This window comes from Cajanus cajan, chromosome 4 (genome assembly GCF_000230855.2).
Source record: "Cajanus cajan strain Asha chromosome 4, NIPB_CcT2T_4, whole genome shotgun sequence".
Classification (NCBI taxonomy): Eukaryota; Viridiplantae; Streptophyta; class Magnoliopsida; order Fabales; family Fabaceae; genus Cajanus; species Cajanus cajan.
In genome coordinates this window covers 78,640,371-78,712,459 of record NC_138520.1, presented here as the reverse complement: position 1 = coordinate 78,712,459, position 72,089 = coordinate 78,640,371, and the positions used below count along the sequence as shown (strand labels likewise).

At 29.3% G+C, this 72,089-nt stretch overlaps 7 protein-coding genes and 1 pseudogene across 11 annotated transcripts; 4 read left to right on the top strand and 4 right to left on the bottom strand.

The window, feature by feature from the left end:
* Positions 1–10,089: 10,089 nt before the first annotated feature.
* On the bottom strand, positions 10,090–11,479 carry LOC109805867 (LOB domain-containing protein 41). The gene is made up of 2 exons (XM_020368127.3): positions 11,211–11,479; positions 10,090–11,070 (listed from the first exon to the last, which is right to left on the bottom strand). Exons 1-2 carry the CDS (start codon positions 11,398–11,400, stop codon positions 10,352–10,354), a joined length of 909 nt encoding a protein of 302 aa, XP_020223716.2. The 5' UTR covers positions 11,401–11,479; the 3' UTR covers positions 10,090–10,351.
* A 14,736-nt stretch (positions 11,480–26,215) lies between these two features.
* Positions 26,216–30,924, top strand: LOC109805487 (Nucleic acid-binding, OB-fold-like protein). 3 transcript variants are annotated; one of them, XR_014433440.1, is made up of 3 exons: positions 26,216–26,934; positions 29,616–29,772; positions 30,671–30,924. XR_014433440.1 is itself a non-coding variant. In XM_020367571.3 (2 exons), exon 1 carries the CDS (start codon positions 26,301–26,303, stop codon positions 26,913–26,915), a length of 615 nt encoding a protein of 204 aa, XP_020223160.1. In that variant the 5' UTR covers positions 26,216–26,300; the 3' UTR covers positions 26,916–26,934; positions 30,671–30,924. The 3 variants fall into 3 exon arrangements, 2 of the variants coding, with proteins under 2 accessions (XP_020223160.1, XP_020223159.1); XM_020367571.3 differs by lacking the exon at positions 29,616–29,772; XM_020367570.3 differs by lacking the exons at positions 29,616–29,772; positions 30,671–30,924 and adding an exon at positions 29,190–29,542 and having other exon boundaries at positions 26,217–26,934.
* Positions 30,925–32,189: 1,265 nt separating this feature from the next.
* On the top strand, positions 32,190–33,559 carry LOC109806577 (ribulose bisphosphate carboxylase small subunit, chloroplastic 1-like; annotated as a pseudogene). The gene is made up of 3 exons (XR_014433441.1): positions 32,190–32,461; positions 32,895–33,031; positions 33,127–33,559. The product of XR_014433441.1 is annotated as a ribulose bisphosphate carboxylase small subunit, chloroplastic 1-like (transcript).
* A 4,327-nt stretch (positions 33,560–37,886) lies between these two features.
* LOC109806105 (uncharacterized) lies at positions 37,887–40,204 on the bottom strand. Of its 2 annotated transcripts, none has more exons than XM_020368468.3 (4): positions 40,053–40,204; positions 39,271–39,464; positions 39,089–39,170; positions 37,887–38,586 (listed from the first exon to the last, which is right to left on the bottom strand). In XM_020368468.3, the coding sequence occupies exons 2-4, from the start codon at positions 39,429–39,431 to the stop codon at positions 38,299–38,301; spliced, it is 531 nt and encodes a 176-aa protein (XP_020224057.1). In that variant the 5' UTR covers positions 39,432–39,464; positions 40,053–40,204; the 3' UTR covers positions 37,887–38,298. The 2 variants fall into 2 exon arrangements, with proteins under 2 accessions (XP_020224057.1, XP_082929334.1); XM_083073208.1 differs by lacking the exon at positions 40,053–40,204 and adding an exon at positions 39,673–40,032.
* Positions 40,205–46,711: 6,507 nt separating this feature from the next.
* On the top strand, positions 46,712–50,589 carry ABA4 (abscisic acid (aba)-deficient 4). The gene is made up of 6 exons (XM_020368407.3): positions 46,712–47,005; positions 47,604–47,814; positions 49,286–49,386; positions 49,842–49,970; positions 50,059–50,147; positions 50,228–50,589. Exons 1-6 carry the CDS (start codon positions 46,895–46,897, stop codon positions 50,370–50,372), a joined length of 786 nt encoding a protein of 261 aa, XP_020223996.2. The 5' UTR covers positions 46,712–46,894; the 3' UTR covers positions 50,373–50,589.
* Positions 50,590–51,664: 1,075 nt separating this feature from the next.
* Positions 51,665–53,176, bottom strand: LOC145956985 (uncharacterized). Its single transcript, XM_083073207.1, has 2 exons — positions 53,033–53,176; positions 51,665–52,107 (listed from the first exon to the last, which is right to left on the bottom strand). Exon 2 carries the CDS (start codon positions 52,103–52,105, stop codon positions 51,830–51,832), a length of 276 nt encoding a protein of 91 aa, XP_082929333.1. The 5' UTR covers positions 52,106–52,107; positions 53,033–53,176; the 3' UTR covers positions 51,665–51,829.
* A 733-nt stretch (positions 53,177–53,909) lies between these two features.
* On the top strand, positions 53,910–57,482 carry LOC109805928 (alpha/beta-Hydrolases superfamily protein). The gene is made up of 8 exons (XM_020368221.3): positions 53,910–54,377; positions 55,167–55,211; positions 55,346–55,475; positions 55,768–55,831; positions 55,942–55,990; positions 56,071–56,168; positions 56,824–56,962; positions 57,137–57,482. The coding sequence occupies exons 1-8, from the start codon at positions 54,042–54,044 to the stop codon at positions 57,281–57,283; spliced, it is 1,008 nt and encodes a 335-aa protein (XP_020223810.1). The 5' UTR covers positions 53,910–54,041; the 3' UTR covers positions 57,284–57,482.
* Positions 57,483–59,574: 2,092 nt separating this feature from the next.
* LOC109806111 (mannose-6-phosphate isomerase 1) lies at positions 59,575–63,428 on the bottom strand. The gene is made up of 5 exons (XM_020368476.3): positions 62,803–63,428; positions 62,538–62,705; positions 61,005–61,217; positions 60,287–60,553; positions 59,575–60,062 (listed from the first exon to the last, which is right to left on the bottom strand). Exons 1-5 carry the CDS (start codon positions 63,103–63,105, stop codon positions 59,745–59,747), a joined length of 1,269 nt encoding a protein of 422 aa, XP_020224065.1. The 5' UTR covers positions 63,106–63,428; the 3' UTR covers positions 59,575–59,744.
* Between the last annotated feature and the right edge of the window lie 8,661 nt (positions 63,429–72,089).

Genomic DNA, 72,089 nt, shown 5'->3' with positions numbered 1-72,089 from the left:
CATGTTCTACATCAAATTTTAAGGATCTAATCGTTTAATTTAAAGTTTTTAATGCATAAATCAAATTTATAAATTTTTAAAAAAATTTAAAATCATTTAATATTTCGTTTCATTAATTCGAATCAATGTATAAAATAATTTTATGATTATCCGTCAATTTGAATTAATGAAATGAAGTATCAAATAATTTTTAAATTTTTTAAAAATTTACATATTTGATATATGCATTAAGAGTTTTAAATTGAACGGTTGGATCGTTAAAATTTAGTATAGAACATAAGTTATTGAACGAAATAAGTCTATCTAGAATAAAAGAATATTTCTTATATATATATATATATATATATATATTTTTTTTTTTTTTTTTTTGTGTGAATCGGGAATTTCAATTCAGTACATTTATTTTTGTTTTAAATTAAAATAAATAGAACATCTCATTCATATTATTAATTTATGTTTATCTCTCTATTTTCTTGTGACAAATGTCATCAATCATATGATTAATATCAGTAATTATCTTTCCTTTCTTCCTATCTCTCTCGACTCTCAAGGTGTAGACACATTTTCATGAGTGTCCAAAAATCTTTTTCAATTTGAAAATTCATTTTCTTTTAAACATCTCATCAACCTTCCTCTTTTTTTAACACATCATATTATTTATTATATATTTTTTATTTTTTTTCTTTGGCTCACTATAGATGTTGCAAAGCATATTGTGCATTTTAAAAAAAATTAAAAAATAATAACTATTGAATATCAAAGTTGTCAAATGAGTCAACTAGCCTGTGTGGGTCAATACATGTATATGGTTAGTTTGACCCACTCAATCTTCTAATAGGACATTTATTTTGTGGCCTAACTTGACTAGATGCGCCAAGTTAATTCATTTATTTTTATTTTATTTAAATTTTATAAAATAAAAAATATTGAGGTGTTTGATAAGTTCAGGGTCTAAAATTTCTTTACCTGACCTTATGGGTCACTGAATCAAACCAAATTGATTCGATTTTTTTAGTGACACTTTTTCATAATATGATTCGTCGAGATCAGGACTACATGTTTTACATCTTTGCTAAATACTATAATCTACTTAAAGTTAAATAGAATAAAATAAATCTAGTCATATTACTGTATTTGGTTTATGACAGAGAACAGAGAATATTAAACTTATATAATTTAATTAATGCAAATAATTAAAAATAACTTTGCAATTTTTATCATCTTACTTTATTAAATAAAAAGAAATTGCGAAAACAAAAAAAAAGTCATATATTTAAAACAATATATTTCTATCCGATAAGATTTTCCATCTACTTAATTATATGATTTTTTTTATATATCATAATTTAATTTTTTTCAAACAACTTCAAACCTCTTTTGACATCAGAGTTTTTTTTTTTTTTTTGGAAAAGCATATCTCATATATTAATAAAAACTAAAAGAAGAGGTTATACAAAAGTTCTGCACAAAGTAGAACAGAGACTTCCCAAAAGTAAAGATGCCTAAATCCAAAAGAATATACATTAATAACCCACTAGCTAACATCCCAAAATACAAAGTCATGTGTCAATACACCAAGATCTAGAAGATAAACCTGGGCTACAACCATTCTTATACATCTACCAATGCCAGGAAGTAATTTTAATTTGATAAAGAAAATCAACATGTAACATCATTTTGTCTCTAAAAATAATTTCATTCATGTTGGTCCAAATAACTCAAATTGTTGCATGCCAAAAAATATCCCTCCACTTTCTTTTTGCTTTACCTAAAAACATGCTCATGAGAAGGAAAAACATTTGACCCAAAGAGGATGGAAGCTCCAAATGGATCCCTGACCAAATAAATACATTATGTCAAACATTTTTGGAAAATTCACATTCCAAAAATAAGAGTTGTGATTATTCCAAAGAATTAGAACAAAAATATATACAATTGTTGTGGATTAGAAAAGGCCATTTCTCTAACAATTAATTGATCTACGTAGAGATTCTATTTTGAAGCATGCGTCATGATAGGAAAATAATCCTAGGGGACACAAAGGAAGACCAAAGCTTGCTCAAAAGATCTACCACCTCATCAGAGTAAGAGAACTAAGAAAAGATATAAGGAGGTGTGTTTTCATTTGATGAAGTGATAAGAGAAAGATGAATGAAATAGACATGTTATGCATTTGTTAATCCATCAACAACTTCCATATTTATTGAGCACAAAAGGGTCACAAATATGTTGTGTTAGTAATCTATTCCATAAATTGCAACAAAGAAATTCAATCTTATTGAGAAATATCCGTTGTCTAAAGTACAAGTTGAGGAAACTGATCTTGCGTCTAATAAAGTGAATCTCAAGTGATCGAAGTATCATGATGAGAAGAAAGGTGTTTAATAGTAATACTTTATTCACTATATTGGACTAAAATAATTGTTTAATAGTCTATATTAGATTAAACAGCTAATTAACAATCATAACTAAGTTTAACCTTTAGAGAAATAAGATGCTTACATAACACATGGAAGAGTAAATTAATTAACAAACATTATCTTATTGCTAAGTGTAAGTGTAGGATTATCATTATTACTAGCATTATAATTCTGGTAAGCGCATGATATAGATAATTATTTAATTATAAAAATTAGAACTACTTTATTATATTTTTAAATAATCAAATTGATATAAAATTTAATGATAATAACAAGCACTAGCTACTTCATCATAACCATTCTTTGACAATAGTGTTTTGTATATTAAATTTGAAATTATTAATTAAGTTAAAACAATTGTATTTGACTCATACGTCCAATAATATTACAATGTATTTACAAGTTAGTGCATTTTTAAAAAAGAGCAAATTTTTAATAAATATATTTGGTTATCAATCGGTTATTAAATTAGTTGTAGATCAATCTTTTAAATTTTACATTCAAAATATTATATTCTTGATACAAGGATAACGTGTTTGATGATATAACTAAAATAATTAATGTATTTAATAAATTGATTTTGTAAACACAAACTAATATTTTTAAAAAAAATTAGAATCTATCATAACAATTGTTGATAGATCTATCCAATTGCTATCAAATCATATCCATAAATATCACTTAACACTTGGTATATTCAATTTTCGGTGTGAGATATATGCGTTGAAGATCAAACATAAATTAATAATACAACCAAAGTAATAATAAACTAGAGACAACTCTGGCCTTCAAAGATTTTATTTATTAAAAAGCTACATGAGTAGTAGTAGGGGTGAGCATTAAACCGACACTCGAACCGAACCCGAAAAACCCGAAAAAAAATATTGCTTTTGGGTGGGTTCGGGCGGGTCTTATGGGTAAATCGGGTTAAAATTTTAATTTTATACGGGTTATATTGGGCAGGTTCGGTTTTGAATTTTTAAACCCGCTAAAAACCGAACCCAACCGAAAATGAGATAAGTTTAAATTTTTATTACTTTTGTATAACTAAACAACAATGGTCCAAATTTAAAAGTCTTTATTTCAAGTATAATATAACCATCAATTTGTAACTTATTTTTTTCCTTTTTCTCATAACTTAGATATTTATTTTGTCTTCTCCTTCCTCATTCAACTTCTCAACACACTAGTCCATTTTTAGAGTTATCTTTTTGCTTCTTTCTTTGTCTTTCTTTTCCATCTTCTTATCTCCATTTTGAGTACATTTTGTGTGACTGTGATTTCTTATGGTTTTGTAATCTAACTTTATATTTCTTTTCCATGTAACAACTATGAATTTTGTTATATTTTATTTTTGCTTCTTTAGTTTGTAAATGTTTCAACTACGAATCTATTTACACCATTTATTGTCACCTTCATTCTATTTTTATACACTATTTTAAAAAAATTTTATCGTTTTAAGCTTCATCTTCGTTAAGATAAATTGGTCTACAAAAAAATTCAAACCCGATTATACCCACCCGCTTAAATCCGAATCCGTTTCAACCCGAACCGCCTCAAATCGAAAGCTCAGTCGGTCGGATATGGGTCACATTTTTTCAAAGCCGGTTTACAACGGGTTGGACATTTTTCACCCGAACCCGACCAAACCCACCCGTTGCTCACCCCTAAATAGTAGTTAGAACCAGTAAGGCATCCAACAGAAAACCTCTGAAACTCACATTGCTGAAGCAAGCAAGTTGTATAGAGTATAGTTGGAGCACTGAAATTCTGGAAGTGACATCTCAGATAGAATTGCAAGGCAATGCCCCTTGATGATCAATATTTGATTGAATTGACAAGGCACTCACACACAAGCTATTGCTAGTGACCACCCCAATATACATACATATCCATCCTTCTATTCTATGGATAAAATAGAAAAATGGGTTATTAGTTAACACTATTTTTCTGATGAGACAAACAAAGAAGTTTTGATACTTGTGAACAGAGATTGGCACCATTTTGCTTAAAGTGGCCAAAGTGGATATGAGCACTCGACGTACTGTTGAGGATGAGAGGAAGACTTGGAGCATGTTTTGTTAAAGAGATTCTACTTCTACAAGATGGGGTCGATTGAATTTAATTATTTGCTTTAACATGCACAGTACCAAGATCGTACTTCTCTCTGTACCAATTGGAACAAACATGGGTGTTGGTGTTGGTTTTGGTGTTGTCCTAACTCCTAAGGATAAGAACTTTTGTTTTGCACCGAGTTGTTATTTGCCAAATTAACAACCGTTCATAGGAATTCTATTAGTGTTCCTTTAAAACGTTGTTTAAAGTTAAAATGTCATGAACATTAGCAGACAGGTCAAGTCGTCACCTCAAACAAATCTTTTGTTTTCCCATCTCTGTTCAGAGGCATTTATAATTATTTTTCTTGGGAGAACATTTTCTCAAAATATAAATATTTTTTTTATGATTAAATTTATCTTTTAAAAAAATAGATTACATCCCCATTTAATGGACTCTTTGCAATTTTTTCAATGCAAAAAGGTCAAAGGGAGAGAGAGTCCTTTTCATCTACAAAAATTTTAACAATGATAATAAAATTCAAATTTAAGATTTTGTAAATATTATTGTAATTAGTATTTTACTCTGTACTATATAAATGTTAAATATTTATTATATATAACTTAATTTATTAATAAATTATATATATATATATACTATATTTGAATATATAAATTATATTTAAAATTTATATCAATAAATATTTTTAAATATATAAATTATATTTTAGACTTATAATAAGTAATTTATATTGTAAACAAAATTAATTTTATTTATTAATAATTTATTTGAAAATCTTAATATTTAATTTATAAATGATTATGATAAATAAAAGTTAAACTAAATAAAAAATTATAAAAATCCCTACAAATTCTCAACTCTCATACAATATAGTTGTTAATGTTTAATATATAAAAGTTAAATTTTATCACTAAACTGACTCTAATAATTCAAAATTAACATTAAGAAGAGAGATTTGAATCAGCATTTCACACAAACACATGCCAAGTTATTCTCAAATATGTTATGTATCTCAGCCTCTTTTCCAACATGTACTCTTATAACTATTTCTTAACGTAGGTGAAATATAAAAAATATAAATTAAAAATATTTAGAATAAAACTAATTCAATTAATAGAAGATCGGCTAATTAATAATACAAATTTAAATATAAAACCATAGGCATTAAAAACTTTTAATGGCATATCAAAATTAAAATTTGCATAAAAAGTTATTCAGTTACACAAAAGTAATTTGACTTATAATAATAGTGTAAATTAATATCTCTCCTTGTATTTGTATGTTTAATTGACATAAACTAATGCAGTAGCTAGTTCCCATATTTTGGAAAGGAGGAGAATAGTAGTAGATTAGAAACGATCCTATGTTAAAATTATGACCACATGTAATATGGCACGTTAGAAAAAACTCAAACGGGTAGAAAGGACCTTGAAACAAACCTTAATCTCCTCTAATTATTTGAGAAGCAATGTAATATATAAGCTTTGAGATATTATTCATATAATAGTATACTTATAACACTTTTTTATAACTCATTTTTCTCTTCCTCTCTCAACATTACAACCAAAATGTATTTTTAACGATATTAAAAAAATTACTAAATTACATGTAAATATTGTTAATATATTTTTACAATATTTTATCAAATATAATATAAAGTCTATATTGTTAAAAGACTTTTAATAACATTTTACTTATTAATAACACCATTTTTAAAATGTTATCAAAGTGATATTTTGTAATATTTTAGTAATATTATTAAGTTTGTGTAAATTTTATAAAATGACATCTAGATTATATCATTATTTATATTTTATGACTATTGTCTACAAGTTCTTTATTCTAAATTTTTTTGTTTTAACAAAAAAATATCTTAAGTTAGTCATCATCAAATTTAAATTACATATCAAACTTCATTTATCTTAAATTTCACTCTATAATTATATATAATTTTTATATGTTATTCTTTTATTCAATGCGAGACTTCAATTTTAAGAAACAATTAGAGATAAGATAAATATATTTTTTATATACTATTCTTTTAATCGATATAAGACCTAATTTTAAAAGATAATAATAAAAAACAAGAGATTAAAAAAAATAAAAATAAAATAAAATAAGTTACTCTATCTATAATAAATTTTTTTATAAAAAATATTACAATAATCTATTAACTTAATCTATAATAATATTTTAATAAATATAAGTAGAAAAAATATTACTTAAAAATGTTAAATATAATAAATATAGTAGAATCATCAATTATCTTATTACCCACTTTTCTCCCTTCGTTCTTTGTCTCTCTTTATTATATAAAATTTGTACAAAAATAATGTATAATTAAAATATTAACTTATATATATAAGAATCATTTTTCTTTTTTGGGTTGTTTAGCATGGTTTATTCTAACAATAATAACTAAAATGGCCTTCCCGACAGAGAGTGGCCCGTTTGGATCTTTGGGCCCATCCTTACTCTTCTAACGTATGCTTTCCTAAATGAGGGCCCGTTATCTGTTTTGCCCTGTGATGAGTTGAAATTTATGACCGTAAACAGGTTGTGTTAGGATGAATATTGTCACTCTATTCAATCAAAATAAAAATTTAATAATATGAGTCGGATCATATTTGTGTATTAATCAATATGTTTAAATTTATTTGTTTTTATAAAAATTTAAATATTTTATAATGTATATAAATAACTTGATATTTTATTGTAAATATAGTGCTATCAACTAATAAAAATAAATAATGATACAAATTAAACTTCTTGATTTGCTACATTGTTATCAATTCAATCAGTCATCATTCAGTATATTAAAATTATTTTTTTGTGGCAATTAATTTATTATTTAGCGGCCATATAAATAACCATTTTTTTTTTACCAGCATTTAAATAAAGGCTGGTGTATCTGGTGTCGTTAATACTATTATCGGCATTTATATAAAATGCTGGTAAAGATCTACTAAATTGTTGGAAAAACTTATTTTTTTTTAGTGACAATTCTAGTAGCCATTTTAAAGACTATTAAAAGTTATTTTTTTCAGTTGTCTCCTTTACTTTAAATAATTTATCCCTATAATTTCCTTTTCTAAATTCATAACTTATTTTTTTTTTATCTCTACTCGATGTGAGATTTGTAAGATGAGAGTTGTCTTTTATTTATGTATTTTTTAATTTATTTTTTTAATTATCTTGTCTCTTAAGAAATGTAAGATTTATAAGATGAAAGTTATTCTCTAATTATTGTATAATACTATTGAATTTGGTAATAATGGATGATTTGATACCAATTTAGAATAGTGAATTAGGAGTCAACCCTATAAAATGAACCTGTAAGGTGATAGTTATTACTCACTTATATACTATTTAATTATCTTATCTCTAATCGATGTGAGAATTAGGTTTTTTCTAATAAATAATTGTCGTTAATAATAAACTTTAGTGTAATGTAAATACATTTTTAGTGACTATTATATATTAGCCATTAATATTTTTATATATGGCGGCAATTAAATTATTGTCATTAAATAATTATTGTTAATAACAAATTTTGTTGTAGTGATTAATACAAAATAAAATTTAAAATAAATATGTTTTATTGTTAAAATGTTATCAACTCAAAAATTCAATATCTATTATTGAACAAGAGTAATAGTATTGTTCTTAGCAAATGATCATACTAATTTATTATATATATATATGTGTGTGTGCACGAGTGTGTCTATGATCGGATTGAGTTGGATCACGGGTAAAAAAAACACAAAATCTGTTACTAAACCTGTATAATATTGAATTTTGATCGAAATAAATTGGATTTAACTTAAACATAAAATCCGATTCAAACTCGTTGAATTGGTTCAAATTTACAAATTATCTATACCTACTTACACCCCAGTTGAATAATTAAAAAACAAATATTGTTACAACACATTGGTATATAATTTACACTACCATCATATTTATACAATTATTTTGTTACAACATATTCATACATAAATAGCAATTACTAAATCGTTTTTATATGATCACATATGTTTGATCATGTTGAGAAGGATAGTACATAATATAAAAGACATCATGATATACTTATCCGAATATGTAACTATTATAAGTAGATGTAATGCCTCTATTCTATGTTATAAGATAAAAAAATTATTTTTTGTTTAAATTAAATAAATTTCAATTATTTTTATTTTATTTAATGATATTCTTCTTAGAATATCTCACCTTTAAAATATAGTATTTTAGTTGTATTATTTTTCTTAACATTTATAAGAAGGACAATCTAAGAAAAATATTATAAAATTTAATATAAATAACTAATTTTTCTAATATACATAAAATTAATTTTTTTTTACTTATAATAGAGAACATGGAAAACAGATTAATGTTATAAGAGATAACGAACTTCAAGTTGAATTTTACATCTAAGCAAGCAAATATATTAGTTCATAATTTGGCAAGGACCATTGATACATATGTTGTTTTTGCATATATTTAGTTATTTTTTTTAGTAGCAGACCTACGTAATGAGAGTAAACAAATACATTTCCTTATTTTAATTAAATTATTAGTATATATTAAAAATATTATATTTTGCATCCTAATTTGATATATTGAATGCTAATGATTATTATTTGTTATTTTTTAGAAAAATATTGTCCCACTGAACTAGGATCTTAGATCCGCCATTGATATTCCTCATTGTACCTTTGATCAGATTATAAATAAAATGAGTGAATTGTGGTTGGTTAAAAAAAGAAAATATGAAAGAAAATTAAATAAATCTCTTCATAAGATATAGCTAATATTTTTGGTAAAGACCGTGTGAATGAATTTGGCTAATGATCTGAAATTCAGATTATATATATAACTTATCTTTTGGTTCTTTTCCTCCTAATTGTTTGCGAAGAAAGACAGGGAAACAAAAGCAAAAAAACTGATTGAGAAAACGTGAAGTTGTCCTGTTTTACCTGTACGGTTTCTTTTTTCCTCGATAGACGTGATTTCTTTGGGGTTGGGACCCAACGTGAATGCCGTATATATGTAGTACGGTACTGTGTTCTGAGTACCCAGCCCAATAACTTCTAAGCCCAATAATATCCAACAATTAATGACCCAACTTCTTCATTTTTATTTTTATATTTCTAATATGGGCTTTACTTCTACCCTTAAAACAACATTGCTCCGCTTCTCTTGTGACTACTCCTTTCTTAATTTAGGGTACACGCCTGTCACAAAACCAACCTCCGATCATCTATCAACATGTTCTAAATTAAATGTCCATTTTTTTTATGTAGTAGTATTATTATTATTTATTTCCAGTTTTTCTTTTTCTTTTTCTTTTTCTAGATGCAAATGCGTACTCCCCCTTCACGTTTTCGCAATATAGAGAACGTTTCATATTGGCTCCAAGGAAAAGTTCCTGTTGCTTAACCTTATGCGGTATAAATAATTAGTTTTGTAACTTTGTGGAAACTTTTCTTCTCAAAAACTTTCTTTTCAAGATATCACAAGTATTATTCACAATCTCGACCAAAAAAAGCTTGGTTCGTAAAACGAAAAAGTATTCGTGAACAAAGATTGCGAGTTTCAGTTTCAAATGCCTCTTTTCAATTTTGATCTACTTACCATTCGCGTTTGAGTTTGTAGAGTACCGCATTCACAACAGACAGAAGAAAAAGAAGAAGAAAAAAGGGGTTAACAAACCCAAATAAAAAAAAAAAAGAAAAAGAAAAAGAAAAGTAATTAAAAAGAACAAGAAAAGGGTTCTGAATTATGATCTCTTGTTTATCAAACACAGAAAGCCGATGGAGTCAAAACTGAGGCAAGAGAAGGCGAGCTAAGATCCCTCAAGCCGAGTACTCAAGCCCCAGCTCCATCTTGCACGAGCCACTCTGAGCCGACCCACTAAACTCCTTCAACTCAATCCTTCTCTTCTTCACCGGAACCACGTGAACCGCACGTGAGGCCGGTTCAAACCCCAGCGTAAGCTCCAACCCAACATGCTCACCCCCCTCCTCGCTTCGGTCGACGCGTTTCGGGTGCGACTCCGGTTCGTCGCGAAAGAGGTTCGAAGTCTCCGCCGTCTCCACCGACACCATGCTCTCGCTTTCCACCGCATTCGCCGCCTCTGATTGATGGCTCAGCGACGAATCGTGACTCCCGGACCGGTTCAACGCCTCCTCGGTCCACTCGCTCGTCACCACGAAACCCGGTTCGCCCGAACCCGATTCCTTGTTGTTTTCGTGGGTGGATTTGGGCTTGGCGGTGGCGGCGGGTCGCTTCACTCTTGACCGAGTCTTGACCCGCTGCTGTTGTTGCTGAGTCTCGTTGGAGGCGGCGGAGTTCTCGTCTTTGGAGACGTGGCGTATGTCGTAGGCCTTGAGCGGTGGGCCCCGGCCGCTCGCCGCGGCTTCGGAGGTGATCGGAGTGATGGGCGCGCCTTTCAAGACGTTTTCAACGGCGGCTTGACAGAGCTGCCAGCTCCCAGACCATAACAAACCGACCGAACCGTAAATCGGGTTGACTATCCGACCGCATGCCTCGTATAACAAGGAACGAAAGATCGCTGCAAAACAGCAAAAACCATCAACCATCAACCATCCCATTCTGAACTCAATTTACAACTCGAAAGCTCCCTAAGCTTTAATTATAAGGTCTTATGAGATAGTATTTTTAATAGATGTGGAACTTGAGAATGATACAAACCTGGACGAAGATGTTCGGGGCCTGCGTTAACGAGGTTCATGAGACCAGCCCGACCATAGAACTTGGCGAGGAAGACAGTAGCATTGGCTTGAGATTCTGGGTTCTTGATCCATTGCAAACAGGGTCTGATGCTGCAATTGTCGCTGCAACCCTTTCTGAGAACGCGACAGCCATTGCAGCTCATCCGCATTTTTGAAGAGAGTGGAGAGAGACAGATGAGAGAGGCAGTGGATTTTGAGGTAGTGGGTTGTGGGGAAGGCAGTTGTTTGAGAAGAATTGTTTATATAGTATGTGTAGTAGAGAAAGAAACCATGGTAGGTGTTAGAGTTTAATAAGTGATAGGGCAGTCTCATGGGGAGCGCGTGGGTTCACGTGCCAATGATAAGGATTAAGGACACTGATCCCTCTGTCATTGGGACGTAGGTGACGTGGGATAATCCTTAAACGACACAACCTTATAGGGAATCTGGCAGTGGCTGAAAGCTGAAAGGGAAAAGAGAGAAAGGGAGAAGTGCATGCAAGTGGGTACAAAAATTGAGGAGGGAAGAATGGAGCGCGTGGCAGACACGGGGAGGTCACAGAGTGCGGTCGAATCGCCACATATTCGGGACTAAAGCGGTTTTCCAATTCTAAATTATAAAAACTCCTGGTTTTCGGGAATTCAATGGAAACCGCTTTTCTCACAAAACTGGACACTGGTTTCCGGTTTTCTTTCTAGGACTGTGGGCGCGCTTCACACAGGGGAAAGTGTTCAAGCCAATGGTTTTGTTTTGGAGCCTCTGGGTCTGGGGTGGGGCGTTACGTTTCCTTCTCTACAACTTTATCAACAAATATATTAACAGTTAATTATCTCAATGTAACGTACGTTTTTTTAAATTATTTATTTTATTAAATAAATAACTAATATGTTGATTATTAATGTAAAAAAATTTATACTGAAAATATATAAATAATTAATTTATATATTAATATCTATAAATCACACCATCTAGGAGTTAATATATTTATTAATATTAAAATTAATTATATATTTAATTTAAACAAGTTAAAAATATTGAAATTGGTAAATAAAATTCAAGAGATTAAAATCATACTATACTATACAACACTTAAAGAATGAAAATATATTTAATAATAAAAAAGAAAACATTGCTTAGTTATACAAGTAAATGAACATGCCCGACTTGCATTTCTTTAAGTGTCTACGCTTATTAGGCACTCTGTTCTTTCAAACTAACACCTACCATATTTTCTACGCATTTGCCCAATCTTGTATAGTTGTATCTTTCTTTTACGGTTTACCAAAACAAAAATCTTTCTTTTACGTCTTTCGTAAATCATTTGTGAATTCTGAAACATTGTTTTATTATAATTTATTAGTATATTATGACGGTGCAATTATAAATGTTTTTAATATTATCATTTCATTATAGTCGTCAACAATCAATTTGTTGAATTTATAATACTGATTTTTAAAATTATTGGAATGATAATTTATAATTAAATAAAAATATAAAAATAAAATAAAATTATACTAATACAATGTTTAAAATATATTTCACATGATAGAACAATTAGATTTTGATATCTTCCTGTTATAATTAATGTAAAAAAAATTGTCTATTTTGACCAACTATTAAAAAGTAATATTTTGACCAAATATTAAAATATTATCTTCTAATTAATTTCATTATGATAAGGTTATGATAAAAATTTGAATGTTTGAATTATCAAAATTTTAGAAGATAAATGATGAGGATGAAGATAAAAAATATTAATAGTGGATTGGAAGAGTAGTTATTGGTAGTTATGGTTAATTATGATTTATACTATATAAATACTAGTTTATGTCATGTAATAAAGGTTAAAATTTGTAAACACCCTATGTATTTTTAAATCCCAACAACATTCATGGATCAACATGTTACTATAATGTCAACAATCATCATTTCATTTCTAATAATTTATAATATGTTTGTAATTTCTTTCTCCTTATTTATTCTTCTCCAAATTTAATTTTTCACTTCTCAATCTTCAATTCTTCTTCAAACTTAATATTTTCACTTTTTAATCTCAATTTCTTCTCCAAACTCTTATTATTTTATATTTATGCAAAATCTCTCTCTTTCCACTTTATTTTAAGTTGAAAACTAATAGGTTACTACTTAAAAAGTTACTTTTTATTTGATTCTCAAAATCAAATTCCATTGAAAATAATTTTTAAATGAAAATATTTAATTTAACATGTTAATTATTTGGTATGAAGTAGAAGTGGATATAAGTTAGGTTAAATCAAACTTATTTGTACTTGAATTTGACCTAAATTTGTTACTCATATTTTAAGATTTAAACTCGATTCAACAAAAACCTTAAAAATATATCGATTAAAAATATGTTGATCTAACTTTATTATATTATGTTTATATTAATTTTAATGTCATGTATAGTTAAATTATAAAATAAAATAAGTACAAACGTCAAATTAAGATATATTTTACAATATATGTTTTAAGATAAATAATTTTATTATAAATATAATATAATGTTATATAATTAAATAATATTTTATTATTAATGTAAAATAATTTAAAACAAAATTATATTTTTTAAGAAAATAATATATATTAAATTAGGTTGGGGACAATAAAAAATGTAACCTAAACCTATGCTAAATTTATAGTATCCAATTTAAAAGTTTAAATTTAACCAAATCAACCTTAAGTTGATCATATTAATAGATCGAGTTGAGTCTTGCTCACGTGTATAGTATGAGGTAATGTGAATTTAATTAATTATAAAATTTAAATTTTAGATTTATAATTATATTAAATATTTGAATAAAAAGTTTACAACACTTATAATAACTCTATCTTACTTTAGAAAGATTGTGTCTTTGACCGTTATTTGAAAAAATTATTTGAGTCAGCAGTAAATACTATATTGTAATTAGGGAGATTAATTTCCAATTTAGTAATTAAAAGATATCCGTGACAAAACTGTCTTTCTTTGATTCTGACTGTGCTTAATAGAAAAATATATATGTGGTTATCCTAAAAGAAAATATTTCCAAGAGCAAAACATTTAAAATAATAATGCTCGGATAAAACTAAATTGAATTGAATTTATCTTGAAAGTATTTTTATTTGAAAGTAAAATATTCTTTCTTTTTATACTATGTTCAGAAACTTATATTACTTTTTATTATACATTTACTTTTAAACTTAAGTTTGATTATAATTAATTTTAAAATTTAAATGATTTAAAGTTAAATTTATTAAAAAAAATTACTGAAATGTAGTATTATTAATTAATGAGTAGTTGGTTTAAATAATACACAATTATTTTTTCTTTAACCGATATGTTTTATATTTAAGTTTCATGTAAAAAATGTTATTAAAAAAAGTTACTTCGATCGTGGAAGAATTTTTTTTTAACAAGAGCTAAAAGGAAAAAGAAAAACAAACAACAAAAACTTTAAAAGACTTTTGTTTTAAGTTATGTTTATCTAATTTAGGGAATATAAAAGGCGGGAATGTTTATTTTCTTATTTGTTAGAAAGTTATGTAATAACATTCTTGAATATCTTTTATTTTTAAAAAAAGTAATATTTTCATTGAAATATTGAAGGTTATTTTCTATAACTCTTATAATTTATATTTTATTTAAATTATTTTAAAATTAATAAATTATTATAAAAAAATACTAAAATGAACCAAACATTTTCTTTTATATTTTATGAAATAACATTCTAAATTATATTATTTAAAAAAATATAATTTTCAAAAATATAATATCTTTCCTTAAAACAAATAATTTAATTTCGTGGAAAAACAGATCCATAGTATCCGCACGGATAGACAAGTATCTTAGGCAATAGTAGGTTTTAAATATGTCCGTGTTGGTTTATATTGCAACGTGTATAGTTTTACACAATATTCCCTCATTCCATAATGAACAACACAAACACCAACACCAACATTATTGACTGCAATGTATATAACAGAGCTCTAGTGGGGGAATTAAGAGAGTGACTTACATTTTCATTCTTCATATGAATTTGTGTGCGACTCTTTTTAAAAAGTGAGAAGACAGTGCTAGCAAGCTTTATTTAATTAGGTCATTCATCCAAAAAATACTCCAGACATAGAGATTAATTAGGGACTGTATTATTATTAGTAATTCGTCACAATGTTAATAAAATAATTCATTTAAAATGTTGATAAATTAAACTTGTTGTTTTAAGAGACAAGATTATAATAGTAATCATCAATTTTACATGTCAAAAGAAATTTAATAAATTTATAATAAATTTGGTATTATTAATCATATTTTTTTTAAAAAAATATTCTATTAATTATGTTCTAAGAATCTATTAAATTAACATGAATTATGTTCTTTAAATATTTTGTCTAAAAGAGAAAAAATAATAATCATATTCACGATACAAACTATAAGATTAAAATGAATATTTTATCGAAAAGTAAGAAAAAAAATAACTTAAAATATTATTTAATATCAAAATAAATAAGTAAAAATATGCAAATAATAGTGCGTAGATATGACGCTCCATCAATAAGAAGTGTTATATAATAAGAAAAATTAAATTCAATAATAAGTGTAAATTTAGTTTTACAAAAATAAATATTAGTTAATTTTTAAATACTCAATAATTTAATAATAAATAATATTTAATAATTTTAAAACTATTAATGTTTTTTATTTATTTTGATAGAGAAAAGATAAAAGAAATAAGAAATAGACGATAATTAAGCATGAGAGATATATAATCAAATCCTTATGTATTCCTTGAATAATTTAAAATTGTCTTCATAATTGAGGAGGCTAATTTTTGTTATCATGTCATACCATTTGGGCTTAAGAACATAGGAGTTAACTATCAACTATTGATGGACAAAGTCTTTCAAGAGCATATTGAGCAAAATTTGGAGGTGTATGGGGATGGTATAGTGGCTAAGTCCAATAGTGTGACTAAACACATGGCGATCTTGCTGAAGTGTTTTTTGAGTTAACAAAATGTAAATGTGCCTAAATATTGAGAAGGGTGTATTTGATATGGGTGGAGGAAAGTTTCTAAGCTTCATGTTAACTACAAGGGGCATTGAAGTCAATCCTAACAAGTGTCGAACAATCCTCAACATGAAAAGTCTGACAAATTTGAAGGAAGTCCAATGACTCATGGGTCGATCAGGTTCTCTCTCCTAGGAAAAGCCTCTACTAAGATTATGATGACTCCTCTCATTGAGCTGAACATGATCAGCTAAACATTTTTTGAGATCGAGCTCAAATCCAACAAGAAGCAACAAATTGAATACATGGTAAGTAATAAGCACTATCGACCACATATTATAAACTAAGTTTGTTGATTGACAACCTTCTCTTCATCGTGCACCACTTCGACTTAAGGGTCTTTGAGGCAACTTCCTCAACATTCTATAGGGAAACGTTACTAGCTACAACCCATACCCGTTTGACTAATCATTCACATCCACCAATTTTCTCTCATAGACATCCTTGCATATGTTGAATACAAACATGTTCAACATATGATAGAAATGGACGACCTGTTGGAGGGCCTTATTGAAATCAGTCTTATGCTACTTAAACACTTGGAGCTATGTCTTAGCCAATCTCTCCTTGACCACTTTCCTCCTTGCCTTCTCCTCATCTCGAAACTGGAAGATGACCTTTTACATTTTTATTTTCAAGGGCAAGTTTGTTATAAGCCTCCTCGAAATGCTAATTTCGACCTTAAGCTTGTATATCTCAATTGTGAAGGTCATCAATTAAATTCTACAATTTGTTGATCTTCAAAGATAGACCTTCATTAGCCTTTAAGATCTTTTAAAGACTGATTTGACTCTCTTTCATATCAATAGTCAATAAAAATTAAAATATAATTGTAATTTATCTAATAAATATAAAAATAATACATTATAACATATGTAAATATGTTATTTTAGAGATTATGCGCTATATATTTACTTTAAGACCAAATTTTATGAATATTTATATTAATGAAATTGGATTTTTATAAATCTTTCTATAAGTTTCATGAGCATGCAAAGGGATAGCAAAACAAGGGAAGGAAAAACATGATTTTACATACTGCTTTCACTTTATGACTTAATTTCTAGTCACTAATATGTCTAGCTATGTGTGAATCACACATTGTCATCCACATATATATATATATATATATATACTTTGTTTGGAATGCATAAAAATACAAGAGAAAGGAAAACTATAATGCTACACTAATAAAAAATAAAAAAAAACCCTCCTTTACACTACGTTTGTTAGCGAAGCAATAAATTTTTTTTTGCCAAGAGTACGTAAAAAGAACCAAAGATCATTATTTACTAATGTTTGATTGCGATGAAATTGCGTGGAAGTATACATTAAATTTTATCTTTATTTTTGTCCAAATCTTTAAATTAAATTGTAAATTTTTAAATATTAATATTACTATTTAAATTATTCATTCTAAATTTAAAATATAATTTATATATTTAAAACAAATATTTATTATGAGTACTAATTATATATATATATAAGTATTTAGTATATATAATATATAAATTAAAATTTTAGTATATCGAGTATAATAAAGTATATAGTGCACATGCATACCCTTTTTAAGGGATACCAGAACAAGTATCTTTGTGTTATTTGGTTAGGAGAAAATGAATAAGAAATAAGGTAAAGAGAGTGAAAATGGAAAAACAAAAGTGAGTGAAATTGTTTGGTCCGAGAGAAATAAGAGGGTGAGAAACTAAAAGATCATAAGTTTCACCTTCAATTCTTATATAGTATTTCTTACATAATATTTTATCTATTTCTCTTCAATCAAATAATCAAATTTTTACTCATTTTTTATTTTTTTTCATTTTATGTTTTATCTATTTCTTTCCTCTTTATCAAACATACACTAAAGAGTTGTTGAGATTAAAAGAGAGAAAAATTAAAAATAAAATAACATAAAATTTCGTGAATCAGATGTATTGGAGACAAAAGAAAAGAGGATATATAAGATATGGATGAGAAGAAAAAAATTAAGAAAGAAGAGAGGAAGACAAAGAAATCTGAAATCAAAGTTAAAAATTAGTTGGCAAAGTAGGACAGCTGTGGCTTCATATTTTGAGGAAGATAAGAACTCGCGTTACAGCCTAGGCAAACGTTAGTAATAATATTTAGAGAAATTATATGATATCGATCTTATTTGAGAGAGTATCAGGACAATTTTTTATATTTTATATTTTTAATAATTTATTTAAATAATATTTATGATATTTTATTCTTTTAATTTTTAAATTATTTAGTTATTTTACTTTTATTTTATATATTCTAATTTATTTATAATAATATTATTATATATTTAAATAGTTTAATTTTAATAATTTTTTAAGTATATTTTTATCTTTTTACTTAAAATTTTCGAATTTTATATTTTAATTTTAATAATTTTTTAAGTATATTTTTTGTCTTTTTATCTTAAATTTTTGAATTTCTATATTGTAATTTTAATAATTTTTTATTTTTACTATTTATTAATTTTTTTTACTTTTTAATATTTTATAATATTATTGAAATCTTATAATTTTAATCTCTATAATTTTATTTTACTTTTTATTTTATAAGTATAATTTGGATTATTCATTTTATAGTTAAATTAATTTTTTTAAATCTTTTATAAGTTTACATAGAAAAATATATTGAAACCCCTCAATCTTTGAGGGTACCGTAGTAACTCCCTAATATTTATCTCATTATCATATTATTTATTTTATGAGAAATTCTACGGTACCCACTATAATTATGGGGTACCGGAACAGTCATTTTATTTTTATTTTTATTTTTGTAATTACTTGTTTTATTTTTATTTTAATTTAATATTTTTAATAATTTATCCGTATCTTTATATTATTTTTATATTTTTTAATTTATATCTTAATATAACATTTATTATAATTAAAAGTTTAATATTAATATTTTGTTAATATGTTTTAGTTTTTCTTTGATGATATGTTTTAGTTTTTTTTTATGATAATTTTTTTAAATTTATAGTATAAATTAGTTTTTCAGTTATATTATTTCTTTTTTTTTTTAATGTTTTTATAATATTATTATAATTTTTTGTTTTTAATTTTTTAATTTGATCACATATAGATAAAATTTGTTATGAAAATTGATCTTTTGATTATTTTGTTTTGAATTAGTCTTTTTGATTGATTTATTTTATATAAATTTTTAATCTAAAATTTATGTTGTTTTAAATTTATTTTTTAAAATTTATTTGTTCACATAATGTGATGTACCAAAACCCTTCAGTTTTCATGGGTACCGTAGCAGTTCCCTTAACAGCCATCGTAATGAAAAAGGTAAAAAAAAATATATTGAAAAGTGAAAAATAATTAAACATGATTTATCAGAGATTAGCGATAATTTTGGAGAATATATAAAAAAAAATTTATATGGTAGTTTATCATAGTAAAATTGATTTATATATATATATATAAATATATATATATATATATATATATATATATATATATATAGATAGATAGATAGATAGATAGATAGAGGGAGAGAAGGAAAAAGAGATTTTAAGATTAGGGTTTATAAAAATAAGTATCACCTAATTTTTAAATATTTAATAGTTTTGAAAATTAATATTAGATGATGTTTAATAATTAAAAATATTTTGAATATTTAATTATAAAAAAATATTGATATATTTTATATAAGTGAGATAAGAAAGAAAAAAAATTTGAAAAATTTTAAATTCTTACTTTTTTGGGAGAATTTAAATTTGACTATCTTAAACAAATAAATTTTTCATCAAAACAAAACATTTGACCCTGTGACATTTGAAATTCTACAAAAAATAAATTATTTCATTCAAATTTTCCATCCAAACATAATGCCAATGAATAATATATTGAATTTAAGAAGCGTATATTTCTAAGGCTGTAACACCCCGAATTTTTTACTAATAGGCTACTAATTATTATTTATTTTTATATTTATGAAGATTATTATTTTAGTTAATTAAAAGGGGCTTTATAGAATATTTTAAAGGTTTGTAATAATTTAAATTATTTATAAAAAATTAATTCTGATTTTTTTAGGCCTAGAACGGCCTGTTCCGAAAAAGCGGAACGGGCGTTCCAAAAAGTGGAACGGGCGTTCCAAAAAGTGGAACGGGCCGTTCCAGATAAACAAAATGGCCTAAAATCCAAGTTGAAAACGGGTCGTTCTCCTTATGGTCAACCTGTGTAAAAGTGAACTCCAGAACGGGCCGTTCTAATTTTAGAACGGGCCATTCTGCTTTTTGGAAACGGGCCGTTCTGATTTCAGAACGAGCCGTTCCAGTTGAGAAATTTACGTATATTTGAAGGCTCCAGAACGGGCCGTTCCGAAATCAGTATGGGTCGTTCCGGGTACGCCATAATGCTTATAAATAGGAGGCTTGGGCTATGAAAAATATATAACTTAGTGAGAAGGTGAAAATCTTAGAGAGAGAGAAAAAGAGAGAGAAAGAGAAAGAAAGAGAGGGAAAGAAAAAGGGAATCCAGAGGGGGAGGTTCTGTCCAGGTTTTAGCTCCTACTTATCCAGGTAAGGGGGAGGAGAACCTTATCTCTTTAAAATTTTATCTACTACTATTTTTATTTATTTATGTTATTTTTTATGTGTATTTATTTAGTGGGGTGTCCCTAACCTCATTTATTTACTTAACCTATAATTATTGTTGTCCATATTAATTATTAAGGTGTTCATATTTTATATTGTTTAATTATTTTATAATTATTGTCATTTTTATTTATATCATTGGTACTTTTAATATATTCTTTTTATGTAAATATATTTATTGTAAATATATTTATAATCAACTATGATATAGTTGTGATATCTTGGACTCGTTTTGTTATTTTTTCACATATTTATGAAGATAAATATTGTTCTATGGCCATAGAAGATAAAGTTTGAATTATTTGTAGCTGGAGGTTTGACCTTGGAGATTTAAATGAGTAAAGAATGAAGGTGAAATATCTTATTGTTGGTTAAGGTGAAATATTCTTTTATTGGTTGATATTATGATGATGCTCATTTATCCTGACTAGTCACTACAAGTATAATTCAAATTTTATTGTATCATGAAAATCTAATATATGATCTGTATATATATTTATATTTATATATATATATATATATATATATATATGTTTAATATTGATTATAAATAATTCTGTTTATTCTTTTGAATTATTGTATTTATTGGATATTGTTCTTACTTCTCTCTTTTCTTTGTTTTTTAAATTAAATATATTATAAAATAGATGGATCTACTTGGGATTCTAGAGCATTTTGCAGTGATTATAGCTGTTGTCTTTCTTGGAAGAAATTGGAATGTGGAGACTATTTGATGAATCTATTATAATTGTTATTGTAAATTTATTTCTATTATCAATGTAAAGTTTGTAATAGAAGTGAAAGAAAGAAATATTGTGTAAAATAATACATTATTATAAATACTTTAGAACGATATGTTATGTATTAAATTCACAAAATATTCTGTTTCTTTATCTTTATCCATAAAAAAAATATTGTTAACGATATATTTGCAAAAATATTATATAAGAAATATATAATTATTATTATATAAATTAGGCGTTAGAATCGGGCGTTACAAAGGCTATTTAATATGGATCAAATTTCAATTTAGATGCCAACAAATTATTAGTTTAAGTGATATTAGACAATATTTTTTAATAAGATCTCGAGTTTGAGTTTTATGTATGAAAAAAAAATGATTGGGAGGAGAGACCTTATTAAGGTATTTAACCAAATTTTTAGATAAAGATTAGTCATCAACAGAATTGGTAAATATTTCTTACTAATAATATGATTGGTAACTAACTCAAATGATTAATCAATAAAATTGGCGGTGGATCCAATAGTGTGATCCCTTATTGGACAATATAATTGGCGGCAAATCCAAAAGTGAGATTCCCTTGTATCAAAAGTCTTCTTAGATTGTGGAGGACATGCCTCATTGATGTGTGCTAATAACGATATTAGTATACCATCATGGAAATACTTGTGAGTGAAAAAGACTTCCACTTGAGAGAGAGCATACCATGTGGAAAAATTACACTTGAGGGTGAATGTTGGAACTCAAGTGTGAATAAGAGTCTCACATTGGAGGTTGCGGTGGTCTTTCCAAATTCTTTAATTTCTCTTTATTTATATTGGACGAATCTTGGTATATATAAAAAACATTCTCACTTTTTGCGGGTGGTTTGGGTTTCTGTTATCTGGTCACTATGGCTTCATCGAAATGTCATTATCTTTCAACAAGGTACTACAGATTGCAAGGAAGTGTTGGATAATATTAAATTGCGTTCATGGAAGTGGATTAATAGTTCTGTCCCTAGGTGTTCTTTTAGTTACACAAGTTGGTATTGTAACCCGAGTTTGTATTTCTCATAGTTTCTTTCTAGCCTGAATTCTAATTTTGTCTATGTGTCTCTTGTAATGGGTTGGAGTACCCCTTGTATTCCCTTTAATTTAAATTTCTTTTGCTTATCAAAAAAAAAAAAAAAAAAAAGTGAGAAAGATCTACCAACTAATGCTTTAAGATTTTGGATTAAGATGTAGTGTCAATTTTATTTATGTGATTTGCTCACTATTCATTATAGAGTGTTGTTAGAAGTCTCGTATTGATTATAATATGAAGCTCAATGTGATACTCTAGCATTGAGACTCTCCAATCTAATGGACCAAATTTATTTTGGGTTGGTTCTCTTCATGTGTTTAATCCTAATAATTTGATACTTTTGTTGAGAGCTAGAATATGAAAAGGGCTACCTTTAAGTTGAATGACAGTGCAAATCGAATACTAATAGATCGATGAGTAATGTTGTCAAACAAAAAAAAGTTATTATCGAATATATGTCAATAGAATGAAAGTTGATTTCAACTCTAATTGTGTACTTAAATCCTAAATATGTCCTCCAATGTGCTAAAAATAAAAACAACTTATAACTAAAAACATATATCAATATAAGAAAAGTTAGAAAAGAAATCTAGGTAAAACAAAAAATGTCATTTTGTTTGGCGGTACCTCAAAGATTATCCATAATAATAAAATAATTAAGAATTTTTCATATATCATATTTGTATTTAAAAAATTTAAAAATTATATATAAAAATAAACTAAAAAATAAATATTATTTTCTATAACATTTTTATTTTAAAAAATATTTTGAAGTGAATATAATTATTTTTAAAGTCAATAAAATTAAATTTTAAAAATTAAATATGAGATTAATAAATTATATTTTATTTATATTTAAAAATAATTTATAGTATGAAATAAATAAATTTAATTCATTAAATTATTTTAAATTATTATATGTTAAAAACAAAATATTTTTATTAAAGTGAATAAACTTATAGTAAATATAATGTGTAAGAAAACCATTGTCATTTAATAACAATTTTTTATGCATGATAAATTTTATAATAATTATTTTAAATATCATATCATCAATAACTTTTACTTAATTCTTACATTAATGCATACAAATTAAATTCATTATCTTAATTTGTATAAGCGACAGACAAAGAAGTTCATCTCATAATATAACGGATCAAAATTTAAATATTTGTTAATAAGAAGAATATTAGTGACATTTTTATCATTAACTAAAATTTATTTAGAATTATAAATTTTATAAATATTATAGTTTATTTAATGAGTGATCTATATTCAGAAATATATCCCAACAAAATTTATTACTTTAAAGTAAAAAAGTGTTGGGTAATTATGGATCATGTTGTAATTAAAAAATACATATAAAATATTCGTAGTGGAAGGGTTAAGAATTAAGATTGTTTTAAAAGGAGAGTTGGGGAAGGATATGAAGGTGAATGATGCAGAGAGAGAGAGCGCGTGGCGGTTGTGAATTAGGTTGGAATGTGAGAATTGAGTTTGCCAATTTATTTGGAATCTCATCTTTCTTTTCCCTCAGCTCCTGGTTTTTGGGAACAATCTTTCTTAATTAATTCCTCTTAACTTCCTAACACCGCTTTTCCCAAAAACCAATCACTGGTTTCTGGTTTCTGGTTTCTGGTTTCCAATCCACTCCTATGGGCGCTTCTAATCTCTGTGGCTGTGGCTCCCACCATCTCCATTTTTCAATCCATGTTCATTGAATTCAATGCTTCATTAATAGAAAACCCCTTCATAAGTACCCATCATTAACCAAAAATGTTTTCATTACTCATTCCATTTTTTTATTTATAAAATACTTTAAACACAACTTCTTACAAAGATAAAGTTCATTATATCATTTTTAATAAATTATGAAGTCTTTATTTTATTCTCAATATAACTCTCCGTGGAAATATTTTATTTTTTGACAATAATTTTATAAAAAATATAAAATATAAAAAAAATTAGGTTTAATCTTAAATTTTAACAAATAAAAATGAAGAGATTTAATCAAATATCTCACTATTAGATAAGAAGCTGACCAACTGTATTTTCAACTCCTTTCTTACTTTAACTTTTTCGATCAAACTAAACCCTCCAGTCCATCCACTAAACAAACATAAATTTGTTGCATTCCTAAAACAAAAATATGCTTTCATGTGATGTGAGGTCAAATGTTTTCTGCTTTCATTTTTTATTTGTTGAGATGAATTGAGTTCATTATTATGGTTAAGCCTTTTTAATTGTCATTAGGGCATATTATATATTGTATTTCTGTTCACAGTGATATTTCTTTTTATATAAAATATTTATGAGCTAAGTCAGTACGAAAAATTGATTAAAAATATAATAATTAGTGTTGTCTCTAAAAAAAACGAAAATAAGTTAGACTAGTTGTTGAAAGTTTAAGATCTAACCTGTGTCAAATCTTAGGTAGACTTTTTTTTTTCTTCTAAAAAATCTAGACTGGGTTAAGTCTATTTCATAAATAAGTGAAATAATGTATTTCAAGTCTAACAAACTAGCATATTTAAATATATGCAAATAATATAGTGATGATTATAATAATTCAATCTATTTGAAAACATGAATTCGTCAATCAGCATATGGACGCTGGCCATATCCTATTTATAAACTTCATGCTTGTAAATTTATTTTTTAAAAATATTATTATTAAAATGAGCTTTTAAATCAGTCATTGAGTGAAATCATATTTTTAATAAATGCACTATTTATATCATTTTTTAATACTACAAGTGTCTTTTACCAGAGACAATCTTGATATAATCGGGTAAAAGACTTATTAAACTAAAATAATTTATGAGAATTAATTCCTGCGTACTCGCGTAGGTTGATTTATGCATATTATAATTCGGCGCTGTTATAAAAAGTCTAGTTCAAAAAGAAAAATGATAATATTTTGTAGCAATTTTACATTAAATCTCACCTTAAAAAAAATCAAATTTCTGTAGTTATTATCCTAAACACTAAGTTTTAAAAATGGGTTGAGGTTAGTTCAGAAAAAATAAAAAGGGTTGAGCTAGATAGTTGATTTGAATAGTTTAGTATACTAATTAGGTAAATGATATAAAAAAGAATGCGAATTAGGTAGGAACTGAAAATTCATACATACACTTATTTTGGTTTGATTTGGCTGGCCCAAAATTTTACTGACTTAAATATGATAAATTGATCAAAATTGTTTTTTTATTAGTAAAATTATAAATGATAATATAATATTATGTATGTGATTAATGTCAATTTTATTGTTAATATTTTATGTATACTGAAATTTAGTTTTAATTTTTAATGCTTGTTGATGGTAAAAATCCACTTTATTTCATTTATATTATTATATAATATATATGTTACTTTACGATATATTTTGATTTATAATGATTAATATAATTTAATATTTAATTTTATTTTTTTACTTTAATTATTTGCCTAATGTTATGTTATAAGAAAAGTGTAATTATTTTATTTCTAATTTCTAAATAACACGAGCAAGCAGTGAAGAAGCGTTAGGAGCAGGAAAGGAACCCTAACTTAGCTGGAAGTTGGAAGAAGAATGTCAGGCGTGAAGAGAGCACTACGGCAGTTCACCTTCGGATCCGGCAAGACCGCCGGCCGCAACTCCTCCGGCCGCATAACCTCCTTCAACCGCGGCGGCGGCGCCAAGCGCTTGCAGCGAACCGTCGATCTCAAACGTAACACCGCCTCTTCTCTCGGCGTCGTCGAGAGGATCGAGTACGACCCCAACCGCTCCTCCGACATCGCCCTCGTCCGCTGGCTCCACGGCGTCCACCACCGCCACCGCCGCGCTGCCAACGCTACCGCCGCCGCTTCGACCAAAATCCTCCACCTCGATCCCGCCGCTGCCAGCGTTCGCGGCGTGTTCGCGTTCAACTCGATGCTGCCGCACGCTGGAACCTCGTCCAGAGACGTTTTCTTGTCCGCGTTCTCTTCGAAGGCCAAGGCACGGGATATTAAATCGGAAGCCGAATCGGTTTCGTCGCTCGGCTTGCCACGTGTCGCCGTCGCGGCGGCGAGGGCTTCGTTCTTGGCGCCGCGGGTGAGAGGGGAGGAGAATCTGGAGGTTCGGAATTGGAAAAGGAATAGCGACGCATGGACGCATAGGAACAAACGTAAAGCCGCGGTCTCGTGGCAAAGCATCGCGCGTTGAGTTCATGCTGTTCACAATTGTAAAACTAAACCTCTCTCTCTCTCTTATTAGTTGTTAGTTGAGATTGTGTTTTTCTGAATTTGAAGCATAAGGCGTGGATTGGTTAACGGTGCTGAGTTTATTTGCTCTGTCCTTCATTGGAACTGAATGATTATTTTTTGTTTTTAAACGCTTGAAGAGTTGATGCATGACGGGAAGTAAAATGGATGAGGTTTGAAATGGGAATGATCAGTGTCTTTGGAACAGAAATTAAGACTAGTACATGCTATTTCATTGTTGTTCATATGTAGCGTTTTGAAATTTAAATACAAGAACAAATGTTTGCGTCATTTCATTTCCATTCCCCGTTTTTGAGTGAATGAAGAATGCTATTGAGGAAAGGATTTGGATTAGTAGGAACAATGCTTGTGGCCTTTTCCCTAGTTTGTGAGCTAATATTTAGGTGGAGAATTGGATATGATGATAGTTGTTTCCATTTTCAATTTAAAATGACCCTCCTCTTTGCCTCTCAGGCTCTCATTATAAATTATTTTATGATTTAATTTTGAGGAGTGGGGGTGGGGAGCAGGGTTGTTACTCGTTGGTTTGGGGCTTTGGATTTTTTGAGGTTTGGTTAGTTCTCATGTTGAGAATTGTCAACTAATGCTCTGTTTTTTTTCCTCTGGCATATATTATATATTATAGGAGATTAGGAGTACTTCTTCTACATAATTGATTTAATGGATCTATCAAGCTTCCCATCCACTTAGGAATCTAAGCATTTATTACATCTTGGGGATAATTTTGGGTGATCGTTTTTGCATGAAGATAGGTCACCTGAAAATATTGTTTCCAAGTCTAAATCCCTAAAATACAGGGGAACTATGAAGGCCATGCTCAATGGTACTTTATCCGCACTAAAAACTTGATTATGTCTGTTGGATATCTTCTTTTAATTGAATTAATTGTTTTATAACTGAAATTCCATAAGATGTTTGTTGGAACATGGAACTGAGAAATAAATTGCGCGGCAGAACTTGTTTGAGTGATCATGTTTTACTGTTATATGTCTTATGGTGTTTTTGTTTCAATCTTCGTAAAGCTGTTCCAGTGCATGAGAACTTCGGAACATGAGATTCCCTTATTCATTACAATTTTTAAAATACTTTTCTGTTCTGGGCATTATTGATTCCCTAGAAAGCGTCATTCTCATTTTGATGGGGAGGGGTGCGTGTTCCCACAGGAATAATGAAAATTATCTCATAACCCAGCTAATAACATCATTTCCATCCAACTTGTTTCTTCCATAATTTGATTTTTTTAATATTCGTGAATATTTATTTCTTAACCAAACATGTTTTTTAATTTACCCAGGTAAACCATTTTTGATGTTGTATTCCTGGAAATGTCATTGTTGGGAATATAATTAAATACTTTGAAACAAAGGCCACCTTCTTATGTGCCAAAAAAATGAAAGAATGGGAAAATGGAATATATGAATCATGTTTCTATCCTGCTTGAGGAAATAATGGGAATCAAATGCTACTACTAGCTGCTGTCAAGTCCCAATGTCACTACTCTAAATATAAAAGTTTTTGGTGAATAAATTGTTGTTACATCAAATTTGTGGTGCTTAGTTCTTTGAGAAATTTTATTCAGGTAAATTAGATGTATAGCCAAAAAAAAAAAAGCCTCGGTTTTTTAATGTACTGAACAAATAATTATTTTCTCTTCCTTAAATTATTAGCATGTGCTGAACTTTTTATTAAAAATCAAATGTGATATTCGTAGAGAGAGCAGTGTTATTAAAACAAGTTTGGATTAGTGGGTCTAACCAGAATGGTAACCGGTTTAGGTGGTTTATGAGGCTGATTAACCTCCAGAAACTGGAGTGAACTGACTTGTTAAATCGGGTTGTACTGATATGAAGGGAAAAGGGAAGGTTGAAAAAAATCCCTTAACAAAATTATTTTCTGCCAAATCATTTTTCTCTTGGTTCTCTAACTTGTGCTGGATTCATACTATAGCAATTAAGTCTAATTTGATAAATCTAATTAACAATTTGATCTTACTCGGAATGGCTGCCTCTTGCACTGTTTCATCTCTTGTAACTTGTATAGTGCTCTGGCATTTCCCACAAGTAATCACTTCTGGTCTGCAAATTCACTCTTACATTCTCCCTTACTTTAAAAGCAATACATAGTGTCAGTTCTTAAAGCAATTTCAGTGTGAATTTTCTTGAATGAAACACCTACTTGATTTGTTGATTAGCAAGTATTATTTATTTTTCAACAGATTCAAATTCGGAGTCTTTATGGCAACTGAAGGATATAGCAAAGCTATGACGTAGATGAGGAGAAATAAACTAAAATTGTCTGCTTATGTTAGCCCCTTCTGTTTTAGGTTCTTCAAGAGGATCACCATTGGAGAAGATTTAGAAAATCTGGCATTTGATAATATCAATCAAGAACATTAATTCTCAAAGCTGCTTCGGTGCATTTTTTTAAAGCATTTTTTTTAAGACCCTATCTGTTTTGTAAAATAAATATATAGGATAATGGTTCCTAGAAAACAAAATATTAACCATTTAATTCTTGGAGATTACAAATGTAAGATGCGTTAAATGACAATGTTTTTACAAGTCAAAATATCTCTCTTTTTTATATATATTTTCTTTAGACACTAATTTGGCTATTTACCTTTTTTTTTCTTTCGATACAGGACTTTTAAAACCTTATAGTATGCTAAAAAAGTGTTATAATGTGTTGAGCACAGGCTGAGTGAAAGCTGACCACCCCTTATTTTCTTCTGCCTAAACCTTACCAAATTTGGAAAGTTGAACAATATGGAGGTGCACAATAGATACGATTAAGGTTTGGTATGTTCAACTAGTTAGTTACCCAACTGAATACTCTTAAATTTTAAGGTTTGACCTGTCTGGATTATTATTATTCGTACCAATTACATGTATGCTGTCCGTCATGCACGGAATCTCATTAACCATTTGACCTGGCCGGCTCATCCCAATTAAGGCATCAATAATAATAAAAAAGTCATTGCAAGAATAAAGAAATTATATTTGTTCCCCACCCCATCCAAGTGGTGTGAAAATGCAATGTCCATCTTTTTTTTCCTCTTTGTAAAGTGTGAATTTGTTGTTGACCAATATAATACTCCATTTTAAGACAATGAAACCCGGTCAAATTGTATAATTTATTTATTACTTAACTAAAAGGAGGCACACAGTAGGTTTTACAAGGAGAATGAGATGAGGAAATTTATGGCTAGACTTATTTTTCTGTGAGTTATGATTGATGTACCCATGCGATTTCTACCCAGTTATCTTGTCAGAGTTCAAATAAAGCAAAACACAGAAGAAAGCAACCGATGCATCTCTTCAAACCTCTTTACATCATAAAATAAAATATAAATGTAAAAAATAATCATTAAAGAATTCAATATATAAAATAAAAAATTTAAAATATAATATTTTTAAATATATTAATAAAATAAGGAATACATCTATTTACTCTGACTATAATATAGGTTCGTCACGCCAACACAAGGTCTCTAAGCCTGCATGTTACTGAGCAAACTTACATACTCCAATTAATCAAAGTTTGGAGGGTCCATACTGGGTAATCAAAGGCTAAGATTAAAAAACACAGATATCTAACGGTTGAGATTTTATTTTGCTAAGTAGTCCTAATATATTAAATATTTTAAGAATGTCACGTTCCAGTTTCATTTCTAAGTTTTGGTTGGGTTGAATGCAGTGGCTTAAGAGGAGCTGAAGAAGGGAGAGCTTGTTTGCGAGTATATTAAGGGATAATGAAAGGTGGCAGCCCTTTTTGGAAGAATTCGGGATGTGGGGAAAAGAAAGTGGGAAATATCTTATCTAGATATTTTCTTGACCATGCTGAAACATTCAAGATGCAAGTAGAATTCTGTAGATTTTATTTATTTATTTTGAGATATGGATAACTCGAACACTATGATTAATAAGAAATACAATTACTAGCTGACACCACTACAGCTCAGCATAAAAGAAACTTAACACTTCTCTCCATTGCCTAATTGATATTTTAATGACTTCTAGAGGTGCAATTTTTGTCGGTTTAATTCATATCAACTTATTTTGAGGAAATAGTGGCCGAGTTTTTACGAATTTTTAGATGATTTTTGAAAAATAATTATTTCCTTCGAGACATGCTACAGAAAACGGCTTAGTGGTGATATTTCACTGCAGTTTTCTTTTGTTCCTTTCCTTGGCTTTGTTCGTCGCATATTTTTTCAGATTAAATTAAATAAAAGAAAGACAGTGTCAGTGGCTCAGAGCTGCTGGAAAATACGTGACTTCCATATTTTGTGTTACATTGTGCTTGCAATGCACTTACTTGAAGATAAGGCTCTTTTATGATTTACATATTCGGTCTTTGATGTATGGTCTGGTAGAGTTTATCAATCAATTATTAATGGGTCTTAAATGTTTTCTTCACTTGTTTTGGACATATAAGCTTGTTAATTAACTAAATGTAAATGGTAAGGAGTTCAATCAGTCAATCCTTCTCGCTTAATTCCATTTTTCTTATCCACTTCGGACTTTTCTTTGTGGCTTTTAGAGGGAAATGTACAAAGAATTTTCCCATGCACTAGTGAAGAAAGAAACACATTCTCAAACTACCCAACAAAAGAGATAAGAGACTGTCAGTTGAGATGGTTCTTTCCATTAAATTTTTCTGAGCCTGAAAATTTGAAGAGCTAAATCCCGGAGAAAACAAAGGTTATTCAACATTTAGTTTAATGGTTGTCTTTAAAACTTTTGCATACTCAACTAATAAAAAATCATCACTGATATAATTATTTTAATTATTTATTGTAAAAATCAACAATATTATGATACACACCAAGAGATTTATAATTTGACGACGGTATAAAATTTTCTTTTTAACTTAACCCATGCTATACATGACAAATATGTCTGAAGAAGGGATGGTCACAAAATTCATTGAGGCCACCACACAATGGGACTTCAAAATAGAAAATAAAAAATAAAAAAAATCAACATAACCACCATCACACATTAACCTTCTTTTCTCAAAGGGGATAAGATTATGGAGACTCCATCCACGTGGCACTGACAATGTTCCCCAACGATAAGGCCACCATTTAAAAAATTTCAGTCTGGTGTGACTAATATGATGCAATGACATAGTTTTCACAATCCAATGGCTGAAATTAGGCACCATTTAATCCATACCCTCAATTTGAGGTCATTTGGTTTCTCCATATCAAACAAAAACCATTATAAATGTAGAACGTTTGAGTAGAGCTTTGCATCTCCAACAGCTAGCAGTGTTTGTGAGTAGTGAAAAAGGAAGAGAAAAATGGCCTCCTCTATGATTTCCTCCTCTGTTGTTACCACCGTTAACCGTGCCTCTCCGGCACAGGGCAACATGGTGGCTCCATTTACTGGCCTCAAGTCTATGACTGGCTTCCCAGTTAGAAAAACCAACAATGACATTACCTCCATTGCAAGCAACGGTGGAAGAGTACAATGCATGCAGGTAACACACCTCCAAAATGATTAAAAATGCATTCTAATGCTACATAATGACATTGGAGTCATCCGTGGCTAAAGTACACACAATGCAAATATAAGTTTGTTAAACTAACCCATATACTTAATAGACACTTTAATGGTCATACATCATCATCAGTGTAAAAGCTTTTATATTGTCAACCAATCAGATAAAACGTTTACATGGTCAACAACTAGGAAATCATTGATGGATAGCTAATGGACGCACAATGTATATATAAGTTTGTATGCTAACCCTTTTACTTAAAGACCTTAATACACTGTCAGTGAAAAAACTTCTATACCATCAGCCAACCAGATGAACTTTTATATTATTAGTCAACTAGAAATCATTATTGGTATGGGTTTTGAGATACTTATTTGATAGTCTTACTTAAATTTATGCATATTTGTACTAGGTATGGCCTCCACTTGGGAAGAAGAAGTTCGAGACTCTATCCTACTTGCCACCACTCTCACGAGAGCAATTGTTGAAGGAAGTAGATTACCTTCTTAGGAATGGATGGATATTCCTTGCTTGGAATTCGAGTTGGAGGTGAATTCAGTTGCAATGCAACCCTTTTGGTTTTTTTCTTGTTTTGCATGGTTATGTTATGGTTCTTGAGGGTTACATTTGGTGTATCTGTGTAGCATGGCTTTGTGTACCGTGAGAACCACAGGTCACCAGGATACTATGATGGAAGGTACTGGACCATGTGGAAGCTTCCCATGTTTGGGTGCACTGACCCTGCTCAGGTGTTGAAGGAGGTTGATGAGGCTGTTAAGGAATACCCCAACTCTTTCGTTCGGATCATTGGATTTGACAATGTTCGCCAAGTGCAATGCATCAGTTTCATTGCCTACAAGCCACCAGGCTTCTAAACTTGACTTTTACTACAAGAGCCATTTCTAGCCACCCCTTTTGTTGGGATTGGTTTGTTACATTTTTACTTTTGTAAGAACCTTTTTCCCCCTTTGTTTTACCTTTCGAATGGGAAATGTCATCTTGTGTTTTTGGTTTTTGTATTTGGATTTCCAAATGCAGATGAATGGATGAGAACAAATGAATAAACAATTTGCTTCATCTCCTAATTGCTTTGGAACGCATCATCTGTGGGTTGAAATTTATGCCAAATTTAACTAACAAAGGGACTCGATGCGTTCGAAATTAAAACTATATTTTGAATTATTTTTGTTTCTTAAAGCGATTGCAAAGCCAAGAAATTATGTATAGAAAACAGTATCAACAACATCTATAATATTGCATGCAAGTTTTATCCTGAATTCAAATCCACATGAATGGTAATGGTAAAATCGAGTACTTAGTTAAAGGATATAAACTATCCATCATCCAACACTACGAAAACAAATGCGCAAAGTTTCTTGGCAATAGTTGAGATGCATCTTGGTAGGCCAATGTAGAAAAAGTTGTTCACTAACTAATAGCTGTAACTTTGACATGAAGTAAATAAAGCCAAATACAGTTGGATTTTATCAAGCTCTCTTTGTTACTATCAAACTAAACCATTTTTTCTTGAACAACCAAAATCCCTATATTTGTCAGAGTCCGATCATTGGCTGATAATTAATCTGAAGTCTAGCCATTCTCTAATTCCCTCTTGAACTTGGACGTTTGATCACATTACTAAATAACATGGTATGATTAAGGGGTTGAGAGAAATATAATCTTTATTACATATAACTAGTATTTTAAATTATATAATATAAAAGTTAAATATTTAACTAAAATTTATTATAAATTATATATGGATAAATAAATATTATGTTTGGATATATAAATTATAGTTAAAATTTGTATAAATAAATAGTTAAAACATAAATTATATTTTAGATTTATGATAAATAATATTATATTAATATAATGTTATTTTTATTTATTGATAATTTATTTTAAAAATATTAAAATTTAATTTATAAATAAATATGATAAATACAAAATGAATTACATAAAAAATTAAAAAAATCTTTAAAAAAAATTTCATCAAAGAAAAGTCTATAGAAATAGACGTACATTAAAATCGCCAAGTCCTCATCAATATTGGGAGAGATCCAAATCATTTTATGGTAAAAATTGTGACAGCTTCATACCTCTAAATTCTTAAAAATAAACTATTTCACAAATTTAAAAAAATTAAGTATTTATAATTAAACTAATATTAACAAAATAAAAATAAAACATTTTAATAAAAAAGACGTTATATCTTTTTGATCTCTACAATTTTTAAGATACAGATTGTAATTACCTAATAGTTCTAAAAACTTTTAAAATAAAGTATTTTTATAAATTATAAGATCTAATTAAAATGAAATTGAAATATTTAAAATCAATTAAGTAATATTTGACAGAGAAATGGTTATTTGAATGTAACATTCTCTTAATCCAAGAACTTAAAAAATACAAATTAAGACAATTTGTTGTCTTAAATTCATTTTTGAATTAAAGGTGTAAAATTAATTATATAAATAATAATATAATAATAGTAATATAATACTTAATAAATATTTTAACATTAGTGTAACAAATTTTTTATTAGAAAATGATTAATTAGATTTGAGATCTTCTTAATCTTTGAGTTTTGAGATGAAAATTAAGATTGTTTGATGTCTTTAAACTTTTTTTTCTAAACAAAAATATTGAACCAAAATTAAATTTTTACACCATAAAATTAGACATTTAAACAAGGAAAAAAAATTCTAATAAATAGTCTTTTGATATACACCTTTGTCAATCTTGTAAATTAGAACGTATGGATGGTGATAGTTCTAAAATGTTACATTTCATTAAAAAAAATATCAACATACACAATTTTAAATTTTCTACAAAAGATTTATGTAAACTTTGATTATTCATTATACGAGGAGACGTGTAAGAGCATGGAATAACTTATGTTTAGTCCTTCAAAAATAAAAAATAAGAAATTGACTCATGATTAAAATAAAATAAATGTATTATAATCAAGTAATTAAAAGTACCATTTTATGCTATAATTAATTTGAGTGCATGTATATTATCTGTTGAGATAAAAATTTCAAGAGTTATAAATAGTTTATTTAAACAACCAGAGATAAATTGTCTTAAGACGAAGATCAAAACTAAAATCTAATTTTGTTGAGCACTTTCAATTTTATAGTTTTTTCAATATTTTTTTTCAAAATAAATATTGGTGATAATTACCTATTTTTTAAATCAATTTTCACCGTGGCGACAGTTAGTACAGTATCTAAATAGTAGCATTTGTGTAAGAGAATGCAATAAGCAAAAGAAACTGGTAAGAAGTTTCGTTTATTTGACATAACACACGTTCAGCAAAACGTACAAGCCACCAACGTACTCATTAATCAACAAAAACTGGGGAAGAAATGAGAAAAAAAAATCAGTTTATTCAATAGAAGATTAAAATGTGTCATCTGGTATAACTTTTTTATGACACAAGACTAATTTCTTTAGCTTCTTTCTCAAATTTTAAAATTGTGGTCAAGTTTAATTTCTTTTAACAAATTTTGCGGAGGAAATTTTTTAAGAAATTGTTCTTTGTGAACATTATTAATATAAGTTTTGCGGACTTCAGTGACTGCTGAGTGAAGCCACTGTCATCATCTTAGCTACAAAAAAAAGGGGTCGTTATCATCACGACCATACATTAGATAATTGAGGAAGTGGAAATTTGGACTTTCACATACTTTTTTTTTATCCATATCTTATTCAATGGAATAATCAAAATAACGAGAAAATAAAACAAAAATAATTTTCTCCCCCAATTTTTCTTTTTAAAAGGTAGTCGTAACTTTTAAGTATTGCTCTAATATGTTTACTTGCACTCTTTTACTTTTAAAAAATTACTATACTTTTTTAAAATTTACTCTTATTCAACGCCTTTTTTTTTTTTTTTTTTTAATTCTAACAAATGTACGTATCATTTTCTTTTATATTGGTACTGTTGATTTGTACGTTAAATTGATCTACTCTCTTATTTAAATTAGAATACATAAGTTGGTGAATAAGACTCTCCCTTTCATCATTCTCTTAATTAGACATATTTAACTTCTCCCTATTCTGATTTACACTCCTTATCCAACTTATCTTCCCTTTAAACTAATTATAAGTAAGAGAGAAGTTCCTTGGGTGAAAGTGATTTGATCCCTCGAGTGAAGGAGGTATAGGGCTGTTCATAGTTCAAACTTTTGGGGAGGTATCTCTAGAAGTTGAAAACATATTGAAAGTAATTTAATTTGGAGGGTTGATAGAATATCTCACGGCTAGTTTGGATGGTTATAAATTGGATACCAAATTAATTGAGTTTGTGGACACAATACAAGCTTCCTTCCTAGCTAACTATGACCCTTGCATTAGCTTCCTTCCTAGCTAACTATGACCCTTGCATTTTCAATGCATTAGCTGGCTTATACTTTAATGCAAACCTATATAGCATTGTACCTTAGTTTGGATAAGGCGAATGGAAGATGTTCATAAATCAATCCAGGTAGTAAATAGTTCAATTTTCTTATAAATTTTAATTTCAAGTCTTGCCATCTACATTGCAAACCTATTTTAATTTTAAATACGTGCTGAAAATAGTTCCTCACCATTTAGAATTTGCCATCTAAATTCAACATGGCTCAACTATGAATTAGGTAAGATTCATCTCAGTTCCAAAAAAAAAAAAGGTACAGTATACCTAATGTAAAAAGGCATAGATTGATGTTGTTCATCTGATTGAGAAGCCTGAAAGGAAGAATGGGAATGATAACAGAATAATTAACTGAGATTTTGACAAATCTTGAGTATATTGCAAGATAAAATGAAGTAAATAATGTGAAATAAACATTTGAATGAAATAACCTATTCTTCACTTTTCTTCCACATTGTCATCTTATGTTGGTGACTTAGACATTCATAATCTTAGAAAGTGGTATGATACCATTATAAAAAATTCAGATTATTAATCTAATTCAACTTTACAAAATTAACTTAAAAAATAAAAAATATTTTTCACTTAATATTCAATGACTTGTAAGAGTTTATGTAAATTTAAATCATATAAAACCAACTTATAACATTTCGTCATAATTGATATAAAATCTCTAACACATTGTATTCAACAAAACGGGACAACAATCCTATAATTATAAACCCTTCTTTTGAAAACGATCAAATTGAAAGACTCTCACCGATCCAAAAACGACCCAATACCCAATCCATGGTTTCAACACGGTTTTACAAGAGTAGGTGGGTGGATGAAAAGTGAAAATGTCTTCAATAATAATGTATCTAGTAGTTGCCTAGTTGGTACTGGTTGTAATACTTCACCAGCTTTACACCAAGCACAAGTATTCCATACAAGATGAACATTGGTGACGATAAATTAAAAATGAGTACTTAAAAAATAGCATTTGGGAACAGAAAATACAAGCTAAATATAATAGACATACTTGCAAAGTCACCTAAATATATTTACAGGAATGATAACCAAAATCACCAATTCCTATACAGAACATTCCTGCGGTGATTGCCTAAAATTTTTAAAAGACACTCGGATACAACCGCCTTATATTACAAAAAGACATGCTCTCTACACAAGAAACCTCAAGAACAGAAGGTTTACTTTTTCTGCAGCTTCCTAAACTCGTAATGGATAATCACAATGAGATGATTCACCTCACCATACAAAAAAGCATTTGCTATATACACAACTAACTGAATTTCTTACTTCCCTCCAAAACATTCAAAATTCTCTCTAGTTAGGTCACGTTTTATAAGTAATGACACTTGGCTTCTTCTATATACACTTAGATGAATGGAGTTTAAGCAACAGCTGGGATGCCGGAATTCTGGCAATCCCTGCCGAGGCAATCAAATCCTTCTACTCTAACAGCGGCAGGTTTAAGTCCAAACTTCATCCTAGCACATCCTCCTTTACGAGATGCTGAAGATGGAGACAGTAAACCTGAAGGTGATGAAATTGTTGATACAAGAGTGTTCTCTTCGTGTCCAAACCGAGCATCCTGGATCAAGGGATTAGCAGCTCGGACTGGAGGAGAACCACATAAATACGGAGGAGATGAATTTGTGAATTCTTCCACATAATTTTCCTATAGAAAGCAAAATAAAATTAATAAATTTAAGATCAAAGTCAGAAAACATCCATTGCAGCAAAAACTATGACCATGCAGATCCATCGATAATAATAATTTAAAAACAAGGTTTTAAATTGCGGTTGGAGTTTTTTCTTGATACTTTGAATTGCAGACTAAATGACTAATGTGGCAATTGTGGCTGCAGTTGAGGACACAATTGAAGTTAGGGACAGTTTAGTAAAACCTTGCTAATTTTTTTTTAAAATACTACATATCTGGGAGCCCAAAAACATTCAAATAAAAAAAGTGGCAGTCTGAAGATGCAATTTTGGTAAATATCACAAGCATTCTCACATAAAAATCAACATATCAATATCAAATAAAAAATCCATATTCCATGCATTGCTAAGAGACCTAAACAATTTTTTAAGAAAGATAAACTTATGCCATTTAATAATTCTTTATTCTCCTTGGTTAAAACATAAGCTAAACAAATTGTAACAGAGTCATCACTTACCCTCTTGAGAACAATGTCCCTCTTGAGAACAATGTCGAGTAGCTCAGCCCCAGCTCTTGAATCAGAACCCTCAGCTTGATGACTAATAAACATGATCAAAACACAGAACAGATCAGATCCTGATTACCACCAAAAATAGAAAAATGGCATCAAAAAGGAAAACAATGAATCTTAAAGCTTACCTTACATGCCATTTTACCGGCCTTATAGGCAGATTCATTAAAACCCCAGCTCGACGTGGCTTAGGGCAAATGACAGGTCCATTCTGATCAGCAATGGGAAGAGAGCCTCTCCTCTCTTCACAAGATGAGAAAGCATTCTTCTGAAGATTATAACAATTCATCTTCAAAATCAGGTAACTTCCAAAATAGAAGACCTAGACAAAGCAACAAAAAAAAAAGTATTCAGGAAATGTAAACAAATTAACAAAATATAACAGAATGTGGAACTTGATTTTATTCACTGAAACCCCAACTATTTACAGAGGGAATGAGAGCACACATCCAAGTTGCTAACAGATCCATTCAGCCAGATCAATTCAATGCATCAAAATAGGGAGAGAAAAAAAAAACAAAAATCTTAACTTGAAAAAGAAATTCCACAGCCCATTTCACCATTTTCCCCATAATGTACTACCTAAATAAAGGGGGTGGAATCAGGTACACAGATCAACAGGAAACAGCAGAGCAGATCTGAGTGCAAAACATGAAAAATGTTCACTAATTTTCTTCGTTATGGGTGGGTAAAGAAGGGCCAAGGTAAGATACATAAAACAGCAAACTTGTGTTTAAGTTAAACAGCTATAATCACTATCTCCATCTTACAAACAGCTACCAGTCACAAATGAAAAGGGGTAGGTTTCATAGAATAGATCTCCAAAACAGAGTGCTAAAAATAAAAAAACAACGATAACAATGAACATATCAATGTAGAGATAAGTTGCTAACTAACAAGAGAGAGAGACCTTTAAGGGTATCCTTCAAACGAAGAAATCAACGAAGCTGGGAGGACAAGAGGAAAGAAGGGAAGAACGAGCGCATAGCAATCCTATTTAAGATAGACAAATGGAGAGGAACAAGCCTGTACGACATCGTTTTGATGAAATAATTACTCCATCTTTTATGCTTTTTTATAATTAAAAATAATAATAATAATTCAAACTTAAAACTTCTTCCCAAGTACAAATCCTATTACCAGGTGGATCCTAAACACTAATCCATCTATAATAATAACAATACTCAAGGCTATTAATTTTAGTTGCCATAAATTTAAATGTTATTTCAAAAACACTCTTTAAATTAAATGATTTAAATAATAATTAAATATAATGATATTATACCTAATTTGATTACTGTAGCTTGTATTATTAATAAATGAATAAATGTATTAACTTGTATGAAAAATAAGTAATCGTCTTGTTAGTAGTTTTCACAACAAATAAAAGTTGAAAAAAAATTAATGATTAATATATTTTAAAGTAGGTTTATAATTCTTATAATTAAGAGAGAGAGAAAAAAAAAAGAGCATCCCTTTTTTCTTTGTTAAGATGGTTGAAAGGAATATTAAATATTACTACTAATATTAAAGAGTACTCTTTTTATTTCTTATATTGTATTTGTAATCACCATTTTTCCCTCTACTAAATTGAGTCAATTGAATAGTTCATATGAAGAAGTAAAGTTTTATTTATGAAAATATAAAAGAAATTATTTTTACTTGAGTTTATTAATATTATTTTAATACACAAATATATTAATACTAGTATTTTATATGTTTATTTTATATAGATATAAGTTATAATTAATAAAATATTTTTACATATAAATTATATATGAAATTTATAATAAAAAATTTACACTATATATAATTGAAACTTATTTTTAATTATTGATATTTAAAATATAATATGAAAATAAAATAAAAAAACACTAGAGCTAAGTATAAACGAATGAATATATATTGTAAAACGACATGATGATAAGAATTAACTTGATTTTTTATAAATATTTATGATCAAGAAAATCCAATAATGTATTTCCAAAACAAGGCATACTACTATTCTATTCATATACATGATCATGAAATTGATTCATTAGTTGATGCAAGTGTCTAAAATAATGATTCAAATGATTATAACTGCGTGATGTAATATGATTAATATGCCTTATAATTGCGTGATGTAATATGATTAATAGGTAATTATGTTGCTTAATCATATAAGCAAAAGTTTAATTTTTAAGTTTGCTTAATGTTTTGAAAATAAAAATTAAAAAAATTCCAATCTTTGAATCAATTTCAATACTTAAAAATTACCCTTTAATTTCTTTTTGTCAGGAAATACCCATACTTCAAAAAAAAATATTTTTATACAAAAAACAATAATAATAAAAAGCAAGATACTAAAATATTATAATATCATTGTTGTGTAATAAAATTTTAACAAAGTCTAGTCTAGTTTTTTATACATGTTAAAAAAAGTTTGACTTTCCGGTCGTATATATGAGAAAAAAAATTGTTGTAAAAAACAAAATTCACTTCTAAAATCTATATGCTTAAAAGGGAATTATAATGTGTTTGAACATGAAAAATCAAGTCATGAAATGAAGCATGCACTTAATCTGTATGTGTCTATTAGTAGGAGAATAATCCTTATCGAAGAAAAAAAGTTGAGTGGTAAAAATAAAATATCTTAATTATTAAATGGCCATGTTTTTGCCTAGTGGAAATAAAGAAACTTAAGTGGCAATGATTCTGAGGTTGAATAGTTGAACAAGGGAACAAAAGTGAAAGGTGAATAAGGTGGAGAACTTGTCTTTTGAGAGACAAACCAACATTTGGTATCAAGTGGAAAGGCTTTTGCAGGTTTAGAGTGTCAAGTAACACTTCAGCAACTGACAACCCCTTTGACTTTCCCGTGAAACTAAAGAACTATTTTCCTCGAAAATCCTACAATCTACAATCTGCAATATGTGTTCTTAGGGTATGGCTCCAAAAATCAAATACTCTACAGATTCTGAGATCTCTCTTCACTTGTTTATGTAAATGTATAGAGAATTTTGGAACGTGGCACGTGCTATGATCTTTATGCTTTGCCAGAAATAAAAGTGAGCACATGTTCAACTTCATGACCTAGGAGCAGTAGCTGCTTAATAATCTTAATTATGAAAAAGGGTTAATCGTACGCATTATGTTTGTATATCATATATGTTATAAGTACTAAGATGCAACTGATCAAGTAATGATATATTGATCCTATTTACTATTTTTAAGTATATGCAGTGAAGTGCAACCAAATTTAGCTTGTTTCCAAAGTCAATTGGGTTTATGTTTATACTTTAGTGGTTTGTTTTTACCATAAAAGCTAACAACATTTAAAAGACTGAAAATGATGAGAATCAAGTTTCGTTGCTTGATGGTACAGCTTTCATGCTGTTTTACTGACATTTCTCTTAAAAATATATTCCTATTAAAAATGAGGAAGGATCCATAAACATAGGCAAATCCTCTAAACTACCACGTGTCTGGATAAAAATATTTTTAGAAGAAAATGTAATTTTTAAGGAAATTTTAAATGCCTAACACAAGAAGTATTGTATTTGAATAAGAAGCATTTTTATGGGGTGTTTTAATATCCAAAATTAAAGAATTTAAAATCACTCTAAACATGTGGGATTTTCAAAATTCCTCGCTCACTACACATATTCAATCAACTGTCATTTTTTATTTCAATTTATTGATTAGAGGTGTCAAAAATATTCAGTCAAGATTTCGAAAAAAGTAGTATTTTTTTTTTTTTAGCTTAATGAGACAATTGGACCACTAATTTTTAAACTCTAACTACTAAATCTATTTGATTCATTGTTTTTTTTTATTTATATTTTTAATAAAATTTAAATAAAATATAAATAAAATAAAATAAGTTAATTTAGTCTGGCCTAACAATAAGTCTTAAACTACAAAATAGGTGTAATAGGAAAATTAGGCTAAATCAAACTAGCCCACATATACATGTTGGCCCATAAAAGCTAGGCTGGGTAACCCATTTGATAATTCTATCATCAGGTCCAACAAAGTGACAAACCCAAATTCTTATGCTTTAAAAACAATAAATTTCTAAAAAGTAAAGAGAGTACATCTAGCTCGTTCATCTTAAATAACACAATGCACTAATTTTTAAGGGATCCTCGAAGGGGAATTCTTTTGGGACGAGGATTTACAATAATTAAAGAGCGAGGAAAAATATCGAAAGTTGTTAATTTATGTGGTTTAATCCTTGTAATTTTTTATTGTTCTTTTATTTTTAACCTTTTATAATATTTTAAAAATATTTTTTGTTGTTCATTTATGCTATAAAAAAACTCTTATATGTCAAATAGACTATATATTATATTCATTATATTTTATTTTATTATTATCACATATATAATTTGATTTTAATATTTTTTTAGACAAAACTTCAAAATATATTTAATTGTTATTACTTTATCATACTCTTCAAGCATATTTTCTTTAGGTTATAAAATATCATGTCTTGCTTGTTGTTGATAGCAAAGCTAGATCAATAATTTTAATGAGGTGTCCTGCTTATCATTATGGCAATATTCATAATAGGTAATAATAATCTTGATGTATTGACACAATTTTTCTTAGTCTTATAGGAGGTGGTAATAGGGATTGTGTTAACAGAGTGGTGGACACTTTAACTGCACATGAACTCTTGAATAATGAGAAACTAGTCAAGCGTGAGGTCGAAGTCCTCTATGCTAAGGTGATGATAGATGACAACCTCATAAAAAAGGTGGTTGTTGAGAATGAACTCAATGTCATTGTAGAAATCACAAATTGTGAGAAATTGCTCTTTATTGGAGGGTTTGGGAGGTTTAAGATTTGCAAATTTGGATTGAAGAAGAAAAGTATGGTACAGTGAAATGCGTTTTGAAATTTTTTCTATAAAAAAAAAATCAATTTACCTACATAATAATTGTGAAGTAAATATAACGAATATAATATTTATTTTGTTTGTTATATATATATATATATATATATATATATATATATTTTAATAGAAGTTGACCGTAAGAATTATATTTGAAACGTTATAAAAAGTTAAAAATGAAATAACAACAAAATTTACGAAAACTAGTAAAAAAGTGATAAATTACAAAGAAGAAAGTTGTATTTAAAAAAAAATAAAAAATAAATTTCAATCCTTAGTATTATTTTTAATTTATTTTTTTATTGATAAGGATTGCAATGCAGGCAACATAATTTGAACTTAAGATTATGAGCATACGTGTTTTTTATTTTTTAATTTGTATAAATACTGAATTCTGAGCAAACATGGTTTTTATTTTTGAATCTGTATAAATATCGAATGATCAATTATCGTGCAATATTTTTAAATAATTACTGAAAAATATTAAATAATTATAAATATTAAATAATTATCATATAATTCAATATACTGAAATATTAAACTGATCAATTGTAGATTCCATGCAAAAACAGAAATATAGCAATTGAATAATTAAGTAATGATAATTGAATATTAAAGTCAATTGAAAAATTAACACACAGCTATTATTATGTATGAATGAGAGACGATAATTTACGTATAAAAAGGGAGATATGATAATAAATTTATAATATACATTATTCATAGTAATTTATAAATATTAATTGATTTCTTAAGTTGTTACTGTATTGAAATATGCAGCTATTCTGGAGTTTCTGAAAATATTAATTATAGTAATTAGTTTTCAAAAATATAGTAATTTAATAATGACAAACAGATTTTAAAAAATGAAATGTATCATTTATTGACAATAATTATTTATAGAAATTTAATAATTAATATATTCATTAATTAATATATTAATCCCGTCCAAACTTTAAGAGAATTGAATTAATAAATAAATTCAATAAAAGACACGTGATGATTAAAATCATATGTAAATGAGATAATTTTTATGGAAGACGAAATTTCAAGATTTGTATGGTTTAAAGGAGAAGAAGGAAGAAGAACAATTTAAAAAATTGTTTGATTTAAGAGAAGGAGGGAGGAGAAAGAGATAATTATTTTATTGTTTGATTCATAAGTGGAGAAAAGGGATTTTAAAAATTATTTTTTTAAATTATTTTTATAATTTTAAACTTAATAATACAACTATTTTTTTTAAAATATTATATTAAAAATATTTAAAATCACTTTCCTCTAAATCCCTCTAATGTTGGAGAATAACTAAATCTGGTCAGGAAGAATTTTGCTTCCTTCCCTTCCTCTTGTTGGCCTCCAACTAAATATTATATTAGATAAAAATATTTATTTATGATAATTATTTATAAATCTGAATGATTAATATATTAATTAATTTTTTCTTCTATCTTATAATAAGTGTCATTTTATATTATTTTACACAAATAAAAAAAGTTACTAAATAAATCACAAACAATAATAATTTTACAAAATTAATCTTATGATAATCTTTTTTGTATGCAACACAAAAATCACTTTTTACATAATATTATTAAGGTATAAATAAAATATAGATAATTAATATATAGTCTATTGAAAATTTAACATAACACTTATTTGGAATTTGTTTTTTCTTTTAATGTGACACTTCTTATAGAATGAAGGAGTAATTAATATATTAATTGTTACACAATAATTAAATTTTGATAGAATTCAAAATAATGATTTAAAAAGTACTTATAATAATTACTCTCTGTTTTATTTTATCTAACATTTAGAGTTCTAGAACAAAATTTAAGAAACGTAATTAATATATATAATTTTATATTGCGATTAAATGTAAAAATATTTATTTCTTAAAAAAATTATATTAACATTTTAAAAATATTTATGAGTATCGAAATGGATTTTAGTATGATTTCTGAAATATTATTTGGTAAGATCGAGAGAGATATATTTTTGATATTGTGGACTATCTTATTACAGAATTGTAATATATAGAATGTATAAAAGTGATTTGTATTCGAATATTTTTAGTATTTTTTTATTTTTAATATCAATTTTAATAAAGAATAATATATAAGGAAAACAATTATTTTTACTCAAAATAAATAAAATTAAATGATATTATTTTTTCTTAATTAGTGTATAAATTAGTTAAATTTACTTATAATTAAGTTTGAAAATAATATCTTTCAAAATACAGTAAACTCTTCTTTCTATAAATTTGTACACTACTCATAATTGCAACTGATAAATGAAATAATAATTACATATTAATATCTCTAGTTATTTTTATTTTATTTTTTTAAAATACGATATCCTTACTTTTAAAAGTTATATTAAAAGCAATAAATAAACACATGAATTATCTAATGATTCAAAAAGAATACATGAATTGGAATACCATTATTAAAACCTATTAATAGATGTGAATTAAAAATATACTTTCAGACATGATCATGCTGTAAAAAAAATTCAAATGTATCAGTAATCAAATAAATTTTAAATAAATAAAATAAAAAATAAGTAAAAAAAGTATTCTCTAAAACATACTTGTTTTAGATAGAAAGAAAAAGTGTGTATAAACTCGAGTGTACTCGTGATTTTTTAACATACTGAAGCAAACTAATAAGAATGACATGAGCGTGTTTGTAGGGTCACATGACATGAAATGAGTGCCTAAATCACTAACTCAAAATGCATCATCGGAATTGGAATGGATTATCACAAATCAATTCCTCTGTCTTTACTTGTTTGACTTCCTTCCTTTTCCATATAATTCCATCTTTTTCAGTTTCTCACTAATTTATAACCTTTTTCATCTCCTCATGCCACTCTTCGTTTGTACTATATGCGAATCCCCTCTTCCTCAATCTTCTGCTTTTGCTTCAATCATGTCTCTCTCCATTTGTTTTTCCCATTCTCCATTCTCACTCCAGGTACACTTTCTCTTTCATTTGCAATTGCTGTTTTCTAATCTCTATGTTTTTCCACCTTTTCTTTTTCTTTTTGAGGTCTGTTTTCTGGACTTCTGTTCATATCCCCCCATAAATGGCCTTTCTGTTTGGTCTCTAAAGTTTTAAACTTTTAATGATTATTTGATTGAAAATGTCAATCTGGCTTAGATTTGAATCACCACGGCATTACTGATGAAATGGGCATCTGTGCATTTTTTTTTCCCTTTTAGATTTAACAAGGTTTTTAGTTTTGCTTTATGTGGATCTATGCTAGGCGCGTGTTGGTATGATAGTGGAGTTAAAAGTTGCTGCTACGTGTCATCAAATCCTCTAAATTCATGTTTTCCTCTTATGTAAAACAACTTTAGTTTTGTTCAAGTAGTCCTTGCATGCGTACTGAATCGTTTGCACAACCTGGCTATTTTACACTGAGGAAAAAAAAGTTTAATATCAATCAATGTGGTTCATTTTTTATTATGCATGAATAACATAAGGTGTATCTCTGGGCTAAAGATTCTCTCTCTCTCTCTCTCTCTTTTTTTTTTTTACAATTAAGACTCTTTTTTTACATTTGGGGCAGGCTATGAAACCTTGTGGTTCTGTTGGGAAGGGGCCAAGTTTTCCTTTCCCTACCCGAAGTAATGGTGTCGACCCTTGTAGCAGACACATTGTGAGAAGTAAAGTCAACTTAAGTGGAGATTGGAGTTTCATAGGAGGATCCAGAATTACCATGAAGCCGAAAGCCAAGACATTGCTTCATTATCCAAAAAGAAGTCGAATGCAGGCTTCGTGTAATCCTTTATTATGCTACATTTTCTACTTTTGAAATTCATTTTTACAATAATAAGATTTGTGTGTCTTGTGCTGGCCCAACTTAATTTAAGCATCCTATTGAAGTCTCTGGTGTTTTGGTTTTGCATATTGATGGCACTTTTCCATGTCTTAGAGCTTCTTACATGTGAAACTGGAGGTTTTGCTGTTAGATCTCTTTGTTTTAAAATTAAATTACTTTCAGTGGTCTGCTGTCATTTTGACCCATGGAAATTTTCCCTTTCTGATTGATATAATATCATTGGAGCAAGCTGTTTCCTCATCGAAATGATTTATCATTTAAGAGAATTGGTTAGGAGGGAAATTTGTGCATGATGTTGGATATATTTTGATTCTTATGCAAGAAATTAAAGGATCTAATTTACAAGTAAATTAGTATTGTTTAACTTGAAAAATACCACAAATTAAGGGTTTGATACCCAGGATGGATTTTTATAGTTAGCTTACCTCTTTTGCAAGTTCCATAGCATAAAATACTGTAGATTTTATATAATTAGACATTGAAACTGAAAGCCAAAATAAATATCTATTTGATCTTTTTACATTAAATACTTGATTGAATACCCTGTTGAAATGTGTTGCTATGGTCTGATGTGTACAATGGAATATCTTATGTGACTTTGCAATCTGTTGCTGTTCTTAGTTCGTGCTTCATTAAGTTACTCAAATTTATTCTTTGTAACTTTTGGAGACAAGTTATTGATATTAAGTTGTTCCATTTGCTTTAGTTCTCCACAATTTTCACGTGGTTGCTGATCTCAGCTATCTTTTGCTATTCTGATTCCTACTTTACCTTTATATTGTATGATACTCTATCTTTGAATTTGAAAGCCGTGAAGAAAATCATTTTAGTTGGACACCAAAGATTTTAATATAGAATTGAACCACTTTTTCTAACATAGTTGAAACTTGGTATGTTTTGTGCTTATTGCTCTTGCTATTGGATCTGCTTTTTAAGTTTTAAGCAGATGTTCAATTTCTTGGAAAAGTATGCAAGACATCAGGTTTTACTGCACCTATTAAGCAATCCTTGTATCAATCTTGTGAGTTTCATTTTTGTAGTTTGTCTTGATTCCACAAGAATGGAGAGTCCATATTTAGTTTTGTTTTATTTTTCTCGTGTTCCCCAAGGCTGGGGGAGATTGACTAATATTACTCATGTGCAGTCTAAATTTTCTACAACCTGGTCGAGTTACTTGGGTATAAAGTTTTGCCTTTAACTTGATTTATTGTTATTGTAATATAAAATGTATCGGGAATGAGTGATTCTTTCATCAATAGCAATTCTAAATATCAAAGCTGTTATAAAGTTATCTAAATCATTTTGGCCGTCTATACTCTTTGAATAAAGTTGATTGAATATTTTTTCCTGTATAACTGATGGTGGCTATACTTTTTCCTAACACTCATTTTTCTACGTTTATTTTCCAGGCTTCCTAGGATCAGAACTTGCTAGCACTGCTTTTACAGTAGGAACAGTAGCAGTTCTCCCATTTTACACACTTATGGTTCTAGCCCCAAATTCTGAACTAGTATGTTTCTTACTGCATTTGGGAAAATTTATGGTCGGTGATCACAATTCATCACCAATTTTTTAATTATTAACATCTTTTCTTAAGTATAGATGATTTGTTAGTACGGGGTTGTTCTAGCTTAGGCAGAGGTCTCAAGCTCAAGTTCTAGATATGCAACTATGTTAAATACTTAGAGGGGAAACTTTGTAGTCGTTAGTAGTCCTATCTGATTTGAATATAATTGTCTCTAGTAAAAAATACTCGTGGTTCTTAAAAAAAAGTATAGATAATTTGTTAAGCTATTTGCATAGATATACATTTATCTCCAACCCCCCCTCCCCCCAACCCTCCAAGTAAACTGACATTTTTTTCTGTAGTAGTAAAATTATATTTTTGAATATTCTTTTTTCATACCCTTGTACTGGGTTTTGATTTTGTAGTTCATCCTCCTGATTCATCTTCCTTAAATGCAGACCAAGAAGTCTATGGAAAGTAGTATACCGTATATAGTGCTTGGCGTTCTGTATGCATATTTATTATACCTTTCTTGGACTCCTGAGTCAATTCGATATATGTTTGCAAGTAAATACTTGCTACCAGAGGTGTGTATGTATGCATTCAATAAATAACAATAAAGTTTCTCTTCCCAAAAGAGTTCTATCCAACTGATAAATTGTTTATTTCATGCAGCTGTCTGGTATAGCAAAAATGTTCTCTAGTGAGATGACTTTAGCCTCTGCCTGGATCCATCTGTTGGTTGTTGATCTTTTTGCTGCAAGGTCGTGCATTTTATCTTACTCTTGCTTCATCATTCTTTAGTTGTTTTTCTAATAGTAATTAATTGTGCTTTTGAATGCAGGCATGTTTTCCAAGATGGAATAAAGAATCAGATTGAAACTCGGCATTCTGTTTCTTTTTGCTTATTCTTTTGCCCCATTGGGATTCTTACTCATTTCATCACCAAATCCATGACCAAAACCGACACAAAAGAGGGTCATGTTTGAGGCAAACTAGGATTTCTTTCCAAGCATTGAGAATTTGAGGAAAGCATGTTTAAGTTGAAGTTACTTAGAAAGTTTCAAGGGTACTGTATATCTGTCACAAGGTGCCCAAAGGGCGTTGTAATGAGAGACAATTGAAATTTATGAAAAAAAAAATAAGGGGCAACTCAATTTCATTCAAAAGCTATAAAAAAGTTATGAAACTGTATTTTTTTAAGAACTCAGAATTTGAAAATGAATTTTGGATTCTAACTATGTATAGAAAAAAGAGAGTAGAAATTTAATCAATATATCCGTTAATTATGTAATTATTAATAACTTAAAAAATATTTCTTTTAACTGCAAAGTATGATAAAAGGATAAGATAAAATACCTCTTGCTTTGGCTTATAATTAGGTGACAGAATGTTATGAACTTGTGAAAAAGAAAATCAGTGTGTAGGGCAAAATCCTTGCGAACCAATATGGTTGATGCCAAAAAGTTTACCTTGTTCGCCAATGGTTTTGAGTTTAGGGTTTTGGAAACTTTGCAAACAATTTTATCTTTTTTTCTCTCCAATTTTTGACATTTAGTATTGGCTTTTGTTTTTATTAATTTTTAGAATTGGACCACAAACCAAATCAAAATAAACGCTAGCCCAATTTTAGAATTGGCTTTTGTTTTGATTACCGTTTAAATTATTGGACCCAAACTTTTGAATATTGTAATTTTATTATGTTATTTATATTATTGAAGAAGAATTTAAAATAAGTTGGGACATAAAATAATGCTCACAGTAACTTAACTTTCGTCTTCTATTCAAATAATTCTTTGGTCATCTGTTCTATCTCGAATGTGTTTATTACCTTAGCGGAGAGCCTGAGAGTGCCATAAGCTGTGAAATAAACATTCAATAAAACTCTTTTAATCTGAGCGTCTATCCAAGGTTTTGAAAATTTTGAAAAGCAAGACGAGACATTTTTTTTTCTTTCAATGCCAAATTTATCTAGAATTCTTGGCCAAAAATATAAAATTTTCCCAATACTTTTTCATTTTATTTTACATTACTTTTCATAGGCAAATGCATCTTTGGGTGTGTTTGGAAACATCTCTAACTAAAATCACATTCATGGTGTCTCTATGACTAAAATAATGCTAGAAATAGTAACATTCAGTTTGATGTGAAAAATCACGTCTGCAATCTGTTTCCAAACACACTGTCGCTGATCAAAACTGTTGAAGGTTCCAACGTTACTTTGGCTACAAAATGAACCACTCAGACAGTGGAAAATAAAGAAAGGGAAACTAAAAAAATATGAAGAGTGAAGGCACAATCTTATTTCCAAAAAGCTAATAGTTGGTACGTGTAGTCTTTGATAAAAAACTACTTCCTAAGTTCTTCAATAAACTAATTAAATGTTAAATCATACAGTACAGTACATACACCAAATGATTCAGATCGATCGGACATATGCCAAAAGCTATGTCAACTTAGTTTTCTTAGACTTCTCTTGAGGCTTCTCAGGAATATCATCATCATCTTCATCATCTGAAGAAGCTTCTAATGGCTCATCTGGGACATCGTGAGGAACATTATGCTTTGTTATGAAATCCTTCAATATGGTCATGCTTTCCTCTTTCAGTGAAACCAATTGCTCTGATAAAGAACCTTTGTTTGTCTGGACGGAATATGATTCGGAGCCAAGACGAAATGTGGCTTTCACCTGGGGCCTAGCATCACCAGATTGTGTCTCCATCTCTGTATTTTGAACAATCAAACAAAAACAAAAGAAGGTTAGATGATCCATTATTTAGGTATGGCACCGACTCTAATCAAAGACAACAACAGAACTAAATAGGGTTTATTAAGGTGGACTTCTACAAAAGTACTTTCAGAAAAGAAAAATAAAAAAGAAAAATAAAATAAGCTTGTTTATCTGCTAAAATTAACTTATATACAGATTAAAAACAAAATTTTAGGGAAATAATAAGAGAAAAAGTCGACAAATTAGCTTATGTAAAACTACTTTTAGCTTATGGAAAAACATATTCAATTTTTTTTTGATATTTTTCTTGGAGAAATTTACCTAAACAGATTTATAGTAACCAAGCACAACATACTGGACAATGGAAGCTCAAAAATATATGTATTGCGAGTAATTAATTCAGTTGAGCAAAAGTCTGACATAACTCCAAATCAAGCTCAATATGTGATTTGGATATGTTCTCAAACACATGAAATATGAAGCTCAAAATCAACTTGAAGCATGGGAAACTCATGAATCAGATTCTGAAACCAAAATCATGCACTCACACTGTGCATATTTAAACAAACAAGCAAAGCTAATTGGGGAATTCAAGTCCAAGGAATCGTTGACTTATTTAAAAACAAGTCCACAAAACAACCTCCGCACAACCAAGGTCCTGAAGCAGGTTAAGCAGAAATCCCAACATGAAATCCAGCATAAACCACAATTGGGTTTAATTTCCAAACATACAGAGAGGCATTTCGTCAAACGGTACATCTACAAATAATAACAACAAAAAAAAACCTCCCAAACTGAACCAAACAGTGAGTGATTTAATTGAATGAATAAAACATGGAGTAGTCAATAATATTGAGATCCCAACAAAGAGCACACTCAATTGAAGAGAAAATATGGAACATAAGCGAAAGGGTTTACCTTCGCCAAAGGGTGGTGGCTACTGGCTAGTAGTACTCGGTGAGCAACAACGGAAACGCGCACACTCCCATTTTTGTGGTGCAGAATTTATGTTTGGATCAGTAACTCGTGTCTCGGCCCACTTCAACTGAATTTGGGCTTTTAGTTTTTTTTTTTTTTTATAAAAAAAATCACTGAAACCTTGACATCAGTGACGAGTTACAATTCTTATTAATCAAATCTCAACCCCAAAATTTGCGATTTAATTAATAATAATAAAATATGTTGGAGACTATGGCTAATATTTTTCTATAAAACAACCGAGGACCAACGTTGATCAATAATAAGTGAGACTTGAGAGTAATTTTTTTTTATAAATAAAAGATATATTAAGTCTATTTTGTAAATATATGAAACTTCTTTTTAACATGCATGGCCTTTTTAAGAACTCAACATTAAACATTTTCCAACTTTCCAAATGTACATAAAAAGGGTAACATTAGGACACAATTATTACATCAATTTTTTATTGACAAATTAATAACATTTAATTTCAAAATATATTTATATTTTTAATAACTATATAAATTCCTTTTTTTTCAATTTTATTTAATCAGATTATATCGATTAATAAATCTCTAAAATAAATCAAACTGTAAAATTGGAGATTAATATCATTATATAAAAAATCATATTAATAAAGTGGTATTATTCCTTACAAAATAATCATACTTGAAGCTTTATTTCTTTTTGTAACTATATAAACAAGTTGTAATACAATTGTTAAGATTGCTGAAATCATTTCAATAAAATAAATAAATAGAAAACAAAGTTCCTAATTATTTGATAAAAAAAACATTGAAGAAATTATATAACATTTAAAACAATAAATTTAATTCTTCCGTTTATTTCATTACACCAAACAAGAGAGAAGAAGCAGCAGAAAAGAGAACAGTGAGAAGAAGAGCTTGGGCGACCCTTATCTTGTTGGCACCAAAGACCGAAACTTTGAAGAAGAAGAAGAGAGACAATGTCTGTTTGTGTTAGTGGGTCTTACACACTATTCGCGAACCGTTCCAATTTGAAGACCGTGGCGGTTCTGAGCAGAGAGAAGAAGAATAAGATGGGTGTCCAATACGATCTGAAGCAAGGGCAGAGTCGTAATTTCCACGAGCTCCCTTCTGGTCTAAGCATGGAGGTGATTGTGCAGAAGGGTGAGGAAAAGAAGAAGAATGGTGAACACCCACTTCCACCTTTGGTTTTTGTTCATGGGAGTTACCATGCTGCTTGGTGCTGGGCGGAACACTGGTTGCCCTTCTTTTCATCTTCTGGCCATGATTGCTATGCTCTTAGCTTGTTAGGACAGGTACATTCTCAAAAATCACTTCTGGGTTCTGGCTTATGCTGTGTTTGGTTGGACTAAATCTTTTCAATTTTCAGTTGATCAAAATAGAAATTGAAAAAAAAAGTGGTTTTTAATAAATCTTGTATAAATAGAAAATCGAACAAAAGTACGGTGCAATTTTTGTAATTAAAAGTGAAAATAGAATAAAAAACTGAAGATGTTTTCTCAAATTAAACAGCCTACAATTTCAAGAAAAGAACCGAAATGTAGTTCAGTATCTCATGTAGTTTAGAGCCACGTTAATTTTTTTTTTTATAGGTACAAATTATAACCTCGGTAACAGATTTCGAATTTAAGAACTTGTTTATATTATTTATAAAATAAGAATTAAAAAAAAGAGTTTCTTTGATAAGTAAAATTAGTTTATGCATAAATTAAAATCAATTTTTGGAAAAGCTTATATAAGGAAAGTTTACTTTATTTTTTTTCCTTATAAAGTTATAAGTATTTACAGTGAAATTCATCTAAACTGATATAAGTTTCTTTTTATAATTGAAGAGATATTAGAGTTGAACATTTTTTTATACATTGTTAGCTGTATTAGAGAACTTATAGAAGAAATAAGCTGAAAACAACTTATGGATGTATCATGAGTTATTTTTATAAGGTTTCACAAACACTTATTGCAATTGTTTTTACATAAGTCTAAATAAGTGGTAAATATCATACAGACCGAGCTTATGCTCAATGGTATTGTTATCGATCTGCATTTTCAAATATGGATTTTTGTGGTGATTTCTCCTTGGGCAGGGTGAAAGTGATGAACCTGCTGATTCTGTTGCCGGTACACTTCAGGTGTGTTACTTCTTCCTTTACTAGTTGAGATTTGTTCATCTATCAACTTTCAATTTTGTTTCGTACTTTGGGCAGATTTCATTATAATCATATATGCTCTTATAGTTTCCTGTTTGTACCATGTTTTGCAGTAGACACATGCAAGAGATGTTGCCGATTTTATCTGTCGTAATATTAGATCGCCACCTGTCTTGGTCGGGCATTCATTTGGAGGACTTATTATTCAATATTATACTTCCAATTTAGGAAGTGACAAACTCAAAGGTGCTTTCTCATTCTGGATTATTCACTCACTTGCTTGTTGAAAATGGTTAAATTAGATGATTTTGAATTGTAGGCTTGTATTATGGATAATTGGTTAGAATTATTTGCACCAGATGCTTATTTCTGGTTACTTTGTCCAATGTGTACAGTATAGGCCTCTGGTGCCTTTTATGGTATCATTTTGTATTTTATTTTCTCCCACCTCCACCATATATACATGTCAAAGACTCAAAAACCTACTCTTCTATATTTTCATTATGCTAATTCTGTTTGAGCTTGATTCTGTAAATAGAAGACTTGTACCCAAAGCTTAAAGGAGCTGTACTTGTTTGCTCTGTACCTCCTTCTGGTAATAGGTAACTGACTAAACTCTCATGTCTAGTATGCATTTGATATTATTTATTATAGAAAGATGAACCTTTTACTGTGATTGCTCTGGTTGATAATTCTTCTTTTCTTTTATTAGTGGGGTAGTCTGGCGTTATATCTTTTCCAAGCCAATTGCTGCCTTCAAGGTATTTAAACAGAATTTTGCGGAAGAATTCAACTTATCCTGTGTTTTTGTTCTGATATACATGTATCCACCACCTGGCAGGTGACACGCAGCTTGGCAGCAAAAGCTTTTCAGACCTCTCTTCCTCTTTGTAGGGAGACATTTTTCTCAGCCACTATGGAGGATCATGTTGTTAAAAGGTTTGATTTCCTGGAATTGTTCCCCTATGAGCATTACCATTGCAATTTGAAACGGAAAGGTGATGCTTAATGATACATTCATGGGGTGTTACTACTTGCAAGATTGTGGAAATGAAATGAAAATTGGAAAAGAACAATGTAATGTATGTCATGTGTCGAAACATTGTTGGTTCTAACTGGAGTTTATTAATGGGGTGGAGGGGAGGATAAAGCAAGAAAATTCTTTTAAAAAATACACCTAACGTTAACATGGAACGTTGACAATGCAATACATTGAACCTCAAATTTATGAATGTGTGACTTTAGTAGTAACTGACTAACTGCGACTCTGACTATTTGTTGTTGTTGTCCATGACTTTGGCAATTGGCATATATACTTGGTGAGTAGTGCGTGAATAATAATGTGGATGTGCTTGAGCCACTTTCATGCATTTTAATAATATTTGCATCAATTCATGACCAACATACTACAGAATTTATTTGTGTTAATAATTTTTAGCAGAATTTGAGAGATGGGACCAAAATGGATGGTTTGGTGTCATGAAATGTTTATTGTCAATAACATGACCGTGATATCTTTATATCCCAAATTATTTTTGTTGGTTTTCAAGGTTATTCAAGTGCTGGAGCCTTTTGGCTTGTTCTCATATTTCAGATATCAAGAGCTAATGAAAGAAAGTAGTAGGATGCCATTGTTTGATTTAAGAAAGTTGAATGCATCACTTCCGGTTCCTTCAGTGCCAAACTGCCCTCTTGAAATTCTTGTGATGGGTGCAAAGGATGACTTCATTGTGGTAATTTTATGCCTACAAATTGGTTTCAAGTAACCAAGTGTGTTTTCTCCCCCAACGATGTTGTCTAGTTCATTGAATCATTATAGCCCTCTACCAATATTTCTTCAACATTGATTTGAATTTTGGTAGTGTTCACTTTTTTCATTGCGTGGTTTTCCCCATTGTTGGTTATAGGATGAAGAGGGTCTCAAAGAAACAGCAAAGTTTTATGGTGTGTCACCAGTATGTGTTGAAGCAATTGCCCATGACATGATGTTGGACGTTTCGTGGGAGAAAGGTGCGAAAGTTATTCTTTCATGGCTAAATGGTCAAGAGAAATAGGAAGCAGCAAATATTTGTGGTTCATTGTGTAAATATTTGTCTTGCTTCAAAACACTGAATGATGCAGTGATGTAGAAGGTGTTCCAAGCTTCAAGGTAGGTCCAAGCAGATATGTGTAGTTGTAATAGTGATTCAATTTCAAACATTCATATAAATAGTTGCACTTCTATGAGCATCATAATGTACTTGGTTTTAAGTATGTGCTCTCACTAACTTGCTTTGGATGCGAATAAGCACAACATAGAAAGCCAGATGAAAGTTTTCTCATTTTCCTTGAGGTGGTTTAGGAGGAAAAACTTTAATAGGGTCAAATCAAATAACCTCCCAGGGATGATCTTGAAACACGAGTAGTAGGAGATACAATAGTAAATGTGTTTTGTGTTGGATTTGGTGCTATTGCCGGTAGTTTGCTTTTATTTGATATTAAACATTTCCTTTTCAGCAACAAAAAATAAATAAAATTTACAACAGTTATGTTAAGGAATTGGATAGTTGTGTGATACACTTTTTTCTTCTTCTTTGTTTTGTATTGTTGCTCGCTTTGAGGTAGCTTCCTTATCGCGATTTCTCCTTTGTCTTAATTGAATTCCTTTTATTGAGAAAAAAAGCTTATATGCAAAGATATTCCATGCTAAAAAGGAAACGTACTCCGCATAAAAGATCGTGTTATTTCTTAAACAAAAAAAAAAGCCTACCTGTTAAATAATTTCCATCTTGTTAAGGGAACAAAAAAATACACTCTTGTATTATAAATCAGCTTAGTTTGACTTTGAATAAATTCATTAACATATATGAAGAAAAAATTAGTAGGATTATTATAATTATAATCATTCTTAATTTTAGTCTTATGTTAACTCCATATCAAATTAATAAACATAAAACACAACGCTTCTTGATTTGCGATTATCTTTTTTTCCCGGTAGCAAGTAACAGCTAGACAGGAAAAAAAGAAGCATTCCTTAACATAAAAAATGAATCACTTTAAGAAAATAAAAAGCACTAATATGATTATGCAAAAGCCATACACTTCTAGGGTTCCATCATTGTCAAGAGATATCATGTAGTTGTCCTTGATTTAATATACAAATATTATGCCAATTTTTCTGGAGGTTCCATTTGAGATGCTAATTGAAAACTAGGTGCACTTCTTGAATGTTAAGTCTTCAGCTAAGGCTTCAGTAAGGCATGTAATCTAATTGTTCGGTATGTTTGTTTATTTGATTTTATGATATATATATATATATATATATATATATATATATATATATATATATATATATGTGTGTGTGTGTGTGTGTATATATATATATATATATAGCCTGGTGATGATTGGGTCTGGTAAATATTGTTAATGCTTAATACCAAATGTCGGTGAACCACTTGGAAACAAATTGCCACTAGGGCTTTGTCTTTAACTAAGTTGAGTCTGAGGTTTGGTAAACCTAGCTGTTAGATGTGCCACTTCACCACAGAACAAACATTAATCTTTGTTCTGTTTCTATTTTAAGAAAATAAAATAAAAAAAACAAGCTTGGTATCAATTGAAGCAGAAAACGAATCCCAGAAGCAGTATGTTAAATTCCGAAGACTTTTGCATTAGGTAGTTGGTAATTAGTCTGATGGTGAATAACATGACCTTGTTAATTATTTCTAAATTTTTCTCTTGAATCCAAGTTTTACTTTCGGGGTTTCTAGCCGCTTGAATTCTTACTCTAGTTTTCAAGTTGCAATACTGGTTCAAGTGAACAATAGAAAGTTTCCTCTTCTTTTACATCATATTGTTTTTAAGAGTTTGTTTAGATATAAATATAAAGTTTTGAATGTTTCTGAAAAATATCATATACCGTTTATTTTTGATAGAAATATTTTCAAAAACTTTTCTTACTTCTATTCAAACAGTCTCTACATAATTATTTCCACTATTTTAAAAGATTATAATAGAATCAATTGTGAACAACCACTAAACATACTTAAGATATATGGCCAAATTATATTCAGCCATAAATTAACACGTCACCATAAAAGGAATTGATCAAAACAAGAACGCTCTATACTGAACGCAATGATTTAAATATTGATTGGTCATATATAAAGCTTCATATCTTATGTTTATTTAGTCTAATTCCACGAATTCAACAAAATTCAACGTAAGCATACATCAATATTTGTAGGCACTTCGATTTTTTTTTTTTTGACAGAAAAGGCACTAAATTTATTGATATAAAAAGATGAATAGGAATACATCCCAAAAGGCTTCTATTGAAACATTATTATGAACAAACGAATAACAATTGACAACCCACCTCTCTATAATGAACTTCTCTAAGACTCAATATATTACGTCATTTATTTTTACTTTGCATGTACACTAAACTGCTTCTATTACAATCAACACATAGTTGCATTATTTGACTCCCAAAAGCATATGACAAAAAAATATTGGGTGATCCCCTGTTGAAACTTAGGAACCTTGAAAAAACTTGCTATTTACTCCTGTTCTGTACAGATGCAACTTGGATGCGCTAGTAACACTAATCTCAGTGTTAGCAGCTGCAAAAAGAACATCACCTTCGGTGACTGCATGTCCTTTGGCTGATCCTGTTTTCATTGTTCCATCACCAACTGTGACCAAAAAGATGGAAGGACCAGGAACTGCTGGGAACACCACTGTTTCCCCTTGAGGAAGTATACAACGATCAATCTCAAATTCCTCAAATGGTGGGGTATATTTATTTACATATGGATTAACAGGAACTCCTCGCAAGATCTCAGGAGAACCCTATAAGGAAATAGACACCAACATGGATCAATTCATGGCCAAGATGAAAGAAAATTGACTAGTGCCGAAGCTTAATGATTAAATGTAAGGCTGAATTACAAGGTTTAACAAGTCATTATTAGCACTCCTATCAAATGATAACCAAAGGAAAAAAGTATATTCCTTCAAGTAAGCTGAATATCTGATTGAAAAGATGCTGCAACAACTTTGATGTATCCATTTACCTGTTTGTATGTGAGCATAGAACAAAGGGTCTGGACATCTCTGAATTTCGGAGTAAGACCAGCACGCACAACATTGTCAGAAGTTGCCATGCATTCAACGCACTCCCCAGATAAATATGCATGTGGTTCGTTTGCACCGAGGAACAAAGATTCGCCTGGATTGAGTTTTACATGGTTGAAAAAGAAGGCTGCTATGACACCAATATCAGCTGGGTATTGCTTTTCCAACCGCAGCACCAGCAGCTCTTTTTCTGTCAACTGCCTCGCCTGATGCAAAATGAGAATAACATGGTATTGGTTGCTGGCATAATTCAACAAAAAAGAAAGATAAATAAAAAACAAACTATTTTTTTAGAGCAACACAAAGAGATTCATAATGCAACAATAAGGTGAAGCAGTAAAGCTGCCACAGTATCCTCTATCAGTACACTATGGTGACAACAACAATGATTGCAGAATCAGTAGTTGTATTCGTCATTACTCTTGAGCATAAAGATTATGTGACCCTAAGAACAAACTAAAACCGCCCTATATTTCTGATTCTTCACAAAAATATGTCATGCATCTCTGGATGATTTTCCTGTCACTGTCACATTTACACGGACTTCATATTATATTTGAATAACATTGTGTGGTATAAAAAGCAATAAACACACAAAAATAGATTAGCACGTAACTAAACTCTTAAGTCAAACAGAACAAGTTGTAATCAACTAACCTCACTTTCCTTAAGCAGACGAATTTTCAATCTGTTTACTGCATCAGTTACTTTATCTTTACTAGCAGACATGAGGTCAGTGAACACTGCCCGCAAAACAGGTTTCACCTTTTCTTCACCATCCTGATCGTTAGTTTGTAAAACAAGGTTTGTATTTGTAGCACCAACCAGTTCCACAATTTCAGGAATAGTATGAAGCACAGCCTTTAGCTCCTACAAAGAAACAGGGCAGATTGCTCATTTGCTCCCGGTGAATAACATTACAACGATGAATTAAAATAAACCAGTAAATAATGTACTTTCATCTACCAATAAACAAGATCTAACCCTTTGAAAGACAGAACAAACAGGGGGAAAAAATAACCAGGGAAAAAAATCACTGATCTACACAACCACTCAAGGAGAACCTCTTCCTCATGAATTGTAAACATCTTTTAATTATTGACATCATTAAAAATACAGAATTCATTTCATGTTAAACTATCCTCAAATTAAAGTAACATAGCTGCAGGTTGGCAGTCCTACACTTAACAGATCTATAATAAAAATAAATCAAACTTCCACTATCTTCCCTATAACTAACACTTCAATATTTTATTCATTCAATGGTTCAAACGGTTATCATTTGATTTTTTTCAAATGTTGCACTATATTAATTTTTTTGGTCGGCTATCACAGGTTGCATTGCATCAGAAAGAAGCCTGTGAACAAGGGGAAATGTGATTGACATAATAACGAAAGTAAAGTGGGCAGAAAATAATCATTCAGTCACATCACAGGGAAATACACCTAACAGGCGGTCAGTTCTTATCCAATCACTCGAAGTCCAAGAAAACTGAATATTTTTAACTTTAAAAAATTGACTTTTAGCACATCAAAATCAAACCAACAATGATCTCGTTAAAAATTTATAATTTAATTACCATCAACAAGAGTATTTAAGACAGAAAGAAAATTCATAAGAACCTACCAATTTTTCTGCCGTTTCACAAACACAAAAAAGTAATTGTTCTCAAGACAGTCAATGAACAACCAAACCAGTTATTTTATTCTCATAAACGCTCCTAGAACTAAATATAATAACAACTAACAAGGTTAAATTATTCATTTTGTTCTTGTAATTATTCTTATTTTATGCTTAGTTCCTACAAAAAGAATTGTAAGTTTTAGTCCCTATACAGTTTTTGTAGTAAAAAATTTCTTGCAGTAACTTTATACCGTCAACAAATCTTCTATTGCGTTATGAACAGGGATGAAAACTTAACTTATATGCATCACGCCTAGGAATTAAAACTTTCAGTTTTCTCCTGAATCCAACTACAAGAACCAACTAAAACTTAAAAAAGAAACAACTACAAGAACCAATCAAATACTTTGTTTTTAACCATGTTATTAGTGTGGAGTATTCACTGATTTTGTAGAGATGACAAATCCCAACCTGAATCGGATTAATCAAATACTTGGTTGTTGTTAACCAATCAAATAGTTGAAGTTAACATAATAAGAATGATAAGAATCGAGAGAATTGAGTACCTTAAGAGTGACGAATCCGCAAAGAGCCTCAAAGTTAGTGATTGCAAGAGCCATCTCAGGTTTGTGATTCCCATCTTTATAAACATCAGGGTGCAGCTTATGCAGAGTCCTGGCCAACTCCTTATCCGGGTGAGCCTGTATTGACAGGGCCTTCCCCACAGACAACACCTAAAAAAACAATGCATGCAACAAAACAAAAAAGGATTCAATCTTTGGCGAAAAGCGAGACAGCCATTTACACAAAAACGGCAAAACAGAGAGAGACCTTGAACAAGAAAGGGAGATCAGTGCCCCATTTGTGAAGAACCTGGTCGCCGAGCACGTGGGGGTTGTCGGAAATCCATGCCTTGAGGGTGACCCTTTTGGAGGCCAAGAAGGAAGGGCCTGAATCGTGAGTACCCATCCAAAGCTCCGCGTAAGGGTCCTGCGCGTGGAATTGGGAGGAGGAATTGAGCGCGTGGAGCCTGGCAACCTCGGAGGCGCTACCTGGGAGACCCCAATCGTAGTTTTTGACGGAGCAATGGAGCTTCTGGAGATGGGAGTTTGCGGCGGCGGCGTCGTCGTCCATGGGTGTGTGCGTGTGCGTCTTTGGAATTGAGTATCGGAGTCAGATGAGAAGAAGGGAAGAGAATGAGAATTGGAATTGAGAATGAGGCATTGGTTTGGTTTGGTGGTATTTGAAGAGAGAGAGAGAAAGATGGCGCAAGCCACAGGGCGTGTCCTTTTCTGATGCCAACTTTAACTTCCGTTCCTTTCTTTCTTCTTGTCAACTCTCATCTTATCTTCTTCTCTTTTTCATTCTTCTTCTTCTACTTCACCTTTCTTTCTTTCTTCCTTCCATCTGTCTAAGAGCACGAAATTTCGTAAACCCACCACAATCTCGTCCAGTCAATCTATGAACTTTCTTCCCCGTAACTCTCACTTTCACTTTCCATCATTACATCATTATTATTAGAGTTAATTATACCCATAATTAATTATATTTACTTAAGTTTAGAAGGATTACTACAATGATAAATTTTAATGTTTGTTAAATGGAAAAGTTATAAAGTTATATCATGTAGCTTATTTGTTCAACAAAATAGAATGATAAAACAAACATACTCATAATACACTATCTCTTGATATCTAGAATTTATTAAAAATCACAAAATCAATAAAAATGTTATTAAATATGGTGTGAGGTTCACCAACAAATAAAACAAATCTTTTACAATCTCATTTATCAGCAGATAAGTTAATGAAGTGACTTATACTTTATCTAAAAATTAAATCTTATTTAGAATTTGTCATATTTTCTATATAATTTCTCATTGTGTTCAAAACTTAATTTATATTGATGAAAAGTATCTGATCTTGTAATTGTAAAAGAAAAAAAAAGTGTTAATGTGATCGATGTTCATCATCTAATGTCATATTAAAAAAATTGGTTAAATATTTAACACATGATTGGTGAGAGATAAAAATAACATAATTATAATATTTGAAGGATTTAATTACATAATTAAATTATAAAAAATTAAAATTATACAATTATGATATTTAAAAGAGAAAAAAGAGAATTAAATCTTTTTTATATTATCAATATTAAAATTAGATACTTTCTTCATACTCAAATGCAAGTAAATCTTAGTTAGTTTAGTTTTATTTAATGATAACATCTCCAAAAAAAAACTTTTTCATTTAATTGATATTATATTTTTATTAACTTTTATTTTTTTTGTTTTTAATGTCAATCTAATGAAATTTATTTTTAATTAAGATTGTAAAATTAAATAATGTTAACAATTTTTTAATTAATACATAAATTACTTAATTTCACTTATATGCGAGAGTTAGAAGGAGATACAGGAATTGATAGAGTATTTAACTAACCTATATAAATGTGGGCTTGTATTCACAAGACCAACTCATATATTTAGTTATTTATCGTTAGAGTATTTAACTTAAATTTATAAATAATTTTGTATTTGGATTGATTAATTATTGAGAAATAAAAATAAAATAATTACTTTAGTTTTTAATTATAGTTTTTGAAATCTTTTTTTTTTTTTGAAAAATTTAAAATTATAATTCATTTTTCTCTAATATTATTCATTAAGAGAAAAATGAAAATAATTTTATATAAAAGTGATATATATATATATATATATATATATATATATATATATTGTACTGCAGTTAAATTGTTCATTTTGTTATAATTATTATTATTTTTTTATTATTTTTTGTTTAGCGACGGTTGACTTGATCCCTTCCGAAAGGTGATTCATTTTGACGTGTTATTAGATTTTTTCTTTTTTGTCTGGCGTGTTTTTTTTTATTAATTTTTTAGTATGGTCAACATGATTTTATTTTTAATGTCTCGTTCCGTCTGTGGAAAACTAATCCCTTTTGATTTAATATAAAATTTATCCTTTTTCAAAGCATCTTTTCATAGATAAATTTTAAATTTGAATTAAGAATAACGTGTTTTTAGTGTTTTTTCAGACCAACTTTCTAATTAATTAATGAATTAATTAATAAGTTTTGCAATTACATATGATATAAAATATAAATAGAGTTTTGTCATACATTTGAGAACAAAATCGTGTGTGGTCTTTTTATATTTTATGAGGAGGACCCTTATGCCTCTCTATGTTTACTTTCTCTGTGTTTTTTTTTTTTTTTTTCAATTTCATTCTCTTCTCTTCTCCTACTTCTCTTTTACTAAAGTATTAATAACATTTTTTTTCCATCAATATAATAATATACATAATATCTTAAAATTGATAATTATGAATTAATTTATATTAACAAAACAAAAAATATAATTTTAATATAAATCAAAATTAAATTTTAGTATTATTATTTTTTTAGTACAACCATTAACAACGTTTAGATAAACATGATCCACTTTTTAAAAAAAATATTCCAATATTACTTCTCCTTTCTACATTAAAAAGTAAAAATATTAGTTTATTTCTACATAAAAAAAATGGTGGTACTCTTTAATTTAATATCTGAAACGCGTTGAATGACATTTCTTTTAATATAGAGAAATTAATATAGTTTTGATGGTTGAAAAGGTTTCGTAGGTGAAAAAAAGAAGGATGAGCCTTTTACGAAGAAGCAAGCAAAGCTAAAATAAGACACCGTGAGTAACGCAGGTACTACCCTACTTACAAAGGGTACAGTGACGAGAAAGCAATAATAATAGAGTCAACTTCTATATGATAAATATTTAAGATTTTGGTTAATAATTTTAAATAATACTCAATTACATATTATTTATAAAAATTAATTAGATATAAGCAATGTTTATTTTTATCATGATGAAGAGGACACGTGATATGAGTGAGAAAAAAAACAATAGAAAATGACAAAAGCACCCTCAGGTGACGCAGAAACGGGGGCACTGCAATGTGAACTATCACCATCGAGTGGGTCCCACCAACCCACAACAAGGACTACTCTGTTTTTTCTATCGCCGACAAAACCAACGCACCTTCCATGCACAAAAATAATTCTTCATTCAATTTATGCCTATTAACTTTAATTCATATATAATTAATTACCAATTTTCAGCTATTTATGAAAAATTAACACACTACTACATGCATTGGAGAAAAGAAAAGAAAAGGATTAAAGAGCAACTCCTAATAATAACTCATTCATTTGTTACGATAGAGTGAGCTTGCCCACGACGAAAGTGAATGAAGGTGACGTGGGTGGAGAACCAACAAGCCTTTTGCATTGCTCATGTGCCTCCCAAAGAAGATTTTTTTTTTTTTTTTTTAAATTTGTGAACATGATTCATACTATATTTCAAAATTGACTTAAGAAATTTAATTTTTACTAATTAAATATTACTTTAATACAAAAAAGAAGAAAATGAAATGAAACTTTATTTTTTCCCCCTTTTTTTAGATATCATATATATCTTCTAAGAGACCATTCAAAATCTTTTCCTTTAATATTTAATATATTTATATAAATATTTAAATTCAAGATTATAAATTAAGAGTATGTTCAAATAAATTTCTCTAAAAAAATACTTTTAGAAGAGAAACATAAAAAAATTGAAACAAATCCCGATACCTAATGTTACCTAAAATCCCGTTTCTTGTTAAGTAAATTTTTTCTTTAAATATTGTTTGTTGGACACTCTATTGCATATATTTTTTAGCCATCAATTATAATCAATTTTGTTTTGAAGAGTCTATCAATTGTTAATTATACGGTCTAAATTTGAAAACTTTGATGTATAAACCAGGAATCGAGAAATATATGTAATACCATAAAAATTATGATATGATATGATAACAACAATAGACATTTATATTAATTTATGTATAATTAGTATTTTATTTTATGCATAGAGTCAAACTCAATATGTAAAACTTATTACTATAACTAATTATAAAAATAAATAAAAAACTGAAAAGTTATTCATATATTGTAATTAAATTAAATAAACATCAAATAATTTAACTACATAAAGTTTAATAATTTTGTTTGTGAAATCCGACATTCAGATTCCAAGGAAAATTTGGTCGAGTGTTTATCGTTTGCAAGTTCTATATTGATAGTATTGTAATTAATTATCATAAACTAACAAAGCTTTCCTAACAAGTAAGAGAACCAGACTTTAAAGTCACAAAATAATTTGTGCATGTACGTAGCTGACTTTGATATGTGGAATTTTCTTTAAGATCCATGGATATATGAAATTTAATGCAGAGAAGTTTAATGAGTTGTGGGCTACACCTTGCGGCAGCTATGATGTATAAATAGGCCCATTTCCTTTATTGGGCTTTAGGATTGAGGCTTCGTAGCTGTAGGTGTGTTTGGATCCATAATGTATTGCTTTATAAACAAACTTTTGGGTCTTATTTTTGGGATACTTTGCGCTTCAAATTAAGACTAATTTTATTGATAATATTTTGAGTAACATCATATCATTCCAAATACCTCGTTAATATTCATCATTTTTCTATTTCTATTCTTTTGCTTTATTGTATCACCTATCATCTTTACATTTATATCTTCGTAGAAGAAAAATAATAAGAAGTGAGATGGTTTTTAAGTTGTTTGGCGGAGAGGAGAATAATGTAGAATACTTATCCGACAAAAGAACAAATATATTAATTTATGACTTGTTCAAAACATAAACATTAAAAAGAAGCAATATTTCTAAAGTGTATAATACATGTCACAAGTTAACAATCTTAAAAAAATAATTTGTTAAGTAAAGATATATAAACGATTTTATGTTATATATCCACAAAAGAGACGGATGAATATGTAGAACTTGATTAAAGTGAAATCATGATCATGCGATGCGAAATTCTTTTGCAATTTGCAATCAGTACAACACTAACCTGGGGGTGGATACAAAATGCGTACAATAATGAATGATCCTATTCCTTTCACAAAATGGAACTACTGTTTTAATGGCATGTTGTAATTACTTTTAATTGGTTTTGACTTTCTTTGTGGCATGAATTTCTTCTGTTTAAGATATTCCTTTTCTACATAAAATCACTCTTTATTCTATTTTTTATAAATTCGTGGGAAGCTAGCTTTCTGCAAAAACCATATCAATTACAGTCAAATATATATGCATTTTCTAAGCTATTCATTGTCAACCGAAGATAAGAATATAATGAATCATGCAAAAAATGTCATATTTGCCACTTTGGTAACATTCTGTTAGAAGCAAACAAGCAGCATTTCTTCTCTACAATGGTGGAATTCTGAACAAACAAGGTTCTTGGGCCATACTTATCTATTATTCGTGATATATATATATTCACATCTGAATTTGGCGAATCAGAACCATAAACAGTGAAAGTAAGAGAATTTAACTTGGGAACATGTACAAATAACTAAATAGTGGTTTATTTTCATGGACCCTTGTGTAATTACTCTCTATATATATATATAGCTTATAGGCATTCAAATTATAAATTATAGGAACTGCATGGTTAAGACTATAACAAGTTTGGATAGAGAATGCTTTTAGTGACCCTCAAAGGCTTCCAATACTTTATTGTATGATCGATTTCCATATCGAGAAACATGAAGAGTTGGAAGCTGCTGAGGGGATCACTAAAGGAACTACTCATACATATTTTGATCATCCTTGTCAGCCAAATACTGTGAGTGTTTGAATTCGTTATGTGTTATTGAGTTGCACCATTGGAGCTCCAATCTCAATTACAGTATTAAACTTGGAACAAAATACGTACATAATTAAACTGAGTTTATTTTATTAGATGTTTATGGTTAACAATATTATTAGTTGGGAGCACCTAGTTTTAATAATTTATCTTTTATATATATATATATATCAAACTTTTCATTTTTTAACAAACAAATAAATTTGACTATGCATGTTGGCAAATTGATTGGGATTGAATTATTATTAGTGAGACCCATTAATAATTTTGTAAAAATACTGTATTAAAAAATTGAATAGTTTATGAAGTTCTTAAATAAAAAATAATAAAAATGAGTGATGTTCATAAATAAAAGTGAATGATGTGTATAAGCGATGTCCACTTAAGTATGTCAAATGATAAACTAGGTACCCGCAACCCATAAAACAGAGCCAAAATTTTCATGTATGGATTTCTATTGAATTTTTGTCATTGGAGTGTGTTCCTATTTAATACATGGTGTTTATATAAGCACTGGTTCTTAATACTGAAAGTGGACCCAACAAATGATTTTATAATAAAAAATAATTGTGAAAAGAGAAATCAAAGACACATACAAAATTAGTGTTGGTTATATAATAAGAATAATTATTAAAAAAAAAAAATCTTGGACACGTAAGCAAAAGTAGCAGGATTGAATTTTTACCATTAGCAATTTAAGTTATTTTTTTTAACTATTTTAAATAAAACGTAATTTATGAAAATTAATTGTTTTAATTTTTTTATTTTGTACTAGTAAAAAGATTAAAATAATAATAACGAGGTAGAGTTATTGACAAATAAATTATCAACTTTTATTTTATAAATAAAATAATTATAAATTAATAAATAAATTATTGAAAAAATGAAAGGGTGTAAATGTCAAAATGACATGGTCATAATAATTTTATTCCACTTAATTGTAATTACATGAGGTACTGATATATACATAGAAATTATATCAGTTATACACAAATTAAGATAATCACCATAATTACCATAATTATATGATTTTTACAATTAAGCAGCATCCCATAATTTTCTCTGTTGCAGAATCAATTCTCATCATGACTCACACCAACACTCCCCCTCAAGTTGGTACGTAGAGATCTCGCATACCTAACTTGCCAAGTGAGTTGCAAAAGTTTTTACTGCATACAACTTTCGTGAGTATATCTGCCAATTGTTCTTCATATTTAACAAAAGGAAATTAAATTATTTTGGTCTCTAAATTCTGTTTGATAAAGTGACGGTCCACTTCCACATGTTTTGTACGATCATGTTGTACAGGATTATGAGCAATTGCTATAGCAGCCTTGTTGTCACAAAACAATTTCATTGCACAACTTGGGGTGAAACAAATTTCAGTCAATAGTCTTCGAATCCAAAGAAGTTCACAGAGACCCTTAGCCATCCCACGAAACTCAGCTTCAGCACTTGATAGTGACACAACCTTTTGTTTCTTACTCCTCCATGTGACCAAATTTCCTCCAACAAAGGTGAAATAGCCTGAGGTTGATCTTCTATTAGTAGTATCTCCAGCCCAATCAGCATCTGTATAACCTTCAACCTGTAGGTGATCATTTTTTGTGAACATAAGCCCTTTTCAGGTGAGGACTTTAAGTACTGAAGGATTCGCATTACAGCCTTCATGTGATCTGTGCTTGGATTATGCATAAACTGGCTTACTACACTTACAACATAGGCTATGTCAGGTCGTGTATGAGATAAATAAATGAGTTTTCCAACAACCCTCTGGTATCTTCCTTTTTCTGATGGAACTTGGTCCAAATATTCCCCAAGTTGATGATTTTGAACAATTGGAGTATCTATCAGCTTGCAGTCTAGTAGTCCAACCTCTGATAAAAGATCTAGGATATATTTTCTTTGAGATAAAAAGATGCGTTGCTTTGATCTAGAAACCTCAATTCCCAAAAAATATTTGAGTCCTCCTAGATTTTTCATCTAAAATTCAGTTCCCAATTGTCTTTGAAGTCTTGTTATCTCCTCCGAGTCATCTCCTGTGATGATCATATCATCTACATAGACAATCAATGCAATTATCTTCCCTTGACGATGCTTCAAGAATAATGTGTGGTCCGCATTACTTTGTTGAAAGCCATATTTTTTCATTGCTAGATTTAAACGCCCAAACCATTCTCTAGGAGATTGTTTCAGGTCATACAAAGTCCATTGCAATTTGTATACCACCTTAGTACCAGACTTACCAGACTTCTCCATATACCCAGGGGGAATATCCATGTATATTTCTTCTTTGAGATGTCCATGAAGGAAGGCGTTCTTGACATCTAGTTGATGCAACGACTAATCAAGATTTGCTGCAAGAGATAACAAGACTCTAACAGTGCTCAACTTGGCCACCAGGGAAAAAGTTTCTTGGTAATCTACCCCATATGTTTGGGTAAAACCCTTGGCCACAAGTCTTGCCTTATATCTTTCAATGGAACCATCAGCTTTGTACTTGATAGAAAAAACCCACTTACACCCTACTGTTTTTTTTCCTTGTGGTAAAGGAACAAGAGTCCATGTTGCATTCTTGTTTAATGCCTCCATTTCTTCATTCATAGCTCGAGTCCATTTTGGGCTTTCAATCTCCAATGTTGGTAAAACACTTTGTGAGGAGAGTTCGTCAGCAAATCTCTTAAGGGTTCAAATAATGCCTTGGTGGAAACGTAATTAGTAATTGGATACTTTGATGTTTGGCTTTCTACTTCAGGAGAATATCATTTCGGTGGCTTGCCCCGATTATGTCGATGAGCTAACCTATAGCTAATAACTGTATCAACATTGTTAGAAATATTAGAGGTGCATATAGTGTTTACCTCGGTGGTATTCTCAGGAGTTAAGTCATTGGGAGGTACTGGAGAATGGGGGGATTCTACTACTTCAGCTTCTTGAGGACATTCTGTTACTGCAACTGCTTCTATTGAACTTGTTTGAATTTGTGGAACCTTATCAAACAGTGTATCATCAACTACTGTATTAGTATCCTTGAACTAGTCAAATGTTAGCCATTTCAACTTTTCTTCTTGTATCTCTCCCGGAAGAGTAGAATTGGATGGCATGGGGAAGTAAAAGGTGTCAAGCTCAAGGAATGTAACATCCATGGTTACATACATGTGCCGAGTTGTAGGGTCATAACAACGATATCCCTTTTGATGTACACCATATCCCAAAAAAAGACAACGAATAGCACAAGGATCAAGTTTGGTTCGTTGGTTCCTATGTAGGTGAACGAACACAACACGCCCAAAAACTCGTGGTGGGAGCATTTGTATGGTAGGTAATGGCACAAATGTAGACAAGGTTTGCAGCGAAGTCTTAAAGTCAAGAACTTTTGATGGCATCC

Bases quoted from the DNA above. Each gene is read 5' to 3' on its own strand.
- LOC145956985 (XM_083073207.1), bottom strand. From the start codon at position 52,105: ATGGAGACACAATCTGGTGATGCTAGGCCCCAGGTGAAAGCCACATTT.
- LOC109805487 (XM_020367571.3), top strand. From the start codon at position 26,301: ATGTCAGGCGTGAAGAGAGCACTACGGCAGTTCACCTTCGGATCCGGC.
- LOC109805928 (XM_020368221.3), top strand. From the start codon at position 54,042: ATGTCTGTTTGTGTTAGTGGGTCTTACACACTATTCGCGAACCGTTCC. The intron at 54,378-55,166 runs GTACATTCTCAA...CTCCTTGGGCAG, and splicing joins CTCTTAGCTTGTTAGGACAG to GGTGAAAGTGATGAACCTGC. The intron at 55,832-55,941 runs GTAACTGACTAA...TTCTTTTATTAG, and splicing joins GTACCTCCTTCTGGTAATAG to TGGGGTAGTCTGGCGTTATA.
- ABA4 (XM_020368407.3), top strand. From the start codon at position 46,895: ATGCCACTCTTCGTTTGTACTATATGCGAATCCCCTCTTCCTCAATCT. The intron at 47,006-47,603 runs GTACACTTTCTC...CATTTGGGGCAG, and splicing joins ATTCTCCATTCTCACTCCAG to GCTATGAAACCTTGTGGTTC. The intron at 49,971-50,058 runs GTGTGTATGTAT...TATTTCATGCAG, and splicing joins GTAAATACTTGCTACCAGAG to CTGTCTGGTATAGCAAAAAT.
- LOC109806105 (XM_083073208.1), bottom strand. From the start codon at position 39,714: ATGGGGAAAATGGTGAAATGGGCTGTGGAATTTCTTTTTCAA. The intron at 39,465-39,672 runs GTTAAGATTTTT...TGCTTTGTCTAG, and splicing joins CTGTGGAATTTCTTTTTCAA to GTCTTCTATTTTGGAAGTTA. The intron at 39,171-39,270 runs GTAAGCTTTAAG...CATGTTTATTAG, and splicing joins CCGGTAAAATGGCATGTAAG to TCATCAAGCTGAGGGTTCTG.
- LOC109806111 (XM_020368476.3), bottom strand. From the start codon at position 63,105: ATGGACGACGACGCCGCCGCCGCAAACTCCCATCTCCAGAAGCTCCAT. The intron at 62,706-62,802 runs GTCTCTCTCTGT...TTGTTTTTTTAG, and splicing joins ATCTCCCTTTCTTGTTCAAG to GTGTTGTCTGTGGGGAAGGC. The intron at 61,218-62,537 runs GTACTCAATTCT...GTTTCTTTGTAG, and splicing joins GCGGATTCGTCACTCTTAAG to GAGCTAAAGGCTGTGCTTCA.
- LOC109805867 (XM_020368127.3), bottom strand. From the start codon at position 11,400: ATGCGGATGAGCTGCAATGGCTGTCGCGTTCTCAGAAAGGGTTGCAGC. The intron at 11,071-11,210 runs GTTTGTATCATT...GCTGTTTTGCAG, and splicing joins CCCCGAACATCTTCGTCCAG to CGATCTTTCGTTCCTTGTTA.